This window comes from Poromitra crassiceps (assembly GCF_964638095.1).
Source record: "Poromitra crassiceps genome assembly, chromosome: 12".
Classification (NCBI taxonomy): Eukaryota; Metazoa; Chordata; class Actinopteri; order Beryciformes; family Melamphaidae; genus Poromitra; species Poromitra crassiceps.
Window position 1 is genome coordinate 3,566,846 of NC_139632.1, and position 72,089 is coordinate 3,638,934.

At 43.2% G+C, this 72,089-nt stretch overlaps 2 protein-coding genes and 1 pseudogene across 3 annotated transcripts in view; 1 reads left to right on the forward strand and 2 right to left on the reverse strand.

Annotated features, from left to right (window-relative positions):
• Nucleotides 1-4,266: 4,266 nt before the first annotated feature.
• Nucleotides 4,267-7,231, forward strand: LOC310786988 (C-C chemokine receptor type 8 pseudogene; annotated as a pseudogene). The gene is made up of 2 exons (XR_014554081.1): nt 4,267-4,344; nt 6,130-7,231. The product of XR_014554081.1 is annotated as a C-C chemokine receptor type 8 pseudogene (transcript).
• A 28,984-nt stretch (nt 7,232-36,215) lies between these two features.
• Nucleotides 36,216-47,444, reverse strand: LOC310786989 (leucine-rich repeat-containing protein 24-like; the record flags this gene model as incomplete). Its single annotated transcript, XM_083648313.1, has 8 exons — nt 36,216-36,641; nt 39,780-40,361; nt 42,720-42,982; nt 44,643-44,811; nt 44,949-45,140; nt 45,900-45,986; nt 47,093-47,281; nt 47,439-47,444. The coding sequence occupies 8 exons, from the start codon at nt 47,442-47,444 to the stop codon at nt 36,216-36,218; spliced, it is 1,914 nt and encodes a 637-aa protein (XP_083504439.1).
• A 22,706-nt stretch (nt 47,445-70,150) lies between these two features.
• The window catches only part of nfic (nuclear factor I/C), a gene marked incomplete at both ends in the record, with an annotated part of 50,047 nt that continues 48,108 nt past the window's right edge, over nt 70,151-72,089 (reverse strand). Inside the window, one exon of the mRNA XM_083647998.1 lies at nt 70,151-70,171. Coding sequence (XP_083504124.1) covers nt 70,151-70,171 — 21 coding nt within the window. The remainder of the gene's footprint in view (nt 70,172-72,089) is intronic.

The window sequence follows — 72,089 nt, forward strand, 5'->3', positions numbered from 1 at the left end:
AATCACATTTGACCTAGCATTAATAATGTAGCTTGGCAACATATTCCACTTCAAGGAAGCCCTGTACATAGCCATTCTCATCATGGCACAGGTTCTAGCCATGCTAGAGGATTCTAACAGCACTGAGGTCAACTGAAAATAACTAACTAGCTAGCTGCCTGTCACAGCATCAACAACCTCACCACCCTCCCTCAAAGTATCAAGTCATGAAAGTGGGGTTCATTTGTGAAGATTGGTGGTGGAGGTGAAGGTTCACAACATGATGTCACACAAATGGGACGTGCAGTGACACTTGCACACAGCCACCCACCCTCTGCTAATCGCATGAACACTTCAAACTGTGTGAAACACCCTGAGTCAGTTCCACAGAATCTCTGTGGTGAGTTTGCAAAGAACATGAGAAAACCACAATGTCAGAGAGGAAGGAAATAAGTTCTTGCATGTCACCTTTATTTTTGCTGCCTCTGAGCATTTGAAGAGTTTTGTTAGAATAAGATCCACCATTTTTTGTATAACTTTCTTCATTGGAAGAATGCAATTTTATTTCAAGTCTAGTACAAAAAGAAAAAGAAGTCTTCCTTACATTTGTTTTACATTTATCCCCCCATTTCCCAATAGCTCCTCCCCTTCCCCAAGGATAGACATGTTCACCAGGCCATGTTAATAACAATACAGTGATGGTGATAATACAAAGTACACATAAAAGATACACAAAAAATATGAATGTATATGAATGTAAATATGAAGTATAAATGGGTGATACATAAATTCACCAACATGCAAGGAAAGGAAAAAATAAATAAATAAAATAACATAACATAACATAAGCAAAAGAATGATGAACAGATTGATGGACAGTAGCGACTCCTTCACCCATCTACAGTATTGTGAGATGGAGGGTGAGCTTGTTTAGACTTAAGGAGAATTAGTCGAGATCCACTATTTTACTACTACTACTACTACTACTACCACTAATAATAATAATAATAGTAGCCTACATATAAATATAAATGAATAAAATGCATACTTGCAAACATGCATAATTTCTTGCGAAATACCAAAGACGATTTAAGTATTTAGCTGAAAACAAAAATATTTTACTGTTTTTAGAAATATTGAATGATGATCTTAAAGTAATCCATATCCCACACCCCCACAGAATAGAGTAGAATAGAATAGAATAGAATAGAATAGAATCTCATGGCAAACAAGAAAAGCAAAAGCATGTTGTAAGGAGCAGCCTTATGAAAAGTATGTATGTATGTATGTATGTATGTATGTGTAGCCAGGCTAACTTAGAGGGCTGGCCCATGTTGTAGTCAGGTTCCCTCCCTAGTGATTTACACCCATCCAGGCCCAGGTGCTGCTGCTTACATAATTAGGTGCACCTCAATAAATACTGTGTCTTGTGGGGCTGAGCTGTCCTTATCCCACACTCTTTGGTTTTCCCTGGAAATTGTTGCTTGGAGCTTGGTTGCTGACACTTTATGTGAGTAAGGTTGTATGTTGGGTGACTTGTATGTGGTACTTCCTGGTTATTTCCACTGTTACTGTCTAACCATGACTGTTTGTAGGCAGAAGTGAACATGCGGCCTAGAACATTCATCATCACAGCTTGAGAATCCCAAGAGCTTTATTCTCTATGTGAAGGTAAAATGTTCAGTGTTCATAGAGGTATTTGTCACAGAACATATAGATATATGTATTAATACTTGTGTTTCGCCTGTCTCTTTACAGTAGCGGCCAGCTGCTGTTTTGCCCTTTCTCTATTGTTTTATTTATTTTGTTGTATATTTATTTTGTTGTACTATTTCACTTTCTGTTATACCACTGCCTGTTTTTAATTGTTACGTTCTGACTGCAGGTTGTCCCGGCCAGGAGTGGAGAAATTGTCCCATTGAAAGGGGCTGAGTGTGCGAATCCCCGTGTTCCTAGTTATCTGTGGGTTTGTGTTTTTGGTTTGCTGTGCTGTTTGTAGTGTATCCCCACCTAGTCTTAATTTGGGATCGCATTTTAGCTTTTAGCTCCCTCTCTGGGGACTCTTAACCCCTCCTCCTGGTCGTTGAGCAGCTCCCATTTAGAACTATCTAAAGGTGTTTTTAATTTATAAACAACCAGCCTTTTAACATGTTAACCTTTTAACTTGGACTTTGTGCATTAAATAAACATGTACCCTTGTTATACTTGGAACATATTGCCTCTGCTCTTCATTTAAGGGTAAAACTGAACATTGGTTTAACTCTTTGGGTGAAATTCCCAAGGTGGCGTTGTCAATTTATGTAACTGGCTGCTTTGCATGGTTACATATGTATGTATGTATGAGCTGATCCATTGTTTTATATTGCCAGATACCATACACAGTCTCTCTACTGTAGTCAAAGTTTAAAACTTTTGAACCAGGGGGTAGAGACAAGTGTCACTTCGGCACTTTATTGCAGCTCTGCAAATGTAAACCTGGACAGGGCACATTGTAAAGGACCATGAAACTAGTCACACACACACACACACACACACACACACACACACACACACACCAAGATAACGGTAGACCAAGGCTTCTCATACTCTGGACCGAGGTACGGATCCAGACAGACTACTCAGTCCGGATCGTACCTTATGTCATTGCGTGGTTGATTGAACATGCATTTACTTGTGTTCATGAGGCCGCAAGTGTGTGTGACACACATTGTACCAGTTCACCAGTTCTCACACCAGTTCTCAAATCCCTGCATTGGCTGCCAGTAAATCTTAGAATAGACTTTAAAATTCTGCTAATGTTTACAAATCTCTCAACGGGTCAGGCCCACACTACATCTCTGAAATGCTTCTACACTATGAACCATCCAGATCCCTGAGATCTTCAGGCACTGGTCTACTAATTGTCCCGAGGACCAAATCAAAACATGGTGAAGCCGCGTTCTCCCACTATGCCTCTCATAACTGGAACAAACTCCCTGAACACATTAGATCTGCCCCTACTCTGCCTATTTTTAAATCCAAGCTAAAGACCTTTATGTTTACTCTTGCCTTTAACTGCTACTAAACTACTGCCTCTCTCCAGCCCGGCAGAATAAACCTGTATTCGGCCTGTTTTAATTTTTTTTCCTGTACATTTCCAACAAATGGACTGTACATGTAATAATACTGAAGAATGCCTTGTAACTTATTTAAAACAGAAATAATGTTTCATGTTTGTTAATTTGAGTATATATTCTAACTAAAACTGTCGGCTGTGTTTTTTATATATGCATTGCTTTGCTGCTTGTTTTTTCAATTATTTTTTTGTAAAGCACCTTGAATTGCCTTTGTGTATGAAAGGTGCTATATAAATAAATTTGACTTGACTTGACTTGATTGTAGAGCATGGAGCCGCTTGTGTTTGTGTGTGCCGTGCAGCGTGCACCCGTCAGCTCAAAATGCTACTAGCCTTTTCTTTTTTTCAATTCACACCTTGATAAGTGTGGCTATCTACTGTACCAGCGTGCACCCGTCAGCTCAAAATAAACCCCATGCACTTCTTGGAAACCATTTTCAGCTGAACTTAAACAAGGAACACACGCAACCCAGCCAATAGATGACTCAATAATACACATCCCTGTGATCTACAAGTTTTCAAGTCAACTTTGAGACCAACGCTAATACTAACTTTACTGTTAGTGTTACGTGGGGCTGCAGAACAGGTGAACCCAGGTGCAGACACACAGGAGGAGAGACAGGAATAAGGTTAAAAAAAAGATATTGCAGAGCATGAGGAAGATGGGCTGCTGGCAAGGAGAAGCTTGAGCTGGTATAGCTGAGAGGCTGGAACTGGGGCAGGGCAGTTGGGGGCCAAGGAAGCAGGTCCAGAGTGGGATGGTTGACGAGGTTTCAGGGCAGAACAGCAGGGCTGACCAGATGAGGTGCGGGAAACGGGCTGGAGTCAGAACAGACAAGACTATAAGGGAAACAGCTAGGATGAGTATGAATGAATGAATTCATTCGACAAATAAAAAAATACAATACACCAACAAGCATACAGTACAAAATAATTCATCAGGACACCACAACAAAGTCGTCAAACTTATTTCCATTATGGTCCCTAGTACTGGAGGGGGGGGGGGGGGGGGGGGGGGGGGGGGGGGACAAGTATAGGCTCTCAGGAAGGAAGAGCAACAGAGTGAGGAGGTGTCTAACGATATGTGTAAACTGTAGCATATGACGGAAGTCTTGAGTATAGTAGTAGTAGCTAGTAGCTATAGAGGGCACATTCCAAATGGATATGCAGTAGAGCGTTTGATTTGGTCTTGTTTCTCAATTGTGATCCAAGATGAACACCAGCAGTTATCTGGTTAACGGCACTGAGAGGTGAGACTTTCATTTTTGTTGAAGAGATGCCAGTAGGTTGTAAGTGTACAACTCACCAAGTCTATGCATAATTATACATGTGCTGTATTTACAGAGGTGGAAAGAGTACTGGCAGATGCTACTCAAGTACGAGTATTGTTACTTTAGTGAAAATTAACTCAAGTACAATTTGTTATAATGATAACCCTGCCGCGATCTTATAGCTATAGTTATCACTCTGTACACAAACGTACTCCAGTCCAGTAATAATGTGGGTCAAGGTCAACCTCACTAATTGCAACAAAACCAAACGCAATGGATTTGGTGTTCTCAATATGTTCTAAATGAGAGCAAAAATGAATCATATGAGCGGAAAGTTTTGAAAATCAATATATGATCCTGCTAAAACAGACATTAATGCACTTTGTGACATGCCCTAAATGTAGAAGTGATTCTGGAACCCATTAGCGAGCAGTCCCAATGCTACTGTGCTGTTTTCATAATGCAGTGTGCAAAACAAAAATCTGAATTTACTCATTACATTTAAAGGTAGTCAAGTAGAATATCTAAATTACTCAAGCAAGAGTAAAAAGTATAGCAATTTTAACAATACTTAAAAAGTACAAATCCTCCAAAAACTACTGAGTACTTGTTTTTGAGTATTTTTCCACCTCTGATTTTTGTAATATGATGTAACTCACAGGAGACAGACTCAACTTTTATAAAAATCACTTTTTTGAACTAGCTAATCAATATCTGTTCTACAGAACAGAACCTCTCCAACCACGCCCCCCCCCCCCCTTCCAGTTTAAGTGCACAATATATTATTTATTAATTTAATATTGCACGTTTAATCTGCATTTATCAAGCTGTATCAGAATTAAAAATGAATTTGAAACTAGACTAAACATGCTATCCAGGAGGTTTGCAGCAGTGATACACACTGGTTCCTTTTCTCCATTTCCTTTCCAGTTGTTGGGTTTGTTTCCTTTATTTCTCCCCTCAGAGGATCCATACTGTACCATGTAAGTGCTTGGAAATGAATCAAAACAAACTGATATAACGAGTGCTGTAAATATCTGTACAGCTTTAACACTTACAAAATTATCTTTGTGCATCCTTTGCATTTGTAGTTGTGTTATGACAGAAATAGAGTACCGCAGGGAGGACATCTTTTTGTAGTCGGAATGCGGAAGTCCCGGACTTCCTGGATCTTACGGGGAAAAGTCAATAGGGTTTTAGAATGGGGATTTCACTTAAATGCATAAAATAAGGTCTATGGTTATAACAGAAATTTATGGGAGTGGTAATTTGGGTTCAGCAGGATAATCTTCACAAAACTCAATCACTTTTACTGTATGCATTTTGAAGCATTTTCTAAAATTTGCATTTAAAAAAACGCATTTACATTTCAAAAGTCAGAAAAGTGATTTGATTCGTTTGTGAAGATTATCCTGCTGAACCCAAATTACCGATCCCATAAACCTTTGTTAACCACAGACCTTATTTTATGCATTTAAGTGAAATCCCCATTCTAAAACCCCATTGACTTTTCCCCATAAGATCCAGGAAGTCCACGACTTCCGCCATCCATGCTACTTCTGGACTTATCCCTGTGGTGCTTGCTCTATGTATGAGTATGAAAAGAAATTGAAGTAATGGAGAAAGAATGTGGATGGAGAATCTGGTATTTCCAGCTATAGTCATACTTTTCTTAACCTAAAGAAAATGTATCTGAGATACTGGAAACTTCCCTAACCATTCATCTGTCTTTCCTGTTGGCTCACTCCTTAATTTCTCTCTCAGCTCTGCAGGGGAACCTTTCAGCGAGAGCACCATTGACCCTGACTACATTTACATTGACTACGATGACTTTGATGGTGGCCAGTGTGTGTACGATAGCCATGGAGCCCACATTCTCCCCATCCTTTACTCCGTCTTCTTCATCGTGGGCCTCCTGGGCAACGCTCTGGTGCTCTGGGTCATCGCTTGTGGGACGCGCCTCCGCAGCATGACCGACGTCTGCCTCCTCAACCTGGCCCTCGCCGACCTCGTCCTGGTGTGTTCCCTGCCCTTCCTCGCCCACCAAGCCCGCGACCAGTGGTCCTTCGGGGACGGCATGTGCAAGGTTGTCCTGGGTGCCTACTATATCGGCTTTTACAGCGGGATCTTCTTCATCACCCTTATGAGCATTGACAGGTACCTGGCTATAGTTCACGCGGTGTACGCTCTGCGGGCACGGACGCGCTCCTTTGGGATTCTTGCGGCTGCTGTTACCTGGATGGCCGGATTTGCCGCTTCTTTTCCTGACGTGAGCTTTCTTGAAGTACAGGAGTCTCCGGGAACAGGGTCTCCGGGAACAAGGAAGAAATTCTGTGCTCCTGTCAAAGAACAGGGCGAGCACTTCTGGACCATCTTCAGCCTTTTTAAAATGAACATACTCGGCCTGTTGATCCCGATGACCATCATAATGTTTTGCTACGCCCGCATCATTCGGACACTCCTGTGCAGCCAGTCATCCAAGAAACATGCCATCCGCTTGGTTCTCATAGTGGTGGCCGTGTTCTTCTGCTGCTGGGTGCCCTACAACATTACATCATTCTTCAAAGCCTTGGAGCTGATGCACATTTATATGGCATGCGACAGCAGCAAGGCCATCAGGCGGTCGATCCAGGCCACCGAGGTCATCGCCTACTCTCACAGCTGCCTCAACCCCTTCCTGTACGTGTTCATCGGGGAGAAGTTCAGGAAGCACCTCGTGAGGCTGATGAGCAGGTCTCCATGGAGGCTCTGCCAGATTATGGGGACCTTCATCCCACAGGACAGAATCAATGCCTCGGTCTACTCCAGAACCACCAGCGTGGATGAGAGGTCCACTGCTGGGCGCCACGCGAGCTCAGTTTCATAGCTAGACCAGAGGCTCTGGTATCACCGGAAACTATCCAGACAAATAAGTAGGTACAGTACCGGCCATGTTATGCTAGCTCACTGGGAAGTGGGCATAAAATAGCTCCAAAGTCAGCAAAGTTCTTGACTTAGGTAATGGGAGCTATTCCTAATGGTTCTGTAATGCTGTTTGTTTGTTTGTTTGTTTGTTTTTTCAAGCTGATGTTGCTTTGGTTAATCCTGTTGCACTCCTTGTGGGAAAATGTGTTTCTCATAATCTTTTAAGAATAATTACAAAGCTTTTCACTCTCTGTTTCAAAGTGAGGTCATTCCCTCACAAACACGTTATTAGTCATAACTTGTTAGAAAATATTAGAGAGGTTTCCTATCACATTACCCTGCAAAGCATTTTCTCAAGGAATTTAAGGATGATCTAAATATAAATTGTATATACGGTATGTAAATATTTTTGCTCAGTTCACCCAGAAACTGTGCCCCATCTTTTCTGCCATTGTCAGTACTCTATTATTGTCATCTTGTACAGAGATTTTGTATTATGTTATGAACATGTTATTTTCATTCTTTGTTTATGACATTTGAGGTAAATGTATATTTCATAAATCTATTGATTATTCTAGCCAAATTTCATAAGTGTACGTTTGCAAACCAAAGTCACCCCACTTTACTTTTGTTTTGTTAGTTTTTTCCCCCAACGATTTTGAGCAGTACATAAAGACTATTAATGCTTGTACCAATAAAAAGGCTATAAAACTGTAATGGCTTGTGTTGACTGTAAAATGTGTATAAACAAAATGTGATTTTAGCTGTTCTGAGCACAGTCTGTATCCCACTGAAGACGCATCTCACTCATTTTCCAAATGTTTGATCACACAACACAATGCCACAGATTTGTTTCTGCCAATTGCATGCTCCCTGAAGTTTTGAGGGAGCATGCAATTGGCATGATGACTGCAGGACTGTCTACCAGAGCTGCTGCCCATGAACTGAATGTTCATTTTACTACCAGAAACAGTCTCCAATGTGTTATGCTGCACCTTCAAAATGGAACTTCAAAATGGAACTTGTGAGTTTGTGGTTATGACATGATGACACGATATTGTGAACTCAAACTGAAAATTTCCACTTGCCAAGTCGTGACTCGTGAATACCACACGAGTCACAACATATGGCCTCTTCTTGTGAACACGGTAAACACAACCTCATTTGAAGGTAGCATTATTGTAACCACCCATGGCACACCTGTGCAATAATCACCCATGGCACACCTGTGCAATAATCATGCTGTTCAACAGCTTTTCAATAGAGCCATCAAGGTATTTGATAGAAAACCACTGTCATTATAGTATTACATGCTACATACTTGTACTACTTTTACTACTTACATACTTTTCTACAGTGTGGTTACACATACATGACAATATCAGCATGTGTATATTAGGCTGATATACTTACCTCATACCTGAGAAACAAAACAGTTACACACACCTGATATACTTACCTCATACCTGAGAAACAAAACAGTTATACATTGATTTATCTATGCACAGCTGGCTCGATCTCCAGAAGGCAGCATTGTGGCCTTAACTCCAGGTAGCCCTGTGCTGCCTGTGCTAGCCAGGGCGGGAAAATGGAGAGAACTCATTGATGTGAGTAAAATGTTTTACTGCCACAACGTTGTCTTTTTTTGCAGAACGTTGTTGTAAAGAACATTGTTACACATACCTGATATACTTACCTCATACCTGAGAAATAAAACAGTTATACATTGATGTCTTAATGCACAGCTGGTTCCACCTCCACCTGGTGCCTCCAACACCGCTGGAGAGGAGGGATTCATCGGTGTGAGTAAAATGTTTACTGCCACACTTACTTAATGAATATGGAACATTACACCTACCTGATATACTTACCTCATAGCTGAGAAACAAAACAGTTATAAATTACCTGATATACCTGACCTCATATAATGACAACATACTTACCTTAATGTGCAATAGGGGGTATTTTTTGCACATACTTAATGTAGCATAATAACTGTGTGTAGGTGGTACTTGCAGCAACCCATGTTAAGGGCTTGTCCAGGGGTGGATTCGAACTGCCGACCCTCGGCTTGGGAGTCCAGCATGTTAACCGCAACACCAAGAGAGCTAGCTCCCTTGGCGGAGCTGGTTAACATGCCTTTATACCTGGGGAGTGAGTTTAACCAATCCACTCGCTACCACTCGGGACTCACGAGGAATCCGCGCTGATTCAACTCGGTTACACTCACCCCCTTAAACTCACTCCACACCCACTGGACATCCGGGTTCACGGCATCAATGTAACGGCGTTGTGTAGGTGGTACTTGCAGCAACCCATGTTAAGGGCTTGTCCAGGGGTGGATTCGAACTGCCGACCCTCGGCTTGGGAGTCCAGCATGTTAACCGCAACACCAAGAGAGCTAGCTCCCTTGGCGGAGCTGGTTAACATGCCTTTATACCTGGGGAGTGAGTTTAACCAATCCACTCGCTACCACTCGGGACTCACGAGGAATCCGCGCTGATTCAACTCGGTTACATGTGCAACATTGCATTTCTTGTGTTTCTGTGTCAGTTCGGTGAAAAAAACTTCAAGTTGGCCATTGATGAAATCATTGAGAGCCTCGATGTGGATCCCCAGGCCAATTGAGGGCTTAGAATTTAAAATGTAGGCCTTGGATCATTTTTATTTTATTGTTATATTATTTTGTTGTGGCTGTGCAAGCACCCTGCGTGGCAGCTTGCCTCCATTTTGTTGAAACTGCTGTTGCAGAAAAAAGAAAACTGCTGTTGCAGAAAAAAAAACTGCACTTGCAGGAAAAAAAAAAAAAAAAAACTCCACATGGACACTGCCTTGACGTGGCGTGGCGGCTTAAGGCCTGCGTGATCCCAGAGCCTCTGGAGAGGGGACTGCCATTATCCAGAGGCTCTGGGATCACTCAGGCTAACTAAAGTGTCTAAAACTACATTTTTTTCCATAGCATGTCGAATGGTAAGTGGGGCTGAAATGTACTTTGTGTGACCCTGCTAACCAATTAATGGTCCAGACATACTGAAGCCAAAGATCGACACCAAATATATGCCTGACCACAGCCCAAATTGCCCAATGTGTACAGAAAGGCCCGGAGTATGTAGTGTTTTGAAAAGGTGGGTTGCATTTAAGGGGGTGAAGACCCCTTAGACTTGAGGTAGGGGCTTGCTTTCTTTGCTGGGACACAGATAGTTCATGAACATCATGTGACACAAATGTGGTGCGCTCAGCTGCTTCAGAAGAACCCCAAAGCCCCATCAAAGCTGAAAAGGTCGCAAAGGTCAAGCCCAATACATTGACGTCAATGGGACACATTTGCGAGGGTCACGACCTTTAAACTTGACTTATGGACTTTCTAGCTTCACTGCGTCACCGGGCACATTGAGTGTGACCATGATTTGGTGTTCTCTGGACCAGGCCGAGGCCCCTATAGGATCCCATTCGGGACACTTTTGCCAAATCTACCCCGTTTGGGCTACTTTCCTCCAAAATGGTTTCAGATGGGTGGAGGATGATGCCCCTTGGCACAATTGGGCACAATAATAACCTTAAATGGAAGTGGGCGAGGCCAAGGGGTGTCGATGGTTGGGAGTGGGACCAATGGATGCATTAATGGTATAAGCTTCAGCTTTAAAATGAGCCCACTAGAGGTCACCAAAAACGGGAACTGTCTGGTCACCTTAGCCCAACACTGCTGTTCAGAGACTTGCTACTTACTGTATGTTGTGTTGATCTGCAAATTGTTGCTATAGGCCATTTGCAATAGAGTGGAGTTTTATATGCACAAATGTTTTCTTACTGGCATATGGTATGAAGAGCAAAGACCAAAGAAGGCCAAGCCACTAGCTGATGTACTCTCCATTATTCATTTGACATCAAACAATGAGTCATTCTACGAGACGAGTGCCATTTCCACTCTGGGCCTGCATGCAACATGTAGGCCTATTCTGACATTAACCGACCAATACTGTCACCTAGTGGCAGCTATCAGGTTGCCATTTTGCCAATGCTAAATAAATAATGTCCATGTGTTATAAGGCCCAAATGACATAAATACAAACCCCCCCGCCCCTTTGATCTTATAGGCATCTCTGAAGCGTGCACAGAAGCTAGAAAGGCACTGGCAGAGGACAGAAAAAAGTCAGTGAAATCAGATAGATAGAAAGTAAGATAAATCGTGATAGATAGACAGATAGATAGATAGATAGACAGACAGACAGACAGACAGACAGACAGACAGACAGACAGACAGACAGACAGACAGACATATAGATAGATAGATTTATTTTATTTTATTTATTTAGCACAATTTAAAAAACAGTGCAAGGAGGAAACGAAGCCCAAAGGGCTTGTACAGAGTTCCACTCCCATCATCTACTGCAGTGAATATGTAAAACACAAGATAAACAAAGAAATGTACAACATAGAAAAACTATAAACATAAAAAACATAAAAGAAAACATGGTTACATAATATGGAAGATAATGACATTGAGGGTTAAGACATGATAAGATGTTTTTTCAATAACTTTTTGAAGGATGTGAAAGATAATGTTGACCTCAGAGACACGTCCAAATCATTCCAAAGTTTTGGACCTCTAGATGTGATATTAAATTGATGACCAGATGTTCGACAGAAAGGTAAATGAAGATTGCCACTATGCCTGGTTGAATATGAATGAAAATCAGATGAAAAAATAAAGAAATTATGAAAAGTGACTGGAAGATCTTGTTTACTGTTGATAAACTTATGCACAAACAAGCATGAGTGAAAAACATTAAGTTTGTAAATGGGTAATATTGAATATTTCATAAAAAGAGGTGCAGATGGTTCATGTCTACTAGACAGAGAGATCGTTCTTCAGAATCTTTTCTGGATTATCAGTAATTTGTTGAGGTAAATTGGATAAATTGCAGACCAGACAATATTGCAGTAATTCATATATGGAAATAGAAAACTATAATACAAAGTCAATTGAGCAGACGGATTGATCAGGGGACAAACCTTTTCAGTATGCCAAGCATCTTCATTGATCTTTTGCAAACTTGATTAATATGATTCTTCCAATTTAGACCTTCATCCAAAACAACACGCAAAAATGTGGTGTGTGATACTTGAAGGATTTCAGTTCCCGTCAATTGATATTTTGGCTTCTTCTTCTTGCATAAGATTTATTTTTGTTGCAGAAGATCATAAAGTTACATTTTTTTACATTGAGAGTTAGCTTATTGATAGATAGATAGATAGATAGATAGATAGATAGATAGATAGATGATAGATAGATAGATAGATAGATAGATAGATAGATAGATAGATAGATAGATAGATAGATAGATAGATAGATAGATAGATAGATAGATAGATAGATACACAGACAGACAGACAGACAGACAGACAGACAGACACATCTTCTGCTCTGCTTGCAGACCCCTTGGCTCTTGCTGTGTTATATGGGCAAGTTGCAACAGATGTGTTTACTAGATGCAACATCTTGAACAAGCAGGTAAGGACAGTTAGTTCTGTTGAAGTGATTACTCTAAAAACAATGCACCAGTGTGTACTTGTCTCACAGTACAAATAAAAAAATCTTCTATTCTCCATTATTCTTTAACATTAGGTAGAACATGTACCACTTATTTCTTTAGATTGTGTTTGCTATTTCATTTGCCCACATCCAGAACAATATACACAGATCAGACCTACTGCAGTTTGTTTACCGCTGAAATGGGTCCACAGAGGGCGCTCTTTCCATCAGGGAACGTTATGCATAACACTTCTGTTTGTCGACTATAGTTCAATGGCATTCAACACAATCACCCCTTCCAAACTCACAGACGAGCTGTACGACCTTGGCCTGGCCCCCACGCTCTGTGACGGGATGTTGGACTTTCTCAAAGGCAGATCCTAGTTTGTCAGAATTGGGAAGCTCACCTCCAGGACCACTGAATAGAGAGAGACCAACACCAGCACTCCCCAGAGATGTGTAGTCTGCTCCATTCTCTCCATATAGCCTCTTCACTCGTGAGGGATAGATTGCACAGACTGTTGCAGAAGGAAACCTTTCCAATTTGGACGGTTTGACATCGTTTAAAATGATTATACTCCATTCTTGTACATCTCAGTGTGACATGAACTGAGAGACATTAATTACCACCTATGCACCAAAACAAGAGTTGTTCTTCTTTTATATGACTACAGTATGCACAGATGAGATTGTTTAAAATGCCATATTTTTTATACATTTATTATACACTGCTTCCTGTTATTGGACCTATAAGGAACCATGCCACATGGATCTAGCTGTTTCATTAATTAGCCATGCTCTGATGAAGACTGTGTATGGTCAAAACAGGTGGCCATTTTTAAAACACGCTCTTTATGCCCACTGGATTATCCCCATGAAATAAACACTTTTAACCAAACTCCCTGCTCCCTGTAAGTGTGCCTGAAGACAGCCGATCCAGCGATATCCGTGTCATCTGCTTCATGAGATACTATTCTGAGCACTCGATTTCTCCTCACTGTGATCATTACATTTACTGGTGTGAAGAGTCAGCCTACGGGAGAGAGGTCATAGGTGTGAAGAGTCAGCCTACAGGAGAGAGGTGGCAGACCTCTTAAGCCCTTTTCCCACATGCGCTTTGTACCGCAAAATGACCGCAACGTGGTCTAATGCCTGCATGTGGGAAAGGCGCCGTGCGGGTATAAGCGTCGTCGCGGCCATTTCACCAGTTTTGAGCCAGTTAGAAGAGCGGTATGCCGCGATAGTCAGACAGGTGAGAAAGGGGTCCAGTCATTTTCCGCTATCAGTGCACACAGTAGACAGTCCAACACCAAATACACAGCTGATTGTTCGATATTCCCCTGGTGTTGCGTACCACCAAAGGACTATTGCCAGTCGCAAACGTGCTTCCAGAGGTTTTCGCCACCGGGTGATCTTGCGTGTTAGTGCGGGTCGGACCAGACTCAGCACGTAGTCGAACGTACACCGGGACATGCGAAAATGACGCTTCCATTCCACGTCGTCAAAATTGTTCAGAGCATCTTCCCAAAATAAATTCCCTCCTGGTCTCTCTCGCTTCCAGACGGCTCTAGTCTCACGCAGCAGCGCAGAGGTACACTGTCATGATCTGTCCCCGCGGTTTAGTCTATCTTCATATTCTGCACGATGTTGAGCGGAGAAGACTGCGAACATGAATCTGTTTCTGTTCGCACGTATATCCCTTTCCATTTTCGCCTTAATTTGTCTGCGTCGCTGTCTACGTTTGAGGAAAAAGCGCGTCAGCAATATTATCAAAAGAGTGGACGCCGGCTCCATGTTTGTTTGTTGTTTTTTTCTGACTGGCCTCAGTGGCCTGCAGCACAGACCCCAGGCCACTCTCCCCCGCCCCCCGCCCCACCCCACCCCCCAACATACCGGCTATTTGACTTAAGATTCCCACATGCGAACGCTGAGGTGTGAAGGGAAATTCAGGGAAATGTCCGATATTGACTTACAGGTAATTTTCCGGTACGCATGTGGGAAAAGGGCTCAAGTGTTGGTTATCTTGGTTCTGTTGTTGGCTCTCTTCTTCATGACCTAAAGTATTTCTAACCATATTTGTAAAGCACTTTGCATTACATCATTATATGAAATGTACACAGACATGTTATTGGTTGCTTGACTGCCAATAATTGGGCACTGCTGGTACCAGAGATCCAACCTGCATGCTATTTTGTCTTCAGCTCAAAGTCGTCCCTCTGTCTGAGCAGGTTCTGGAAGAGCTTCTCAGAGTACAGGAAGAAGTCCCTGTTGCGTTCCAGATCCTGGGCGCCTATAATGTGAGTCACCAAGGCTTGTTCTATGGCCGGGGACTCACAGGGGCGATGCTGCACCCTGTGGCTCACATTCCTCAAAGGCTCAAGAACCAACAGACCCAGGCTGGCAGCTTCTTCATGCATGCTACATCCAGACATGTTCAGTCTCTTCCTGCTTATGATAGCATCACCACTTCCTTTTGGCAGATTAAGTCCAATAGCCTCACTGGATCCATTTGTTTCGAAAGCGATGCTAATTTGTGTCGTTGAATTGGCGGCATCACTCTGATTAGATGTACCAGTTGGGCTTGGATTAGCTTGGTTAATGTCACCAAGACTACTTGAGCTCGTCGTATTTCTGGTGCTAGGTCCATTGCTACTGAAGCAGGCCACATTGGTTCTGTTAGATGCGTTGGCAGTAGTTGGGCTTGGTTCGCCGGTTCTGGGTCCTCCTGGTGCTGCTGGAGCTGGAGTCTCCTGTATGTTTCTGCGCAGGTAGGCTGTGTAACCCTGCACCAGGTGAGTTAACGCCGTCTTATAGGCCAGACGCAGAGACTCAGCTGAGCCTGACGGCACTGAGCGCAGCCGAACCTGGTGGAACAAGAGATATAACACAAGACAGACACAAGACAGACACAAGACAGACACAAGACAGACAGCAGGAGAAAATATTAGCAGCACGTGAAGTGTTGTTCACAAGGCATCATAGGTACAGTACATTGCAAAGAGGAGATGATGTTAAATTAGCGTGGAATAACACATTCGGTTTGTCCTCAGAGAACTTTTGCCCAGTGGAAATGGGGCCAGTGATATGCAAAGCCAAACAGAAGCTATAAGCTGCAAACAGGGACAGTTTGGCTATGGCAGGGGGCATCCATGATCGAGCCAATCTCTGAAATCTATAGAGCAGGGGTACATGTATATTCAATTCATATTCAACTCGATTTGGGGCCGGATTAAATGTTAAAATCTTATCAGCTGAGTCTCTGGTTTTAAAATCACTCTCAAGTCTGAGTGAGTCCGAAAAAGACCTGGCCCTGATTGTGTTAATGGCAGAATATAAAGTCGTCTGCCCTCTGCCTTTTTCAGAGCTCCCTGAACTTACAGAGGACACCCCTGAATTTACAGAGGAAACACCTGAACTTACAGGGGAAACACCTGAACTTACAGGGGACACCCCTGAACTTACAGAGGACACCCCTGAACTTACAGGGGAAACACCTGAACTTACAGGGGACACCCCTGAACTTACAGAGGACACCCCTGAACTTACAGAGGAAACATCTGAACTTACAGGGGAAACACCTGAACTTACAGGGGACACCCCTGAACTTACAGAGGACACCCCTGAACTTACAGAGGACACCCCTGAACTTACAGGGGAAACACCTGAACTTACAGAGGACACCCCTGAACTTACAGAGGACACCCCTGAACTTACAGAGGACACCCCTGAACTTACAGAGGACACCCCTGAACTTACAGGGGAAACACCTGAACTTACAGGGCAAACCCCTGAACTTACAGAGGACACCCCTGAACTTACAGAGGACACCCCTGAACTTACAGAGGACTTACAGATGACACCCCTGAACTTACAGAGGACACCCCTGAACTTACAGAGGACACCCCTGAACTTACAGAGGACACCCCTGAACTTACAGGGGAAACACCTGAACTTACAGGGCAAACTCCTGAACTTACAGAGGACACCCCTGAACTTACAGAGGACACCCCTGAACTTACAGAGGACACCCCTGAACTTACAGAGGACTTACAGATGACACCCCTGAACTTACAGAGGACACCCCTGAACTTACAGGGGACACCGCTGAACTTACAGAGGACACCCCTGAACTTACAGGGGACACCCCTGAACTTACAGAGGACACCCCTGAACTTACAGGGGACACCCCTGAACTTACAGAGGACACCCCTGAACTTACAGGGGACACCCCTGAACTTACAGAGGACACCGCTGCCCTGGAAATAATCAACCATTCTCTCCATTGCCAAAAGCAGGTTTGCCAAAGAGCCGAATGACTTCGGACTTTCTTTATCGATTCAGTACTTTGGTTTTCACTGCAGCTGCCCATGCAGCGCTCCTGGCCAGCCCGTGGAGGAGGAGGACGAGCCAGGATGGGACAAATACAGAGGATAAATGTTGTGTATATAATGCGTATATGTGCAGTGCATTGTGACAGATAAAGACGGGCTTTGTCCGTCCTGTACCTTCCCACAATGCATGATTGCTTATCCTATATTCTTACCTGGTGAATCCTCATGTGCAGATGAACCGCCGCCCCCGCCAACCACTGCTGCATGGACTCTGAGCTCATCCTCTTCTTCTTGTTGCTCATCCTCTCGTAGTGGTCGAGCAGCTCCAGTTTCAGCCAGTTGTCATAGAACTCGGTGCTCTCGGCCATCTTCTCCTGGTTGTTGGCAATGCCAGGGATGTGACGGATGTAGCTGTGGATGATCAGGCCAATCCTGGAAGAGCTGCTGATGCCGAAGGTCCTCTGAGCCTGGGAGCTGTGGTGTGCTGCTGACGCTGAGGACAACGAGTCCTGTGCGCGGACCTGGTGAGAGGCAGGGAGATTGGAATCTTTGGGTTTTGTTTTTAGATCAAATAGAATAGCCTATTGCTTAGTCGTCTCGCTGGCCAGCCTCCCCTCCCTTCCGTGAGAGGAGTCTGGAAACATTCTACTGGGATAAGCCCTCCCCCTGCTCTACAGCTGCTCCCCATTGGAGCGACTGTTTCAGTCGCTGCCGGATGTCCGCTCCCCGCTTATTACAAGCTCTGTCATTGGCTCCGACCATGTCAATCAGCGCTCCCTCCTCCCTGTGTGTCACTGTAAACAGTGCCCTGCCGCCTCAGTGAAAACAACAACGCTAACTAGCTAGCAAGCTAACGGCAGAAACCTACACGCTAGCTCGTTGCTACACGCTGAAAATGGAAAGTTGGATTGTTGGAAACGGGAGGGGAGGCTGGCCAGCGAGACTAATTGCTTAGAGAAGCAAGCCTATGACGTGGAGGTCACTGGTTTGGAAAACTAGTGCACAGAGTAGGCCTGCAATCAAGGAAGGGGAAGTGATCGGGAACACGCTCCTCCCCTCCCTCTAAAACAGTGGTCGCCAACACGATAGCGATAGGCTAGATGTTTGAGAATTTCCCTGGAGCTCCTGACAATAAAATAATGCAAATGATAGTGGCAAATGCAGTATGACGGAGGCTCCACATACTGTAAGAAGGCGAAAACATACTATTTCCATCCAGAATTGGAAGAGTACTTGGTTGGGGTTAGGGTTTGGAACCGAGGCGAACGGGAGACCCACTTTTCCAACCTGGAGAAAATGTCACAGGCCACCGAAGACAAGGATGCTTTTCACGCTAAGCAGTACTGTGCTCACCCGGACAAAGATCAACAGAGTTTAATCAGCGTTTTGGTAAGTTAGACGTCATCTTGCTGCAATCGTCTCAAACCCATTCCAGCCCGTTGGTATAGAACATCGTTGGTATAGAACAGGTAGAACATAGCCTAGGTAAACCCAGCCCCCACGTGACCTGCTCTCTCAGTTCCCAGTCACTAGCGTCTAGACTCCGAGCCATTCAAATCGATTTCTGGGGCGATTGAAAGACCCACGCAGACCCGCAGCCAATGAGTGACGGCGTGACTGCCAACATCAGTCCTGCCGTGATCGGCCAATCAGAGAGTGCGTCTTTGTCAATGACGTGTAACAGCTGCTGCGGCTTAAGCACTGGTAGCCGTTACCTTGTGACTGTAAGCAGGGTGAGCCTGAGAGCAGGTCACTGGGGGCTGGGTTTACCCAGGCTAGGTAGAACAGGTAGCAGCCAAATTCCAGCAAGTATTTGCTTTGCCAATTGGAGTTGACATGGAGATGGTTGATTTGCAAAATGTCATAGAGCTGAAAGCCAACTCAAGGGACATGACTTTGGAGGACTTGTCAGTCAGTGGAGAGAAGTTTTGAGTCTTCGCTGCATGTGATGTGCACCAACAGTGACTTACCTTTGTGAAATTACATTTTCACAGATAAAAAAAATATTCAAATCAATGTCACTCTATTATGATCAGATCTGCTTACATGCTCGTTGTAGATTGTTTCTAAAATTCTTAAAGCAAGACAGCCATGGCCTGTTTGATATGCTAGTTACAGTTGGTTGCATCAATTTGAAAGTTGGACCAAAGCATTTCATGTCCTTCAAATACAATGAGTCTAAATAAAAGGCCTCAAGCTGGACAGTCTTTAACTCTCAACACTTCAATAGGTACTTAGGCCTAGATCTTTTCTTTCACCAAGCCCGATGTCAGGGCTGTTGTGCTTCAAAAGGTCGGTGACCACTGCTCAAAAACTATCAACAAAGTGCTATTGAGTAAGGTACATTATCACCGCCTGCTCTACTATAAGCCTCGAGTACTGTTAACATTTCAGTTCCTCCGCAAGTGTTGTAACAGTTCTTTTTCTTTACCTACTTGTTGGGCCACCAGGTCAAAGAGGACAGACAGAGCCAGAGCGACCACCCCTACTCCTCCCCGGGCGACACTGCTGCTGCCTCCCAGCTCCGCGGTCAGGTTGAGGTTGAAGGCGGCCTGCTGCTCCACACTCAGGCTCCGCTGTATGGAGCTGTACTGGTGCTGCAGGGCTGCCGAGGAGTCCAGGGACAGGAAGGAAGTGAGGACAGGATCCAGCGAGATGTCTGGGACGATGCCGGCATCTCTGGCCACCGAGAACAGCTCCTGAACGGTGTGGGCGGTAGGAAGACACAAGCTGCTTCCCATCAGAATCATGGCTGTATCTGTCTTTCTGACTAGCGCTCCCTGACCTCTTTCTCTCTCTCTCTCTCTCTCTCTCTGTGTGTGTGTGTGTGTGTGTGTGTGTGTGTGTGTGTGTGTGTGTGTGTGTGTGTGTGTGTGTGTGTGTGTGTGTGTGTGTGTGTGTGTGTGTGTGTGTGTGTGTGTGTGTGTGCCTGTTATCTGCATATCTGACCCTCTGTTTATCTGCCTGTCAGTCAGAATGAATTTACTATGGTCAGTCTACTTGTGTTGCCAAAACACTTGTGGACATTAATACAAATATGTATATAAAATGTGCACAAATAGAAGAAAGTTGACACATGCATACAATGTTTATAAGCACACTTCAACCCCATGGTGTTAATATTAATGGATATGATAACATGGTCATAGATTCACAAATAATTATTTGTACGACAAATCAACTCAATTTCTTTTCTTTTCTTTGCTGACTGACAGATACCTCTTAATGGCCATTATGTGACTCCTCACCTGCCAAGGGAACTCAACAGAGTTGTTTCCTGGCCAGGGAATGAAGATGGAGGAATAAAATAACTTTTGGGTCTAGAATCATCCCGGCCGGGAGGCAGAACATAATCAAAAGCTCAGGCATCAACATTATTTATCCACACTTTCTTTTGCTTTTTTTTTGGCATTGTGCCTTTATTGATAGGACAGTAGGCAAACAGGAAAGGTGGGGAGAGAGAGAGGGGATGACATGCGGCCATGTGAAGGACTATGCCTTTGTAGTACGCGTTCTACCAGGTGAGTCACCGGGACACCCTTATCCACAGTTAGAGCCCTTTGGACCATGGTTCAGTGTTGCTTGTCATGTCAGATAAGAAGGCATGATGAGGACAGTACGCACAGGACACGGCTCTTTTACACACGTTTACGCCTGCTTTTTAAATGCGACCTGTATCCGGATAAGTTATCTAGATAATGGTCGCATTTAAAAACCAGGTGTAAATGGGGTGTTATTGGAGTAAATATACTTTTGTCGGCAGCTGTATCTATTTGCTCTGGACATTGTTTAATTTGCATAAATCATTTGGATTGCTGCCATTGGTTAACTTTTTTAATCATGCAGCGGGCAGACAATTTTCCACATTGTGGACAAAAAAGTTTATAAGTAACATTACTCGTGTGTGTGTGTGTGTGTGTGTGTGTGTGTGTGTGTGTAAAGTGTAAATCATTCTATCATAAAAATGTGTGTTGATCACAGTGATCGTAGTAGTTTATTTTGTTTAACACTATACATACAGTATGTCTATGGCTATGGTTTGTACAATGTACACAACAATTATACCTTTCAATGTCAGCATATATTTGTATCTCATATATATATATATATATGCTGAAATTTATGATGTCTTTTTCTATAAGCACTACTACCAGAATATTCATGTAGTACTGATCAACCTTCAATCAGCCTGTGGGTCATTCCTCTGCCATTGTTTCTGACCCTGCCTATCTGTAAGTCGAACCTTTTGCTAAGTAACACCCCCAGACCTGTTGACATTTGATTGATTGATTGATTGATTGATTGATTGTTTTGTTTGAATGAATCAGAATCATTTGGATGTTGTATGAGCTGATGGAGATTTTCAGAAATACATGCTGTCACATAAAATGGTAACTACAGCTTGAATGTGCTTTATTCATTTTCATTTGAATAGGACAATAGAATCCCTATGGAGATTTGACCCTTTTGGCACATTTGTATAATACATCATATTATGCAAGAGGAATCATCTTCCTTCCCCTGCCTTCTTGCTGAGGGCAACACATACTATTAAATGAGATTCTATTGAATTAGCGTTAGCATTGCACAGTATGCATGTAGCATGCAGGAGGCTTAGGACAGGCGCGGTGTGGTGGGTCGGGTGATGGGGGGGAATGGGCAGATGTGGTGGAGAGCTGGGTCAGCGTTGGACTTCCAACACTGATGTCTACTGAAGGGATGTGAATGTGGCATAGCATGACCAGGAGGGGGCCCTTGGCCACCAGCATGACCAGGAGGGGGCCCTTGGCCACCACCATGGCCAGGAGGGGGCCCTTGGCCACCACCATGGCCAGGAGGGGGCCCTTGGCCACCACCATGGGGAGGGGGCAGAGGGCGAACGTGAGGAGGGGGCCCTTGGCCACCACCATGGGGAGGGGGCTGAGGGCGAACGTGGGGAGGGGGCCCTTGGCCACCACCATGGGGAGGGGGCAGAGGGCGAACATGGGGAGGGGGCCCTTGGCCACCGGCATGGGGAGGGGGTCCAGGGCGAACGTGAGGAGGGGGCCCTTGGCCACCGGCATGGGGAGGGTGTCCTGGAGGAGGAGGATGATGATGATGATGATGATGTGGGGGCACACATTTGGGCTCCTTCTGGCCAGGCTCCAGGGCAGTAGTATTCTAATGAGAAGAGCAGAGAACATTATTGGGTGCATATATACTGTAACAGCAGATTCTCACATTCTGAGTAGTTTCCTAATCAATATCTAGAGAATAAGAGCAAAGAACATTCGGGGAACTGATGTATTGATGCTAAAACAAATAAAAGAGCATTTTAGGAAATGAAGTAACAGCAACACAAAGGCAGAAAATACAAATTGAGAGTGATGTGGGTAAAAGCTAAATAAAGTTTGGAATAGACTTACCACAGGGGGATACAGCTCACATTTAAGAGACATACTTGTAGGGGATGTAGAGGACTTGCAAACAGCATGATGCTTCAGCGAGAGGAGGAGATGAGAACAAGAATTACATTGAGAGTCCATCCTCAGACACAAGGGAAAGGGTGTGTGTGTGTGTGTGTGTGTGTGTGTGTGTGTGTGTGTGTGTGTGTGTGTGTGTGTGTGTGTGTGTGTGTGTGTGTGTGTGTGTGTGTATAGTGAACATGTTTGTAATGTAGTATTCTTACCGCTCTGTCAGGACAGAGGGGTTTGCATGCCTCTGGAAGAATTCTGGATCCCATTGGGCAATGAGTCTCTACAATGGCGAATTCAGCATAGTAGTTCATCCCTGACATCATCATGTACTAGGAAGGAGAGAGGATGTGACATCATCATGTGCTAGGAAGGAGAGAGGATGTGACATCATCATGTACTAGGAAGGAGAGAGGATGTGACATCATCATGTGCTAGGAAGGAGAGAGGATGTGACATCATCATGTGCTAGGAAGGAGAGAGGATGTGACATCATCATGTGCTAGGAAGGAGAGAGGATGTGACATCATCATGTGCTAGGAAGGAGAGAGGATGTGACATCATCATGTGCTAGGAAGGAGAGAGGATGTGACATCATCATGTGCTAGGAAGGAGAGAGGATGTGAAAGCCATTAAGAGCGATAACAAAAGAGGAATGGACAATTGTTTAATGCAGCATCTGTTTTTTTAGAGATCTCAAAGTGACATTACATTGTATGGATGCAGACATAATTTTGGGCCATATTATGGTCATAGATACAAACATTTCAATTACAAAAGAATTGATTACAAAGATCAAAATGACCAAAATATTGTTATTGAGTTTGAGTAATCAAATATGTAATTTCCTTTCAGGTAATAAATAATCAATTAAATATGTGTGCGTGTGTGTGTGTGTGTGTGTGTGTGTGTGTGTGTGTGTGTGTGTGTGTGTGTGTGCGTGCGTGCGTGCGTGCGTGTGTGTGTGTGTGTGTGTGTACCCCTAAGGACATTCGTCCCACTTCCAGCAGGACATAGTATCGCTGGTTGGTGGTGTTCGTGTTGAAATGGGCGATAGCTGAACGAACAGACTTTAGACCTTCTGCGTGGTTGAGGGGCAGCAGGGTGGGACAGTCAGGACACATCCTCACCAACTCCCTAGGCGTCATTGCTATACACACACACACACACACACGCACACACACACGCACACGCACGCGAACACGCACGCACACACACACACACACACACACACACACACACACACACACACACACACACACACACACACACACACACACACACACACAGAGTTTATTATTATGAGTATTATGAGATGCAGCATTTGCGTGTATATCCCTCATTTGTGTGTGTATCCCTTTAAGACTGGTTCGCGGTCTTAAAGGGATACACACACAAATGCTGCATCAGGTATCAATGGGTGAAGGCTATGCTATACTTACTCCACAAATGAACTTTGGCAGGGTTGTTTTTATGAACAAAAGGGCACGTTGCGAAAAACACCAAACACCAAACACTGACTTTGAACTCTGCTGTGTGCACAGGTTTCCTGGCAGGACTATCATTCTTCACAATTGCATGCCCTCGGTCTAACACACAGCCAATAAATAACATGATACATATAATGTTATTGGTTGTGTTACCTGGTGGAAAAGCACTACAGTCGTGTCGATTGCAGGCCACCATCGCTGCAATTCTGTAATACAGCCATGCTAACACAACAGAAATGCTAAGAGACAATAACAAGAGAAGCGACTCAACTCCTGGTCCAGTCTCTTGTCTCCTCCCGCCTGGACTACTGCAACGTGCTCCTGGCCGGCCTACCTGCCACCGACATCCGACCGCTTCAGCTCATTCAGAACGCTGCAGCCCGTCTCGTATTCAACCAACCCAAATTCTCTCACGTCACTCCCCTCTTCCAGAAGCTCCACTGGCTTCCCATCTCGGCCCGCATCAAATTCAAGACACTGGTACTGGCCTACCAGGCAGTACACCAGTCAGCTCCCCTGTACCTGCAATCCATGGTCAGGTTCCAAACCTCTCAGCGCTCCCTTCGCTCCTCCACCAGTGCAGGTCGCCTCGCCCCTCCTTCGCTACGGGGGCTCAAAAGTCGCTCATCCCGATCTCGACTCTTCTCGTCCCTGGCACCTCAATGGTGGAACGAGCTTCCACCTTCGGTCAGGACGGCTGAATCACTGCCGATCTTTCGGAAAAGACTAAAGACGCACCTTTTCAGGCTCCATCTGGGCCCTTCTTGATCTAACTTCGTTCTCTCTCTTTCACCCAAAAAAAAAAAAAAAAAAACTAACCTTAACTTGTACCACTAACCTAAACTTGTACCACTGTTCCTTCAGAAGTTGTAGTTATCACAGACTGTGCTCCATAGTAGATTGCTCTATTGCTGACAAAAATGTGTTATTGTAAGTCGCTTTGGATAAAAGCGTCTGCCAAATGACGTAATGTAATGTAATGTAATGTAATAGAGATAACGCTATAATGGTGGCTAGCTTCCTATAACTATTAGCGCTGCTGTCACCTAGGCCAGTGGTTCTCAAACGGTTTCACGTCAAGGACCCCTAAACTCACACAAATTAGATGATAAGATTTATCCCAGGGTCCCACATCTGATCAGATTTTTGCTTTTAGATGTTTTATTACAGGAAGTGTATGAACCCCGTGACCAAAATAGTCTGTCATTGTATTATTGACATTGTGGATCGAATTATAGAGGAAATAAATTATTCCCATTTTTGCTGGGGAACCCCTGGAACCCCCCCAAAGAACCCTGGGGATCCCCAGACCCCACTTTGAGAGCCACTGACCTATAGGCTGTCGCTAGTTGACAGTTCCAGCGCTATGTCAACAACATGGGCGTGGCGACTGATGCTGATCGTATTCACCTTATGCAGCCCCGCCCACTTGACCCATTGTATCATGACTTCCTGTTTAAAACGCCGGCTGTTTTACCTGCTCAAACTAGTCTGACTCACCTGGTCAAACCTAGTTCGACTCACATTATGTGTCAGACTAGGTTTATGAGTCACAGGAAGTGTAAATACAATCGGAACTTCCCATTGTATTTACACTTCCTGTTAGTCTCTCAAGCATTTTTTTTTTTTTTTTTAAGTTCCAGTAGCTATAAACGTGCCCTTCAGACTAATCCTGTGATGACCCTTTGCTCTGCTTTCAGATAACACATCCCACTGGACGTGTGTGTCAGTCTGGAACTGGGCACCAACCACGGTTCGTCGTGAACACATAACAGAAGCCCACCTTTTTTAGTGTTACAGTCATATTTGGTGACATTTGCCTCGTTGTCTTTAACCGTCAAGGTGACGTTACAATCAGCCATCACCTCCTGCAAGGACAAGGAGAGAAGAAGAAGAAGAAGAAGCTTAACTCCTTGAGGTGAAAGTGCATGACCTATTTTACACATTTCTGTGGTTGTTTTGCTGTTGAGTTTAATGCTGTTCTACGGATGGTTGTCGATGATGTTCTTAATCTCTGACCCTTCCCTGTCTTCTGCAGTGTTAAAACGTTGATGTACTTTTGCGTTATTCATGTTCATATGTGTTTTTATACTTGTTTGTATGCACCTGGCTGCAATGAGAACGTCCCATAGACTAGAGTCCCATTCAAGTTTCATTGAATGTTGGGGAAGTGTTTACCGTTTCAGACTTGCTGCGGACTTCACAGTCCTCAAAGTTTTTGGGGTTGACAACATGGCACGTTGTTTCCAGAAGGTCCAACTGCAACACAATATTACACCCGCCTTCAACCTGGAAGTGCAGAGATAGAGAGAAAGATGAGGTCAATCAAAATGATAAGAATGAAAAGAAATAATATTAAGTTATGACAAGCCATTTGTCAAAGTCTTGATATAATATCACCTTAGTTGATAATGTCTTTCTTTTGCAATGCAGGTGTCTTTGCTGTCATGCTAATAAAGACTTTTTGTATAATGGTGTTGGTGTTGTTGTTGTTGTTGTTGTTGTTGTTGTTGTTGTTGTTGTTGTTGTTGGGGTATTAAAGTTAGGCTACTTGATAGTCGACTCCTTATTCTGCATCTGACGCACTCTCAAACCAAAGTGGACAAGTGGCTTAACAGGCTAAGCAGCATATTACACACTTATAAAGTTCAATACGGATCACAATTTTAGTCAATTCCTCTCTCTAACATATGGAGCAATGTCTAAGCACAGATGTATATACAAAATAAAACATCTATAAATATCTATAATTCTCTTTCCAACACCCAACAACACCCACAGAGGGCAGTAGAGAGTCAAATGCACGCGTGTGTGTGTGGTTTTGCTGCGTTTCATGCGTATCCGTAAGCTTTCAGACGACGGACAGAAAACGCACGAAATGAACGCAGAGTACGGACAGAAGGCTCTGTCCGTCTGCGTCTCCGGCTCCGTCTTTAACGTAGAGTATTATTGGGCCTTAACCCTCCGCCCCCTCTATGCCCACCCAATGCCTAAACCCAACCTGTGGAGCCCCACCGCATAACTTGACCTATGCCTGACCCCAACAGGTACACAGTGCCTGTGGGCGTGGGCATCCATTGTTTGCGCACAACGGGTACTGTGCAGTCTGTGCTTGTTAACATCCGACGCGCGAAGGTGCTTGACAGAGCGACGATGTGCGCGCACACCCAAACTCCTCCGCAGCATCAATCTGTTTCCCCTGTACCACTCATTCAGCCACTCAACCAATCACTCAATCAACCAATCAATCAACCAATCAATCCATCAATCAATCAATCAATCAATCAATCAATCAATCAATCAATCAATCAATCAATCAATCAATCAATCAATCAATCAATCACCCTACCTGGTCAACTCTGTTGGATTGGATGTTGTTGAGCTTGAATTTGTAGCCATGGTGATGTTGTTCATTGATGTGGTGCATCGCCAGGTGTGCCGCCGCAACACTGCTGTCGTCGCTGCATGTTACCGGCTGCAGAATGTGTGCAGAGATGCACGGCGACAGCACCAACACCAGGACCAGCAGTCCCTTCATGCTGCAGAGATGCAGACAGAGCAGAGACAGAGCAGGCCACTCTGCAGCTAGGAAGGTTATAGAGTGATAGAGAGGTTAAGAGACAAGGGAAAACAAGAGAGAGAGAGAGAGAGAGAGAGAGAGAGAGAGAGAGAGAGAGGAGATAGAGAGAGGAGAGAGAGAGAGAGAGAGAGGAGATAGAGAGAGAGAGAGAGAGAGAGAGATAGAGAGAGGAGAGAGAGAGAGAGAGAGAGAGAGAGAGAGAGAGAGGAGATAGAGAAAATTTGTTGGATGAGGACAGGATTGGAGAGACAAAGAACAAATAGAGACTTTAACCACTGGCAGTCAGTAAACCAGCAAAATGATTTAGAAGCTGTTATTAGGTACATAGTTATATATTGGGGCTTAAAGTACAGTAAAAATATCAGATTAAGACTCACTCAAGTAATTCTCTAAAAGTTGACTGTAATTCTACCAAAGTAATTTCATGGTAAGATAGCCTATCTGTACTTTTTTTTGTGCACTTAGTGGGGGGTTCTTATCTGGAGGAAACCCCAGGGGAGCACAGGGAGAAAATATAAACTCCACACAGACAGGCCGCCCTTTTGACGAGCCCACCATGAGCAGTGGGCACTGAGGACATAGGGATGGACACACCCTCAGCACCCCAGGCGGGAATCAAACCCAGGCTCTTCTTGCTGTGTGAGTCGACGGCGTGACCACTGCGCCACCGTGCACCCCCTGCACCTCTGTGCCCTATCTGTACTTTTAACTCAAGTGTGGCCTTCAGGTGCTTCGTGCAATTTAAATTGCAGTCCTCTGTTACTGACCTAATTCTGAGGATGTCTCTAACACCGTTGAGTGTCTCTGCGTTATCAAGATCATTCACATTGACCCTGAAACACATTTAGGGTTTTATACACTGTTGGAAAGAGAATAATGTGGCTTTCTGATGATATCAAAATGATCATGGTACTCCAAAGATTGAGTGAGCTGTACCCCTTTATGTCTTGGCTGTTTCCAAACTATGCTTTTGAGAAAAAGGGCCACAAAGTATGACAAAAGTAAGCTAGTTCTGCTTCAAAACTATACATAGCATTCGAATTTCACAATAATCTTTACACAGAAAGTCAAGGCTTTATTTTGCTCAAATCTGGTGAAACCCCAAAACACCCCAAATCAATATTTTCTCATAAAATCACGTTTCTACACAAACGGGCCAGTGCTACTTACTGTACATGTGTTTGATTTTAGTCAGAGCAGGTCACATACTGTATGTGAGGACCAGGGTTCATCCACGCCTGTGAAGCCAGCACCGAACCTCATACAGTACAGCAGTGATACTCAACTTGCGGCCCACGGGCCACATGCGGCCCGCGGACGCCCCCTGTGTGGCCCGCGATGGAATTGCAAAAAAAAATAAAAAATGACAGTGCGCCTGAATGCAACATGCAAGATACCCGCTGAATAAGTGTCCAATAAATGTTCATGTCATTCTGGCCAATACTCCACTTCTGTTATAGCATTTCAGACTGGAATATGGAATATCTTTCCATAATCTATGATTTAGCTGCTAAATTGTCAAATACTGCCGTCTGCTCGCTACCCAGGCACTTATGTATGTACTTAACCTAACTAACTATCCGGTGTGCACAACATTGTCAGACTAATAAACTCTGGCTGAAAACCCCAAAAACCTACAATCCGCTACAGAAAAATGTATATTGTTTGTTTATTAACTGGCCCCTGGCCTTCTATCATTTCACGAAAGTGGCCCCCGGGCAAAGCAAGTTGAGTTGAGCCAAATGTCAAGGTGAGGAGTTATAACAACATACAGTAAGATCAATATGAACAGTGACTCAGGAAGGGGACAGAATCAGGCGGCCATATTTAATGGTTAACCAGGAGTGGCCCAGAGATAAAGACTGTGAAGGAGATAAGAATCAATCTATGGCCACATGCCAAGTGTGGTGTCAGGCAACGAAGGAAAGTCAACGGCATTAGGTTGAACTTAGCATTATGCTGGACGGTGTGTGGTAACGCTAAGGTCGGAAATGCACTGTACATGTAGCCTATAGGGTCGCTAGTTTCACTTTCACATCTGGAGATAGATTCATTCTTTTTAGAAATAGGTTATTTTTCAGTGACTGGGTGGAGAATATTTGGTCTGTGACTCATTTATTATGGTTATTTAATGCTTAATAAACATGAACTTAACCTTAATTAACAGTTAACTAATGTGTCCTGTTAATTCCTAAGCCAGCAAGGTAGCCGGCAAGGCCTGTTCAAACAGTTGCAACACATCAACACAGCAGATCTATACTGACTCAACCTCATCATGAAAAACACGATCCACATAAGGACATCGCTGTCTTTATTCTTTATTTTAAAATAAAATAGAGCACACAATAAATAGTATAAATTCAATCAAATAGAGACAATAAATAAATAAATAAATAAATAAGCAAATACATGTGTAAATAAATACATAAATATATATTCAAAATATAAATGAAATTCCACATACCGTAAGTACATTCAAATCTAACACCTAAAATTGGGTTACAAAGATCAACATAATATGTCTGTAAATGCTTGATTCTTTTCTCCCTTTCTGTCACACTTACAATGAAGAATTACAGTAGAAAAACACACAATGCAACTGGAGCACAAAGAAACAAGGCCTGGGGAGCAATGGAATACATGTCATAGGATTATAGTAATCTGAGTACAAAAATAGTAACTACAGTATAATGTTACAGTTACTGAGAAACATGTTCATGTGAGCACAGATACTGTTACGCTTAAAGTAGGTATTACTTATTGGTTTACTCAAACATAATTTAAAAGGTAAAATGTGTTTAGATTGGAAACACAGGTTGCAAATCTTCAGACAATGGTTGACAACTGTTGTACAGTAAGCGGCGATATATCAGATTCAATTCAATTCAGATTACAATAAGTGCATTTAGACTTTGAACTCAAATTATTTCAGAGGATTACTGTTTACAATTTAGGCTGGTACAGTACTGTAACCACTGATTTGTAGTTGGTTGCATTTTGAAAAATATCCTTCCGAAGGCCTGCATAGAACTAACCATGTAGTTGAAAATAGAAACTCAAAACTTAGGACTTAAATTAAAATGGTTGGTTCAGTATAGGAAATTGAAAATATTCATATAGAGAGTAAATCCTACACTTCCATATTGTCCAAGTCAAGATGATTGGAAAAGCCATGCATGTTCACACTGTACATCTATCTTAAGTTATCTTAACCAGTATATCCAATGTAATCAGGTCTGAACAGATTTGCGTTACAGAGAGCGCAGAAATGGAGTAGATAGATTTTTGCCTACATTTGTGCTACTGGATTCAAAACACTATTTCCAAGCTGTTAACATTAAGCCCAGTATCACCAGAGCACCTTTTATTTCTGTCCGGCGCTCCAAACTGCACAAATCATACTCTAAAATAAATACTTGTTCACACTGTCAGCAACTTGGGTGATGGGTCACTATACAGTATTCAGAATAATTATGGGCACAGGTACTTTTCGCTACTTTGGTATTGCTTTTCATAACGTTACATCATTTGAGTCAACATAGCTAGCAAGTGCTAATTAATTAGGTGGTGTTAATCAAAAATAAACAGAAAAAAAAGAATTCTGAGCTTATCGACCCCAACAATGGGTCCAGTCATTCTCCCAGCATCAATTTTGAGACATTTATTCCTGCAGTTTTCCCAAATGAATTGGAAATAACTGGGAAGCTTTGAATGAGTGTAATCAACTTCTCATCCATTTTGCAGTCGCCAGGCAGAACAATTACTGTAAGTTTTCTATTGGAAGAAGAGGAACATGTTCAAAGTGTTTAACTCGTTGAAATGCTTGCATCCAAAATTAGTTTGATTTCTGAATTTAAAATCATACTTTGAACAAAATGCAGCAAATTTTTTCATAAATGTGACTGTATTAGTGTATTATAACTGAAAATGTTGATGACGAAAGAGCCTACAAAAAAAGCCTTCTAATTACCACTTTTTGTTTGTAGTGGTAAATCCAAAGTGAAATAATATTGGTGCCAGAATATGTTTGATCACGTTGTCATGGAAATAACACTTACTTTGGTGTACCAAACTTCGATGTGTTAACATGTTAAAATCATTAAGCTGAACATCCCAGTGTCTGTTGTGTTAAATATTGTTTTCTGAATCTCATTTGTTGTCCACACGAGTACATTTTAGTGCTAATGTGCTATTTCCATGACAACATTATCAGAATTCCTTGGGTGCCATTCAGCTATATCACACCAGAAAGAGATCTTTATAGCCATTCAAATTCAGTGGCAAGATGTTTGGAAACAAACCAATGGCTGTGAGCGGTACCTCATGCTAAATCAATGGCTGTGAGCGGTACTACATGCTAAATCAATGGCTGTGAGTGGTACTACATGCTAGCTAAATCAATGGCTGTGAGTGGTACTACATGCTAAATCAATGGCTGTGAGTGGTACTACATGCTAGCTAAATCAATGGCTGTGAGCGGTACTACATGCTAGCTAAATCAATGGCTGTGAGTGGTACTACATGCTAAATCAATGGCTGTGAGCGGTAATACATGCTAGCTAAATCAATGGCTGTGAGCGGTACCTCATGCTAAATCAATGGCTGTGAGCGGTACTACATGCTAAATCAATGGCTGTGAGCGGTACTACATGCTAAATCAATGGCTGTGAGCGGACACTACATGCTAAATCAATGGCTGTGAGCGGACACTACATGCTAAATCAATGGCTGTGAGTGGTACCTCATGCTAAATCAATGGCTGTGAGCGGTACTACATGCTAAATCAATGGCTGTGAGCGGTACTACATGCTAAATCAATGGCTGTGAGTGGACACTACATGCTAAATCAATGGCAAAACCAGAACATTTGGGTCCTATGGGGATTGAATATGATTGTCCTCAGCGTTTGCTGGCTGTAAAAGAAGAAGAAGAAAGAATCAGAACAGTGTGGTGATCTGCCACAGAAGCTAGTCCAGTGCTGCACAAACAGCAATACAAAGGAATCCAAGGAAATATCACTGCTTTTCTGTAATAACACGGCAACAATTGTCACGTCATGTCTTTTTTCCACATTACATTAAGGATGAATGCAAACACAAGGTCAATAGAAAAGGTTGAAAGAGTACGTATATCCTTCCATAGAACTGAATTTGGTAACCCCCGACTTTTGTACTTCAGTTCAACATGTTCAAGTCACACAGGGTTCTCTGTTGTTGACAGTTTCTGCACCAATATCACACTGACTCACACTATGGCAAGTATGGGTATAGCCTATGCTGGGTCAAAGTACCGGCATGGAACCATTGTTGGTACTGGAGTGGATTGATTTCAGTGGGTGCTTTGCAGAGAGATGTAGTTCTGCTCCTCGCATAAACTGACAGAACCCCAAATGCGTCACATTCTAATAGAAAAGGATGCTGCTGTTGTAGCGTATCCACAGTAAACCCAGTGGGATTATTAAAGCATGGTTCATGTTCTAAAGATGAGAACGTGAATACCCGCACACTGGAGCAGCTCCCTATATCTAATGATGACTACAGCAACGTTTCAACCCACACAGGGTCTTCATCAGGCAAATGACTAGATAGAAGACAGCAGAAAATATAAGTAAATAAATAAATAAATATATAAAATATACATACCACTTAAAGGAGCAATCAGTGAATTCCATATAGACCAAACATAATATACACATCAATAAAATACATAGTGGAAAATATACATAGGGTACAAAAATAGGCTAAGACTTGTAATAGGAATATCAATACAAAAGTGGAATAGGACAAATTGCAAAAAAAGGTTTAATGTCAAATTCCTGTGCAAACAAAACACTAATGAGGGTTTCCAACTTCCATGATTGGAATTTGAAAACCCTCATTAGTGTGTTGCTTGCACCCGTTTACCCTGCCTTCTCGACACAAAATTACCCCCGTGAAAAGGGTCTATAGAGGAAATAAATCCAGTAAGTGATCTCCCGCTGCAGGAGCCTCCTTTCGTGGTCCCCTCCTCTGGATGGGGGGGGGGGGGGGGGGGGGGGGGGGGCTTATCCACTTTCTCAACACCCACATATAGCAGAAGGACATTGAGGTTGCAATTGACTTATCGTATTGACTGTTAATTGACTGACAGCCGCTGATGTCAATGCGTTGCCATTAGTCTATTTTCTATATATATTTTCTGCTGTCTCCTATCTAGTCATTTGCCTGATGAAGACCCTGTGTGGGTTGAAACGTTGTGTTGTCATCATTACATATTGGGTATTCACTTTTTCAACTTTCATGTATATCTGTATGCAGCACCTGGCCTCCAGTGTTTCCTCAGACATGGTAGGGCATCACAGCAAGATAATTGCGACCACCTGTGGTGGTGAAAAAATTTAATTCAACCCATCATACTTCAGTCATCTTTGGCCAATATCTGTCCATTTTCTCCTCCAAGACCATATAGTGTGCACTACACACTATCCAAGGAAGAATAGCTTTAGCGCTGCCATCTGAATTTGAACCAAAAGAGATGACTGCAGAATCAAAACCAAAATCAAACAGTTATATTCTTAAAATAAAATAAAAATAAAATAAATGGGAAACGCGGTCATTACGATATACTCTCTACACAATCAATTGGTCCGGTGTGTTTGACTTGCTTTTTCCTGTTCTTAGGGGCTGTTGTAAAACCAAATTATTCTTTAAGATCCTCTCTCTTTGATCCAGTTCCCCACTTTCCGATACGTTTTATTTGTCTTGAGTTATTTACAATAAAAAACACTTGCTAGTTTTAAACCCTGGTACACAGTGAAAGGACGCTGTATGAAAGTGGTTCTGCTGACCCAGATGTAAGTTACAGGAATGTCGAGTCGTGTGGTGGTACAGTTAGTATGTGCAGTTTTACAGAGTAGGCCTACATCTAGCATCTTCTCTGGACCACACTAGCTTTTTTTGGGATCTACCTGCTTGCCCACCTATCAGCCTTGTTAGAATTCACCTTTCTTGGAGTGTGGGGCCTTTGAATAGCCATCTGTCAGCCTACTTACCACTGACTTAGATCGCAGGGTTACCAACCTAGTTTCCAGAATAAAATGTTGACATGTTACGTTTCTGCAAACCACAGATACGTTGAATCTCAACATTTGTGAACCAAAAATATGTTGCATCAACATTTCAACTAGAACAACATAATGCATGCCTCCGCCAACAATTGAGCAGTCGACATCCACGTCTGTCCAGACTTTGACGTTTGAGCCAAATTCGAAGAAATTCCGTCAAGGCGTTACCTAGATATTGCGTTAACGAGCTTGAAAATGGCGTTTGTGAGGTCACGGTGACCTTGACCTTTGACCACCAAAATCTAATCAGTTCACCCTCGAGTCCAAGTGGATGTTTGAGCCAAATTCTAAGAAATTCCGTCAAGGTGTTCCTGAGATATCGCATTAACGAGCTACAGAATGGCATTCGTGAGGTCACAGTGACCTTGAACTTTGACCACCAAAATCGATACAGGTCATCCTCGAGTCCAAGTGGACGTTTGAGGGAAATTGGATGAGATTCTGTCAAAGGCGTTCCTGAGATATCGCGTTAACGAGCATGAAACAAGCGGTCGTGAGGTCACAGTGACCTTGAACTTTGACTTTTAGCCACCAAAATGTAATCGGTTCATCCTTGAGTCCAAGTCGACATTTGAGCCAAATTGGAAGAAATTCCGTCAAGGCGTTTCTCAGATATTGCGTTAACGAACATCGGACGGACGGACAACCAGAAACCACAATCCCTCCGGCCTGGCTCACTTTCCGCCATGCTATTTAAATTGCAAACTGTGGTTATTTACACGACCGCTAGAGGTCTACCATATCACTCATCCCATCTAGAAATGTTAATGCAACATAGTTTTGGTTCACAAACGTTGAGATTCAACGTGTCTGTGGTTTGCAGAAACAACACGACGCCCAAATAGTTTTCTGGCGACTGGGCTGGGGTTACAGCGCCTCCACTGGTCACCCTAGTTAGTCGTTACCACTGACCTATCATAGTGGCGAGGTCACAGTTCACCCATCTTTCAGCTTAATTACCAGTGACTTAAGTGAAATATGAGCTCTCCCCAGTATGTCCACCTCTTCTACTACGGCCAGTACATTACTGGAAGGCGAGTCTTTTTAGTCCATTTTGAGCAAAAGGCAAGTCTTGGGCCAGTGTCTCTTCCGGCATGACACAGCCTCTCATTCGAGGTCTATTTGGCTTGGATGAGGTTCGTCATGACTCTGGAACATAAACTCGTTTTTTGCTGTTTTAGATCCTCTCAATGTATGGCCAGTTCTTCCCTCCTCCAGAAGCAGTAGATTTAAAAAGTAAATCCTTCCACAGGCTTTTGGGTATTTCTCTCGTTCATTAGGAGATTCCAGCAGTAGGTCCCCAACCCCCCTTGAGATAAAATGTGACACACTTTGCAGTTTGCAGTGGACTAATTGTCGCAGACAAACTGCTGCATTAAAACCACACACTAGAGCCGTAAGATCTAACATCACATCCCTTCTGTGTCTTTGATTATCCAATAGATCCTCCCCTCCCTTCAACAGTGGATCTCATAGGCGATCTGAGAGTCCATGAAGAGGCCCGTGTGGTTGAGAAACAGCCCCTCGCCCTCTGACGTGATCACAGGCTCCGCCTCCCCTCCCTCCCCTGCCATCCTCCGCATGGTCCGTATGTCGGGCTCCTGCTGCTGCTGCTGCTGCTGCTTGTTGGGCGGGGCCAGGGCCGGGCTCATGGTCTGGCCGGGCCCCGAGGAGAGGGCGGGGCTGGAGGACATGGAGGCCTCTGACGGGGCGGGGTAACCCAGGTTAGTGGTGCTGACGGCTGCCGGCGGTGCTGGTGGCAACACGGGTTTGGCCCTGTTGAGGACGTACATCTCGTGGCCGCGCTCGTCACGGTACTCCTCCAGCTGGGCGAAAGTGGTCGGGCCGTCGGAGTAGTCGTTCACATAGAGGATGCTCTCCTCCTGCATGTTAAGATACAGCGTCAGTGTTATGGACATCATAATACAGTTTTAACAGAAGTGTTACAAATAGAAAGAAAAAAAGAAAAAAGTACTGGCATGCTCTGTTTCTATGGGAAATAAAAAAGAAAGGTTGTGGAGTGTAAAGAAGGTTTGGATGGCCAGGGAAGAGAGTTGGCTAAGAAGCAATGGAAGAAAAAGTTCATGGTACGGGACAGGGTTTTCCTTCAGTGTCCAGCGGGGGCACTCTTGTGTGGAGGTGTTGGGTTCATCCCCCTAATGAAGACTGGCAGACTTGATTGACTTGAGCTCACCTTATTTCTCACCCAAAACAACAACTATTTCTTATTATGTCAAAGTGTTCGGTGTTCTACAATCGCACTGAAAGACACACATTTTAAATGTACTCAACTGAAAATGTAAAGAGAAAGTGCAATGTGTTGCTAATGAGAGGGCAGTTGCTATGGCTGGGTATTTTATTTTTTATTTTTATTTAATCTTTATTTACCCAGGCAAGCAATTAAGAACAGATTCTTATATAAACAAAAGCAGCCTGTCCTAAAGGCAGGGGGAAGGGGGGTGAGAGGAAAAAAAAATGCTATTGGCTACATTTCCCAAAAGCTTCTTAGCGCTAAGAAGCTTCTTTGACCCTTCTTAAGGCTCCCGTAAGAAGCCAACGAAGCCAATGCGTTTCCCAATTGCTTCTTAGCCTAAGATGATCTTTCGTTAAGAAGGTTTTGTAAGAAGGGTCTGGGGCATTCTTAACACCTTCTTAATGACGAAACACTCGCAGATTCAGCCGCGTCAGGCAAAAGGACATAATAATATAGTGTCCACTGTTGTGTTTTTCCCTTTTTCCTTTCTTTCATGCACCCTTTAGTGTTTAAAATTGGGGAACACTTGAAAATCTCTCCTCTATGTAATATGGTTACTTGTGTTTTAAATGTTTTACCGTAGGCTATATTCCTCTAATCAGAATGGATTCCTTTTATAATAAGAATGTTGTGGATTTATATAGCACCTTTCACAGAACCCTTCTTAAGAGCCTTCTTTAGCGATGTGTTAAGAAGGCTGTTAAGAAGGCGTTTGGGAAACACTTCTTTGGAGCCTTCTTAACTCCTTAACTCCTTAAAGGAGGACTTACCCCCTAGATATGTATTAGAACAGTGATTTGAAAATACCTATGGAAAAAACCAAGAAATGACATATGCTCTTGTCTATACTGGACTCTTTGGCTGTGTTCAAGTCCAGATTTTTTTTTCGGAAATCGACGCCATTACAGTTTGCCTACTGCCTCAAAAATAATTTATTTGAGAGGGGCCATATCTTTATAAATATCAACAACTAGCCAACGCTGGTGGCCTGTTTGGAAAGAGCTTTGCTCAAAATGGTTGAAAGTTATATCAATTTGGTAATTCAGTGGCGAACTAGAAATTTAATTATTTTTCTGCATGTATCTCTATGACAGTGTATCAAACTACGTTACGAGAGCAAAGTGGCATGGGCTCATTACAGCAGCACACCGCACAATACGACAAACCCCCCGTTCTGGGGTAACACAATGCGAGATTTCTCTACGTCATTCCCTCGTCCAAGTTGCCATATAGTCCCTTTTTCATTTTAGTTTGGGGGCTTTTCGTGATTCTTGTTAAAAGTTGTGCAAAAGTTTTCCTCTCAGCGCAGTGCAGGCTGCCTGCGCCTCCTCCCTCCTGCCAGACCCCGGCTGGCGAAACAGCCTGCTGCATGCATGGGGCGCTCTAACCTCACGGAGCAACAAACAAACACAGACAGAAATAGCTGGTGTGCGATTTAGAGAATACAGTCTGAGATTGGGTACAGGATTGAGGGAATCCCGCATCTGTTTGCGAAGGTGCGACTGGACAGGACGCTTTTCACAGACAGGCACAGTAGTCGGAGCGAGGCGAGTGTCTCTCAGGGCTACTCAGGGCACAGCTGCAGATCTCTCCTCCTCCTCCTCCGCGCATTCAGTCTGTCCAAAATCATTACCGATATAATCTCAGTAGGAGGGATGCAGGGAAATATGATAGTAGCCGATGTGTTTAGATAAGCTTTGTCACGTTGTCACGTCGTAGTATAGCGTTATATTTTACATGTGCGCTAAACTGCGACCATATTTGTTTGCGGAAATATCAGACTGCTCTCTCTGCTCTCAGAGCACAGAGAGCTCTGCTCTGCTGCGCGTGCCCGCGGAGCTTGGAGCTAGTGCATGAGGTTTACAGTACGACTCTCTCCCGCCTGCCTGGGCTGGAGACAGCTGCTTCCAACTCGGACTGATAATATATACATCATCATTCGAGCTTATCCAGGTAAGATATTAATAAAGTAGTGACACATTCAGCGGGAAACTAACTATAATTAAGACATGTGCCAACTTTGACGATGTTTGGTTCAGTATTTTAAGAGCAAACTTCAATAGGAATAGGCTTGGAGTTCTGAGGAGCCGAAAGGGTACAGGGGGGGTAGGGGAGTAATTATCTTGAAATCCCATAGTCTTTGGGAACACTGTGACGTCAGTGTGTTCCTAATCTCCCATTCATTTGAGAAAAAAAAAAAGCAGTGTTCGACCTTTAGAGGGCGCTTATGCCAGTTATGCTGCTGAAAAATGATACAAATGGTAAAATGGCAACAGTTTGGTGTCAAATGTGGAAATTCTGACCAGAATTCTTCACACATCACCCCCAAAGTCATATATATTGGTTAAAAGCTGAAAAAAAGTGTTTTGGAGGTAAGTTCTCCTTTAAGAAGCTTCTTAACTCCTTAAGAAGCTTCTTTGTTGGGAAACGCAGCCAATAAGGTTTTCTTCTTTCTGAGGGTCAGGTTGGTTGTGTCAGGTAGGCTAGGCTAAGTAGAATAGTTAGCTCTTTTAATCTATGTATTTGTTGTTGGTTGCCTCTATGGAAACTGCTTTCTTCCATATAGTCAGATGAGTGTAATGAAAAGAAAGGTATTGTTTAGTATTGGTGCCAAAAATGATACCCAGCCGTAGCAATTACTCACATGTATTTCTTAATATGTTGGACATTAAAAGTTCTTGCGTATATATATATTTTTAAATGTTCTAAGAAAGTCCCCTTGCAGACTTGAACCCGCCTGTCACACAGACAAACAGATGATACACACCTTCTCGGCTCCGTCCGCCTCCTTCTCTCTCTGGTGATGCCGGCTGTAGATCATGGCGACCAGCAGGAGTGCGGTGAGGGCCAGGAGTGAGATACCTACTGCTATAGCTGTCTGAGTGGCAGCACCCAGGGCACTGAAGGCCATGCTGCCCAGGGCGTACAGCGGCTCGCGGCTGACGTCCGAACCCGCGGCGGGGCGATGGTTCCTCAGCCGCGGCCACGAAGGGTAGTACGGCGAGGAGACCTGGGACCACGATGCCCAGATAGAGGAGGAAGAGGACGAGGACGTGGACGAGTTGATGGCCAGCTGAAAGGTCAACCTGGCCACGCCCCCTGCGTTCCAGGCTTCACACTCGTAGAAGCCCGCGTGGGCCACGGTCACGTTGCTCAGGAACAGCATGCCGCTGCCGGTGTCGGGGTCGAAGCGCTCCCCGTCGATCTTCTGCAGACGCACTCTGCCTTCCTCTGAGTGCTCCTCCGCTCCTCCTCCTCCTCCTCCTCCTCCTCCACCAGCACCCAGCTCCTGCACCAGGCCTCTGGGAGAGAGAACCATCTTGCCCTGGGACGCCTTCCTCCAGGTCACCTGTCCATGCACAAAATGTTTTTCATTATATTATTATTATATATACTCATCATCGTCGTCGTCGTCGTCAATGTCTTCATCATCAGTGGTGTTGCAAAGGGCTTTCTTTCAGGGTTTTAGCTCAGAATATCTTTGATCAGGACAGTATATGTACCAAGTGTTATATTGTTAAAACTCGGTGTGTGGGTAGGTTAATTTTTTTTAATTTGTTTGACAATATAGTTTTTTGTGTGTGCAGCATTTCCTACTTTTGTAATGTTATATCCACCTTATTTTTGTGAGGCTCCCGCTGTAAAAATAATTCTGGGAGCAATATCCGGTCTAGAACGTGAGCAGCTGTGTTTACGCTGGGTTGACACTGCCTGGATAGTACTCTGCACTGCAGCCCACGACTGCAGCGCAGCGCGTGCCTCCTCGCATGGCATTTCCTTGTCGAACTCCGACGTTAAAAGTTTGCTCGTCACAAAATAACACTCGTTTTGGGAATGTAGCCTAATGATAATGGCTGGGTTTCCCAAAAGCTTCTTAGCGCTAAGAAGCTTCTTTAACCCTTCTTAAGGCCCCCTTAAGAAGCTTCTTTGTTGAGAAACTCAGCCATCATCTATCACATCTGCTAACCTGTTGCTCGTTGCACAAGTCGTCATTTATCAGCTCAGCTGCACCGGTTACAGACGGGTACATTAGACGGGCTGTGTGTTGTGTCAAGCTAGACGTAACGGGGGAAGAGGACAGCAGAAGGAAGCAGCACCCATGGTGCATCATGGGAAGAGGACAGCAGAAGGAAGCAGCACCCATGGTGCATCATGGGAAGAGGACAGCAGAAGGAAGCAGCACCCATGGTGCATCATGGGAAGAGGACAGCAGAAGGAAGCAGCACCCATGGTGCATCATGGCCGCCAAAAATAAGGTGGATAGGTTGACGGCGGACGATGAATAAGAAATCAATGCTCTTGGTTTTTCTAATGTGCACGCACAGTTCTGTTTGATTGAGAACGGCGTCTACTTTCATCGATGTCGGCTGCCCTCGAGGGCAGTGGGTCTCAAAGTGCGGTCCAGGGACCCCCAGCGGTCCTTGAGGGGGCTCCAGGGGGTCCACAGCAAAAAATGGAAGTAATAATAATACAATTAATTGTATTAATAATTAATCATTCCATCCATAAATAACACAATGGCAATGTATGACTATTTTAGTGATGGGTTTCATACACTTTCTGTAATAAAACATCTAAATAGTAAAATGACCACCACTCATCCGGTATCAGACTTTGCTGAGGTGCTGGAGCTTAAAAGTATCAAGATGAATGAAAAAAGGAGCGTCCGCACACTCAAATCTGTGCAAATATCTATTTATTGCAAGCTTTCGGTCATAGACCTTCTTCAGGCATAAGACGGGTAACAAGTGAATACAGCCTATAAAGGTTCAGACAATCATCAGTTGATTAGCCAATGTACAACACCTGTGTCAAATAAAACACTTCCTGGTGGCTAAACGTCAAGGGAATTGTAGTCCTACAGATTTTCAGGACTACACCCCAAAGACAAGTGTCCATTGAGACAAGAAACACTGTAAAGTGCATCAAATATAGTGTACAATATATACAACAGAACAAAAAACAATAGAGAATGTTACAATATGTAAACATCAGGCAGTAACCATCATAAAACATACAATCTATTGTAATTTATGTAATAAAACATCTAACAGCAAAACTCTTGTCAGATGGGGGACCCAGGGTCTAATTTGTGTCAGTTTAGGGGTCCTTGATGTGAAAGAGAACCACTGCTCTAGGGGTACTGGATAGACATGACCTTGTTCACAACCTTTCTAAAAGTGTAGATAGAGTGAACAAGAATCATGCGGGGCCAACCCCACTATCTGTGATTTTTGTCCCAGAAGTGATGTCACTTCAGCAATTGCATTGTGACATCACTGCTGATGTCATAGGCATTGTGACATAAGAGCAAGGGAGCCCCGCACAGCGGTCGAGCTGCAGGGCGGTTGAGTGCACTTTTTCCTGTTACTCTGCCAAGAGACCTTAGTTTGTTGTCGGCCGTCCAACATTCTGTATCGGCTATTTAGCTGGAAGCTTAATTGCTGCTCTTTGTTTATTTGTTCATTTTTGTATTTTGCTCAAAGTCTAAGTAAAAGACATCTATCTGATTCCTGCCTCTGTCGTCTCTGGTCCTGGGTCCAAATACATTCACACAGCCTAATATAATAATAATAATAATAATATAACACCCTATGATAAACATGGACGTAGCCACCGTGACAACGTCACCCATTGCTTTGTGACCTCCCGTTTTGAAGCCTGGAGTTTGAGCGTCACCATCAACTTGCCGGGCAATGTCCCTCACCTGTGGCCGTGGGTACCCAGAAGCATGGCAGGACACCCTCAGGCTCTCTCCCAGGCGCACAGCCAGCCTCCTGGGCTCCAGCTGCACCAGCGGGGGGATGCACACCAGGCTGTTGAGGGGCACCTGGACCAGGCTGAGGTGGGAGAGGCGCGGCGGCTCGGTGCAGACCAGACGCCGCTCGGCCGAGCTCAGCAGACGCTGGCCCTCCTCATCGATCCAGCTCCTCAGCCAGTGGAGAGCGCAGTCACAGCGCCAGGGGTTGTCTGGTAGAACCGGTACAAACAAAGAAACAGAGCAGTGTTGGGAATCTTTGATGTCGGGAAGGTGGAGAACCGCAGAGCAGGCAGCCTACAACAACAACTGACTTTTAAAAGGCTTATTGATTGTGATGCATCAAGAGAGAGACCAGACAAAGCTTATGAACTAAGTATTGTGCTTCTCTGCCAGCCTATATAATGTATTCTGTTCCTATGACATTATGTATTCTGTTCCTATGACATTATGTATTCTGTTCCTATGACATTATGTATTCTGTTCCTATGACATTATGTATTCTGTTCCTATGACATTATGTATTCTGTTCCTATGACATTATGTATTCTGTTCCTATGACATTATGTATTCTGTTCCTATGACATTATGTATTCTGTTCCTATGACATTATGTATTCTGTTCCTATGACATTATGTATTCTGTTCCTATGACATTATGTATTCTGTTCCTATGACATTATGTATTCTGTTCCTATGACATTATGTATTCTGTTCCTATGACATTATGTATTCTGTTCCTATATAAAACAGCAGCAGTAGCGAGCACACTTCAAAATTGAAGTCGGTCAAGGTGCAGGGCCAAGTTAGAAACGTACAAAAACCAACGAAGAGGCCAGCACTCAAAAAAGGCCTTTAGGTTATTTTAATACTTAGCTTGAACACAGAAACAACAAACGCGTTTCAGCAGGTAGCCTTCATCAGCGTTGCTGTTCCTATGACATTATGACATTATGTATTCTGTTCCTATGACAGCAAGACTTTATTTGTCACGTCTGTCTTGCCCGCCCCCATCCAGCAGACAGTCACTTGGGGAAGGAAGCCATGGCCGACCAATTTGGGGCCCGCGGGCCAAGTTTGGCCCGTATGAAACTAGAAGACCTAAGAAATCCATCGGAACCATGTCAACATAGCTTGTGGGGAAAGGGGCTAAATAACACTCCAAAAGTGATGCAACATTTTGGCAATGGAAAAACGTTTCAAAGGGGTCCCTTGATCTCACCTCCAGATATCTGAAGGAGAATGGGTTCTATGGGTAGGGTTAGGGTTAGGGTTAGGGTTAGGTGGTTAGGGTTAGGTTCTATGGGTAGGGTTAGGGTTAGGGCTACGCACCTTGAGTTGCATGCACTTTCTGTCAGAAAGGTGTCTTTCGCTTTTAAATTGTCTTTTTTTTTTATAATCAACCCTAAATCTAACTAATAAAATTACTGTTAAACAGATACAAGAGTAGTGTTTTTATTATTTTGAAAAGTTATTTTAGATTTAGAACGTCAATTGTCTATAAAATATAATACATTTTAATGTAATGTAATTTCACATAACATCCAGATAAAAAGTGTTTGGCCCTTCATAAGAAATAATCTAGGCAACTCTGAGGGATGCAATGAATTATATATTTTTTCCTAATAGAATCCACATGTAAAATCCTTAGAGGGCACTCTGTAATGCTTTTGTAAGCGTTTTCTTTGTTTTTTAATGTGTTTTTAAGACAGCTAAATGTCAGCTACATCTATGATGCTGTTGCTGATACTCAGCAGCTTTATACATATTGGGTATAAATGGTATTAATGGTGGTAAAGGAGAACCATTTTGTTGTCATGGTTACATTCACATTCATCACGTTTGTGGTTTCATCGCAGCATCGCCGTCTCACCTGTGATGCGCAGCACCTGGAGGCTGACCAGTGGTCGTAGAGATGCAGGACCAATGGTGTAGAGGTTGTTCCTGCTCAAGTCCAGCAGAGCGAGAGAAGTCAGGCCAACTAGCGCGTGGTCTGCTAGCATGTCTATACTGTTGTGCTGCAAGTGGAGTTCCTGGAGACGCTGCAGGGACAGGGATGTATTGTACACATCACAAGGCAGAGGACATGGGGGCGGGGCTTAGCATGAGGTCCAAAGAAACGGGACAACTCTAAAGTGTCAAGGTGTCTCACTGCCACGTGTGCTCTGATCTGCGTTACCTGCAGGCCCCGGAAGGTGTAGTCCAGCAGGCGTGTGATGTCATTTCCTGCCAGGTATAGAATACGCAGATGGTCAAGCCCCTGGAACATATCGGCTGTGACCAAGTGGATCTGGTTCCCGTTCAGCGCCAGCTCGAGCAGCTGGCCCTGGTTCTGGAAAGAGCCGGGCTCCACCGCCGAAATGGTGTTGTTCTGGACAGGCAAGGAAGAGGTGAACAAACAATACGTCTTTGTTGTTGGCTATTGCTCAGGAGCGATTTCAAGTAGCATTGCTGTACTGGGTAAGGACAAATGCATGGGTAAATGAGGGAGATGGTTAATACAACGTACAGTATGTTTTACAATTGAAATCGGAATGTTTTTTTGACTGCTTTGCTATTGTTTCTTGTGTTTTGATCCTATCCTGCTGCAATTAGGCGTCCAATAGTTCAGTGCCATCTTGGTTACAATTAATATTATATTTTTTTCCACATGCTTTTAATGCTAGAATCCATACTCTTTTTTATGTTTGCTATTTCAGTCATATATTTCTACTTAAAAGTAGTCCAGTATATGTAAAGAATAATAATATTGAAGGGTCTATCAGTGCTTCCTCTATATATGCATTCAGCAGTGGCGAAATATGGTACATATTATTTTTTCTATACATATATCTTTTCTTCTTCTTTCCTTTAAAGTAACGTTACATTATTTTGTGCTACGGACATCCAGGTCAATTCAAACACCTGTGAGTAAAGCATCACTTTGCGCTTAATACCTGAAGATGTCAGCACAACACATAGGTGTAGAAAGCACGGGGACAGGGGGGACATGGTAGGCGTACTATAGGAATAATATAGGAATATTCACGTTCAATTGGGGGTAAGGACTCATTGCCTACCTGGAGTCGTAGCAATGCTATTGATGTCATTTGGTCATGTGAGACATTCAATCGGTTTGTGTGCTTCTTACCTGAAGGTAGAGGTAGTGCAGCTGCTCCAGCTGAGAGAGATCCTGACGTCGGATCTGAGCGATAACATTGTCCTGGAGGAAGATGGTCTGCATGGAGAGAGTGGAGGGAGAAGTTAGAGGTGAACAGGGTAGAAGGTCAACTAGAAATAACCGCCTCGAGGTTGTACGCCTCCGTCAACAAGTCAAGTTGCACTCTTCTGTCCCAGGGCCAGTGGGCTAGCTAGCTCGTTTTCACACAGGAAGTTGCGGAAGTGATCCTGAAAGCTGTAGTTCCTCGAATGGCCACTTGAGGCCGAATGCCGTTCCCGTTTCACCTGCGTGTTAAAATGCCCCACTTTGTAACAGTAAGTAAGCATCATGCATGTTTACAGAACATGTTACATGTAACATATAGTTAGGGATGCATGATATATCGGTAATCATATCGGTATCGGCCGATGTTAGTAATTTTTTAACATATCGGTCATATCGGTATCGGTCAGATGTTGCAATGTTAATATCGGTTATCATTATCAGCCAAATTCTTCACATTGATATGAAATAATGCAGTAAATCTATGATTTATGGGCTTTTCCAAAGGCTTTGCAAATAAAGAAATGCATAACTTTTTCAAATTCAGTGTTAACATGTGTTTTTCAGTATGTACAAAATGTGATGATCATAAAAATGTGGTTTTATACAGATCATATCGACATCGGTAAATATCGGTTATCGGCCATAACAGCAATGATCGGTTATCGGCATCAGCCAAAATTTTCATATCGGTGCATCCCTACATATAGTATATAGTAACATGTTTACAGAACATGTTAGATGTAACATATAGTAACATGTTTACAGAACCTATAGGGGGGTGAGTTTCTATATGACTCGCCCTGTTAAGAGTCAAACAGACAATAGAAAAGAGGATGCTTTGGGCGTGATTGACAGGTCACCTGTCCAGTGATCACGCAGCTTGCTGATCACAGCAGGTGGACGAAATCCCTTGGTTCATATGCTGAACGGGGAAGAGGGCGTGACTTTGGCACTCTACAGTATTATTACAGATATCACTGGAGCTGTAGTTCATGCAGCAATAAAACTCGATCCAATCAATGATTATTGTTTATGGCTTCATCTATGTGTCTGGTAGATTGAAGATTCTTCTTGTCGTTTATTTCCGTGAAATGCATTTCTTCCACTACTGAGCGCACCTGTGTGGAGGGAGGGACATGCTTGGGGACGTCCCGCAGGCTGGTGGAGCCACACTCCACGGTGAGGCTGTAGCAGCGACAGCCCGCGGGGCAGGAAGGAGAGGCATGTCCAGGAGTGTGGAGTGACTGGAGGAGCAGGTAGAGGAGCGCCACTGACAACATAGCCATCACAGTGGAGGAGGAGGACGACTGTGGACAGAGAGACAACGGTCAAGACAAAAAACGATGGATTCAACAACATGAGATGTTCCTGTTTGGCTGCACAAACACTGACAGTAGTGCTTAAAGCAGACCCACCACAACCCTGTACACGCATAAGCTGCAAGCATAGGTGCACTGCACACACCCGCATGGTCGCGTGCGCACTGCACACACACACACACAGACACACGCATGGACTCTCTCTCTCTCTCTCTCACACACACACACACACACACACACGCATGGACTCTCTCTCTCTCTCTCACACACACACATGCATGTATGGTTGCGTGCGCACACACGCATGCACTCACTGCACAGTGCACACACACACACACACACACACACACGCATGTATGGTCGTGTGCGCACACACACGCATGCGGTCACTCTCTCTCTCTCTCACACACACACACACACACATGTATGGTCGCGTGCGCACACACACACACGCATGCGCTCACTCTCTCTCTCTCTCTCTCTCACACAGACACACACACACACATGTATGGTCGTGTGCGCACACACACGCATGCATGCGCTCACTCTCTCTCTCTCTCTCTCTCTCTCACACACACACACACACACATATGGTCGCGTGCGCACACACACACACGCATGCGCTCACTCTCTCTCTCTCTCTCTCTCTCACACACACACACATGTATGGTCGTGTGCGCACACACACGCATGCATGCGCTCACTCTCTCTCTCTCTCACATACACACACACACACACACAGACACACACACACACACACACACACACACACAGACACACACGCACAAAAGCTCCACCACTTACATCACACATTAATCAAGGCTGGCTGATAATAGGCTTTCAATTGACTCGGTAATTAAAATGATTGATGGCAGTTATTATATTAGAGAACTATACGGTGGTGGTATCTGGTATTACAGTGAAACGACATCTCTCCAGCCAGGTTAAGCCAGCCATTTACTGGCACAGATATGTGTGTGCAGTCCATAGAGATGATTCAAATGGCAGAGATTCAGACAGGACTACAATCAATTACAGACACTAATCTGACACTGATTAATGACCCTATAAAACTAATCCTGTGTAAAAAGGCTTTACTCAACCAGGGATTTGTGCACTTCTTCTTCTTCCATCATTTCCAAAGACAACATTAGAGCACTCAATTCAATTCAATTCAATTGATTTATTTGTTCGATAGGGGACAGGTGTACATTAATGAACATTAAAAAAAAATGAAATGCATGACAATTGCAGTCACAAGACTGATTTCCATTGTTAGTCCCCCTGCCAGATGATACAGGCTTAGAGTCCTGATAGGGGTAAAAAGTATACAAAGTGTAAAGTGCAAAGTACAAATATACAGGAATATACAGTCAGATACTAAAACCTGAGTCAAACCTACAGTCAAAGCCATGAAATACTCCCAATGGGATCCACACACAGTAATATAATGTTCACATGAGCTCATTTCATATGAAAGCTTCAGACAGCAAAATATTAATTTGGACTTTATTGTAGCATTAGTGTGTGCTCTCCATTGTCAAGTGTTCTGGTGTGGGAATGCTCCACGAATGATCCACGCGCACTGTGTCACCGTCACCGTCACCGTCACCGTCACCGTCACTGTCACCGTCACCGTCACCGTCACCGTCACTGTCACTGTCACTGTTGCACGTTGACAGTTCTCTCTCTTGATTGTGACGACTCCTAAACAAGTTGTGACCTTCTTGCCAAGATGAGAAGACTTGCTGCATCAAGGGATCTGAGCTCTACCAGCAGGCAGCATCAGGCACGCAAATCCCCAATCGTTGAGCCAGGCTGATTTCACCAGAGAATTCTAGGCAAACCGCAGCAATCAGGTCCTTTATGTAACTGCGGTTGGATAATGCAACAACAACAACAACAACAACGCAACCCTGTAGCCTAAAGCTGGTGCAGGAACTTGCACAAATAAAACCCTGTAAAATGGTATACCAGGTATAGCCAGTGCAACAAGAAGCATGAACAAAAATGCAGTGGCCAAACATTAAAAGGCCAAATAACACCTAATGTTTTTTTCTTTCTTTCTGAAAGTATCCATTCTGGTATTAAAATGAATTTTCACCCCTGCTGCTCCTATGATTTTAGACGGTTCAGTTGATCTTCATGAATATGAAAAGTTGGGATTGTTTTTTGTCTTTCTTCTGGTTTGTATGATTTAAAAAAAATGAAGAAAAATAATATTCAAAAAAATGAATTGTGAAAAGTAGAAGAAGCCATCTAGCTTGTCATTACAGCAGGCACTGACCATATTGTACATCCACACATAACTATACACCTGTACATCTAGACTAGTGCTGAAGGATATCATCTGGAATCGATATGATATACAGTAGAGTACCCATGATGAGTTTGACAAACAGGGATGCACAATGATCACTGATCAGATCCTGAGATCAGATCAATCAACTTGATCTCAAACATTCTGTGGGCCTACAATATGATTGGCCATCGCCATTCATGAACCATCCGTATCCATGAGGCGCTGACTTGCATATAAAAAGTAGGGGTGTCAAAATGAATCGTTTAATCGATGCATCGCGATGCGGACGTGTGAATCGTATCGAATCGTTAACAGATGAATGGTTAAATCGTTTATGTTTAAATTTCTGTTGACATTCAGATTTTAAAGCACTTTCTAAATAAAAAAAAAGGGACTTGATATTTATCTGACTGCATGTATTCATTGCTGAAAAAGTAGCCATGTGCAGTAATAATATAGAAAATTGAGGATGTGATACTTGGAGCTGCGATACTTTGAGCTGTATCGTGGAATCGAATCGAATCAAATCGAATCTTTGACAGATGAATCGTAATGGAATCGTGAGGCCAGTGAAGATTCACAGCCCTAATAAAAAGGGGCAAGGCCTTTTCTTTCATTGGTTCTTTCAATGCTGGAGGCTGTGCTGCACAGCTGTGTGGAGCCTGGAGCCTCTTTATTGAACTCATAATCAGAACAATGGCCCAGTCAGGATAGAAATGACTCATGTAACCATCACAGTCACAATAAACTGTCCAATTTCTTCCGTTTGAAAGGGGCAGTATAATAAACCTTTCATAATCGATATTAGACGGATACAAATTAATCATATAAACTCCTACGCTCATTCTGATCACTTTCATTGGTTGGAATAATCTGTGCTCTTTCTGCGTCTGCTGCTCGCCCATTTGAGGCAAGTCACCGTTTACTATATTTCTGGGAGAATCTGAATCGTGGCGAGTGTGAGACAAAACTGGGCTGCATTGGGAATGAGATACTTTAACTATACATGCAACATATAACTATGTAAAGCAATAATGGTGCCAAATTAATGGTCCATTTTCGGTCGAACTCGCTGCGGCTAAAAACGTAAGCCCCATGCTATGTGGTGGATTCTGTCTTTTTCACGTCAGAAACATGGATTCTGATTGCATAGTTTGGACCATAAACGCACACATTAACCATTACTTCATGTAAACTGTGTGGGAATCTTCAATCAGAACGATTTCATTCAGAATGAAAGATATGGCTCATGAACAGCTGTTGTGGCTATTGAGTGTTTTTACACTCACATTACCATTCCCAATAAGAACATGTGCCAGTTAATATTGGCATATCCCAGCTAACATAAGACATGATGGGATTATATCGCAGTTATTGTAAACAGGATATGGCACTGTTTGTTTACTCATAAATTAATTGAATATCCCAAATATAAACAGAATATTAAGGTGCAGTCACTTGTCATTCTTAACCTCGTCAAAGTAGACCAAAAACAGGTCCCAGATAGTTGAAAACCTTCCAAGAGAGTTGGTTCTCAGGGACCTGAGTCTCTCCATCTGTATAACAGAGATCATGTCCATCAGCCACACCTGAAAAGAAGGTGAAGAGGAGGACTTCCATTCCTTCAGAATGAGTCTTTGGGCGTCAGAGATTGTTGCACAGTTGGAGGGAAGTTCAGAGAGAGCTGACTCCGAGCAGCTGAAGACGGCGAGTCCTGCCTCTGGCTGTAGGGTTATTTTGTAGGCCTTAGAGTAGCCTACCAATCAAATATGTTGGCCCAGACTCCTGTTACTGAACAGGCAGAACCAGAAGGCATCAGATAGCGTGCCTTCTGACACCTGTCACACAGTGGCGAGACAGAAGGGAAGATCTTGTGTAGTTCATGCTTGGAGTAGTGAAGACGGTGAGCGACTTTAAATGGGATCTGCCATTCAAGATTCAAGATTCAAGATTATGTTATTTGTCCAGAGGGAAGTTTGTCTTGCTATTAACTGAGCAGAGTTGTACCACAGACAGACTTCCTTCCCATAATGTCAGATAAATCAATATCAAGTTTCCCCCTGCCACTCTTCTTTAGTCCTCTCAGTAGAGGCTGTGGTGCGGTTGTCAAACAGACATACAAATCTAGAGATAGCGCTTCAAAGGTGTCAATCTTGGATCGAACATCATTTCTGATTTGCAGGAGTTTGTGCCGGGCAACCCAAACTTCCTCTTCAGCAGATCAAAGGATGCAAAATGACCATGTACAGTATGTATACAGTAGGTCTTTGATGAAAACTAGCCCCTTCCCACTTCAGGCATGGTAGTTTTTGTCTGACCATGGAGCCAAAAAAAGAGTGATTGAAACAAATTGGCGTGTGGACAGAAACATCTGGTAGACTCAAAATACTTCTGACAGTTTTTCATGACAAAACTTTACATTAAAATGTTCTAAGGTCCCAGGTTTCTCTAACTAACTTATCAAATAGCTTGGCTGGCAAGGTCCCAGGTTTCTCTAACTAACTTATCAGCATGGCTGGCAAGGAAGAGTTGACATTTTCAGCCACGGGACGTTAAGTTACCCGGAGTCCCTGGCTGCCAATACATCAGAGCCTATTGGTGTCCAGGATAAATATTACAGTATTTACAAAATATGACACTTATCTGCTTTTTTATTTTATTTTTTTTCCCGATTTTTTATCCCCATTAGTGCTAATTTAATTTATTTATCCTGGTTGCTACTCCACCCTCTGCCGATCTGGGGAGAGCCGAAACTGGCTCCATGCTTCCTCCGAGACATGGGCAGTTAGCTTCTTTTCACCTGACAGAGGAAGCTTCACCGGTAGGACATAGCATGTGGGAGGTTCACGCTATTCCAACCAGTTCCCCTCCCTCTGAACAGGCGCCCTTAACACATTGAGTGCCAAGGACGTCTCTGGACGTCCTAAAAAAATGTAACGAGGAGTGCCAAGGACGTCTGTGGACGTCCTAAAATCATAATTCATATTATTCCATAATTCTGCTGTTTAAGGTCGTACCTAGCCAGTGAGCATGAATCCCTTCAAGGGATCACACGGCGCCACCTTAAACATCGACACGGAAGCTGCGCCACCCACCTCAGATCCTTTACTTTGTGCATGAGACAGCAGGGAAAGACGTGATCAAAGAGGAAACCGATGCATGCTTCAGCCAGAGCCGTATAGATTGCTCTGTCTGCAGCGGAGAGTGGGCTCGGCTGCATCCGCGCTCACAACTGAGCTCTTATGCTTCTATCTATCTCCACACGATTCCCTGCCAGAAAGCCAGCATCCGAAGCCGAACGGCCAAGCCTTTTCGTTCAGTCGCGTTTGGCATTTCCTTGATGCGCGCTGGGATCCGTCCGGGGCAAAAACGGAGTCGAGAAAACAAACTCTGTGCGTGTGGGGAGGAGCCCGCAGCTCAGAGGTGGAGAGGGGGGGGGGGGGGGGGGGGGAGAGGGGGGGGGGGGGGGGGGGAGAGGGGGGGGGGGCACGCAGGCTGCACAGAAACCACACCACGCCACCACATCAGAAAACACCAGCCAGAGTCAGTGAATGTGCTCGAAATTAGAGTGCAAAAGGTATTCATAAAAGTGACTATATCTTGGAAAGTAAAAAAAAAACGACAGAAAACCCTTGAAAGTGCACTTTTTTCAGAGGCTGTCATTTCATAATGGAACTGTCTAGAAACAAAATTTCTTCTTTGGAAGAAGCAGGAGTGTTCAATGTTTCATTAAAGTCCAGCCCTCTCAATATAGCCCTAATAGAAAAAATTCTATAGCTGTTTTCAACTGAATGGAAGTGAATCTGGCACAGGCTGCAGACAATTTTACTGAAGCGCTGTGGCACTCAATGTGTTAACGACCAGAGAAGGAACCACATTAGCAACCAGGATATTGCATGTTTTGGTGAAGGGGGTTCCTATATGAAGGAAACCCCCGGGAGGCACGGGGAGAACATGCAAACTCCACACAGAAAGGCCCTTTTGACGACCCCACCCGGGCGGCAGGCACTCGAGGACATGCGGACGGGCACGCATTCCTTCAGTGTTCACAGCGTCCCAGGTGGGAATCAAACCCAGGACCTTCGAGCTGTGAGGCGACAGCGCTTACCACTGCACCACCGTACCCCCCAATGACACTTAACTGCTTAACTAGTATAATAATGGCCTCTTATTGCGTGCTAAAAAATAGTGACTAGTGTATTACTGTAACCCATTGCATTACTTGAACACATCTCATTGATTACTTTCAGTTATTTCATCTCTATTTTGGAAGCAAATAGTTATAGGATACAGCAAGAAAAAGGATATCAATACATGTGAGAAATTGAACAACATGTAGAAATATGTAAGATACAGACAACAATGGTGTGTACACAAAGAAAAATAAATATGAAGTTTACTCAGTTAGTAGTAGCCTACTAAAGTAGGCCTATGGTGTTACTGTTATTATCAATGAAGATCTTTAAATCATTATTTCTACGTGCTTAAACTTATGCCTTTTTCTGATTACTGATTACAGGCTACCAATATTCTGTAATGAAGTTATAGACTACTAGTACCATGAAATCCTGTCCTCTCAGCCCTGGTGGTTCAGTAGCCAGGAGCTGTAGGCCAGTCAGTCAGGCTCAGCCCAGCCAACAACACTAACAGCATAACACTGCGCGGCAAATCTCTGCATCCTGCATTCAATTCAGCGCTTATTTCCCTCAAATAAATACGTGCACGTACACAATAGCAGATTTCATTGTATTCAGTGCCATGCATTTTGCATCAAAGATGGGAACGGATTATTACAGAATAAGAGTCAAGCGCATTTCATTGCTACTGAACAGTATACTGTACGTACCCTGACGAGGAGGGCTGGACTCCGACAATCCGTCTGTCCTGTCCCACACGACGCCTTCTTATTTGACTTTGAATGTCTCTAATTGTTCTTATTGAAATCCAGTGTTTGCAGCTGAAAACAGCACAGCGGCTGGAGGATGCTCCCACAGTGTGCGCACCGTCGCATCCTTGGAAAAAGGAGCGCTGGATCAGATCAGCGCCAGCAGCGGAACATCAGGTGCATCATGATTTGATCTGGGTGGATCATCTAGAAACAACAGAAGCCCGGAGGGACACTATTAAGACGCTGAACGGTCGCTATATTAGCTTGGAACAGGTACAGGTCGTTGTTAAATCCCATCCTTCCCCCACGCTGAGGAGGACAAGTCAAGATCGGTCAAGACACATCAAGTAAAATATATCACTTCCGGTAACAACATTCAGAATAAAACCCATATTAATGAATGCGTTTCAATTCCTAGGCTGGCCCGCTGTGTGCGCTCGTCCGCCCTGCAGCTCGCATACGCAGCAGCTGAGCTGTGTCCTTGCCTGCTCTTACTGATGACATCACAATGATCTATGATGATGTCACAATGCCTATGACATCATCAGTGATGTCATAAGATGATTTTGCTCTTATGACATCACAATGGCATCATCAGTGCCTATGACATCATCAGTGATGTCATAAGATGAATTTGCTCCTATGACATCACCTGACATCATCAGTGGGACAACAATTTAAACAGATTGCCCACATCTTATAATTATAATAATTTCAACCAATTTATTTGGGAATTGGTTTCAATTGGTTTAGGAAATAGTTTTCAGCCTCTAAAAGGCTTATGGGAGCGCCAGTATTCTGTCATCAAGAAATACCATCCATAACGCATCATATTATTATCAGCCTATTACACAGTTAAAGTAGGCTATCTCTTCATATTAAATACAATTATTAAAATGTAATATTAAATTGTAATGATTCTACTAGGTATTTTCCTTTGACTTTTCTGGCCACAAATCTACGCTTTTAATTTGAAGGCAAATTTGCCTCATTTCCGGTTTTATTCTGGCTAAATCTGGAGGTTTGATGTAAGTTCTCTGGCGGCCCCTCCTATCTCTCTCTCTCCACACACACACACACACACACACACAAATTTAATACAGTAGTCTATAGAACATGATAGTCCTGTGGGATTTCATTATTGTAGGCCTAATTCTTAAACTGGGAATTTCATTTTTGACATTGTGTGATGATGACATTCCACTTTCTCAGCTGTTCAGGGGGAAACACTGACATTATACTTCTATTTCTATTTTTGCTATGTAAACGTTTAAATGTAACGATAGGCCTATGCGTGCAATAACTACTGACCTACTGAGCAATTTCACATTGAAAAGACGTTTAGTACACGTAGCGTTATATTCAACGTCTATTTGTCAGTAGACTTCTAAATAAAAAAATATCACCTTCATCCCAAGATTAGCATTGGATTTCCCTGTTGTGCAGTGTTGGGGGTAACTCATTACAAAAGTAACAAATTACATGTAATATATTACTTTTAGCAGTAACTCAGTAATATAACTTATTACTTATAGGATTTAAGTAATATTATACCAGTTACTTTGTCAAGTAACTCAAGTTACAAATTGAGTTACATTTTATTAAATCAAAGCACATAAAAAGATACAATCATTTCCTAATCAAACTGTGTGTTTTTATACAAATAACCACGATAGCTGACAATAACAAAGGAAAATAATAACATTTAGAATTTTGGATTGTTTACACTGACTTCAAGGCGGTTGAAATCATTTTTCGGGATGGTTCTGGGGTGGCGATGTCATTCTGGTGCTGCTGTTGTTTTGGTAAAAGTAATGCAAAAGTAGTGTAATAAGTAACAAGTTACTCTACACAGAAAGTAATATTGTAAAGTAACGTATTACTTTCAAAAGAAAGTAACTAGTAATATGTAGTATATTACATTTTGAAAGTAACTTCCCCAACACTGGTTGTGCAGTAAGAACATCCTCTTCATATTTCTCTTGTCTATACCTGAAAGACATCCTTGAACTGTATAAGGACTCCCCCTAGGGGTTAGAGTGTAACCTACAATAGGCACAAAGCGTGCCCCCCCCCCCCTATATATTCAAGCTCACCACATCTACATACATATTTGATACGTAGATAGTACATGACACCTACAAATCACTAGTGAGCGGAAGGAGGAGAGACAGGTAGGTTAGGAGGTAGCTCTCACATGTCTACTAAGGGTTTAATATTCACTGTCAGTACATGCAAACCCAACAGAAGGGATTATACGAGTGTCCTCCTCTGAAGGTTGAATATGAAATATGATGATGGCTGGCAACATGTGTGTGTTTTTCTTTTATGTTCCGTTTGTTTGTTTGGCTGTTTGTCTTCAGTTGAACTGAAAATTATAATAAAATACAATAAATATAATAAATGAGTGAAAAAAAATGGCATGTTTTACATAAGTTAAGTTGAAGTCGTTTCCGTATTTTCCCCAGTGAATGTGTGCAATCTGTGCATTTTAAAAAGCACTGCATTTATGTCTGCATCTGTATCTTTAAAGATATAAAGGGAGGGTATTATGAATATAGTATTTTGCCAGGATATTAATCAGCGTTATGCAAGTTTCATCTGCAGAGAAATTGGGATTGTTAGAAAAAGAGTTGGTCAATCTTTGTTAGTCTATCTTAAAAAAGAGAGGTTGTTATGTAAATCAAACCAAAAGGAAGTAACATGAAAACAATCTCCAATACAATAGTAGTTTCCTCCTCACAACCACAAAACGAGCATCTGTTGCTTAACTACAGTTGGGAAGAAATGACAGATGTATAGTTTTAGTAGGACAGTACTTGTGAACAATCTTACATAGAAACTCTTTGACTATTTGGAATTATACATTCATGAGGTAACAGAAAAACATTGCTCTCTATTTAAATATAATTTGCACAAGGGAATAGTAGCATGCTCAAAATGATTTATAATAAAAAACATGAGTGCATTTTCTATTATAAATCAACCAGATGGAAAAGCGGATGGAACGAGCTAGCATTAGCCTTTAGCTGGGTAAACTTTGACATACTGTACCAGCGATTAGCATGTGGATGAATGAAAACAAAACACAGGCCCGTTGGCCGAGTTGTGGCATAGCTTGTTTATTAATGGTATATTGTTGCATAGGGAAACATACTCACTTCCAGTAATGAATTCATCAGAATTTGCTGATAGCAATGGCTGAATATGGTTATAATGAAATATTATAAAAGCAGTCAATATCCCCCACACCAGATTCATAACACCAGTTCAGAAATGTGACCATTGTGCTGGTTTCAAACAGGAACAGAAAATACAATTCATGTTCTTTATGGTTCTGTGGCAGAACTGTGCCACAGTGTGGACATCATTTTCTGCCCCTGTGTCAATGCAGACTTAGGGACATTTAGTAAATAAATGTTTCTTACTGCATTTTGTTTCAACTGAAAAAAGAAAAAGAAAGGGCAAAGTAATTATGTTTAAAACTCCGGTTGAAGCTGCTGAAATCTACAGGCAGAACAGTCCAGACCACCAACTCTTTCCCCATTGGACATCGCAGTCCAGCGTTAGCATCAGCCAGGACTGATATCTACGCTTCAGCTTTTAGATCTGTAGTTAATAAACCTGTTCCAGAGGCAGAGCTAATGTAAAGGCAGTTAATAAACCTGCTTTAGTGGCAGAGCTAACGTAAAGGCAGTTAATAAACCTGCTTTAGAGGCGGAGCTAACGTAGAGGAAAAATCCAATAGTACACACTTAAAAAGGATGTGTCACTTCCATCACTTCTGCCTTATGTTGAAGCATAAAGAAGTGATAGATTCAGGAAAATCCGTTTTTTTCTAAGTATGACGTTTTGCATCATGTATTGTTGTTTAGTTATTGTGATGACATCATGTCCTGTATACCACGTTGTACCATGTTGTTAGGACATCCTATTAATATTGCATTTGCAACGACCCCAAAACCATTATGTCGCATCTTATCTAACATGGGTTCTTAAAAATATAACGATGTGGTGAAAAGCGAGTGTCTAGTCCCAAACATGTGGACGTGTCAAAATAAGACATTTTTACTGTGCTTAAGCCAGGGCCAATGAAGCGGGTAGGATGTCTTGGGCTAAGTTTATTATGAAAAGGAATCGGGTCTGTCTGGACTGCACTGTGATATGTGCCCTGTCTGATGTGAGGGATATATACATGTATGTTTGGCAGCAAGCAAAGCGGTCCTTTACTATCATATTATCTGTAAAGTTATAATGAGAAAAAAAAAAACGTGTGTAACGTATGACATTGCATTAAAATGTTCTCTGAGAAACAGTTCAGTTTCGTCCCTTCTTTAGAAACGGTCTACAGCACATCAGAGGAACCAGCGTGCAGGAACAAAGTACCAACAAATACACAAAAGACCCACAATCTGCTGTCACAGGAAACCTCATAGCTCTATAAAGTCTGTTTTTTAAGAAAATAATCCATTGTTTTCCAACTGCGGTGTATTTTTTGACATGGGCCAGGGGGCCATTAAACTTAGCACATTATGTACAATTTCAATTCAACCGAGAAACGGAAAAATGAGGGAAAAACACAAATACTGCATGGAGATATAAGGTTTACAGGCAACAGCAGCAATATGGTGGAGCAGAAGAGAGGCTGGGGAATCATCATCACATAAACTGGTTTTTATAGAAAAGAGCCCTGAAAAGCAGCGCAACACTTTGTTTCAGTATCCAACAGTCCCTCTATTCTTCACACAGCAACCAAAGATCTGAAAAGCCGCACACGTTTCTGCGGCTAACCTAGCAAACAAGAATCATCTGGAGTCGTTATAACAGTTGACGGGCCTGTCAGAAGGGAGTTCATTTATAACTGCTAACGATCCCAACAGGGATCCTCCACAAACATTGTTGTCACTTAGCACATGCTAACAGTAATCCTCTGCTAACAGTGATCAGAACAGAGTAAAAAAAAAAACTAGAGGGAACAAACTACTATTCAATAACTACTATTCATTTATGACAATGAATCCCAATGAAAACCATCTTAGTTAACGCGGTGGCAATTGATTGACATATGGTCTTCAACCATGTGCTTTTGTGCAAATTGACAATTCTTACAGGGAATATTTCCACAACACTGAGAGAGAGAGATCTGATCTTCCCCCCCGATCCATCATTCTTGCTGCCAAGGTGCCACTTATGCTGCATTAAGATCTTATGGGAAAGTTGAACTCAGTTTTCAGCTGGTTAAAAAACACACCGTTCACTTGGGCTTTCAGATGGTCAGATGATACTAATAGACACAATACTGTTCATCACTAGGTGCATTTTTCTTTTCAGTGTGAAAAAGCTGATCAGCAGCAACCAAAGTCTACAGTCTCCAAATCATGACTTCTAGGTGGGTCGGTGTGTTGAACCAACACAAGTCGTATACCCACTTATTCCCATATGATGTGAATGCAGCGTTAACATACAGTATCAACACTGGGTCGCCAAACAGAGTTCAATGTGGATCAAGCCATGCCTGGATCTTTCTCAATTTGCCTCAAAATGTAGCAGGGCTTCCAACTGAGTCTATTTAGGACCATCTCCTCTCGATTGTTTTAGACTCTTTGGTTGTATGGCTTATCAACTCGGGACCAGCATGGCCCCGCCGTCCCTATTGGCCGAGGCTGGTGATGTCCTCATCACAGAGCACCAACCTCTGGGCTGCAATGTGTCAATACACCTGTGTAGTATTTGAATACGAGTACTGCAAAAGCTCAGCGTACAAAACAACTCAATCTAGCAGTAAAATGATAGGCACTGCTTGTTGAAATCATTTTTGGTTTTTTCAGTTTCCATGCTGTCGTCTTGCTGGTTTAATTGAAGAGGAGACAGAACGTGATAAGTGTCCATGCCAACTGGGAAGTGGAGATGTTATGACCCGAGGAGAGGACAGGACAGGACAGTGTCTTCATGAGAAACTGCAGCGACAGGTAGACAACTCGCTCAGTGCCATTCAGTTTCTGGTGAAGACACTACTCTCACCTCCTCCTCAGCCTTTTGACTTGAGCAGAGACATTTGTCAGTTCTCAGTTGTACTGAACACACACTAAAAGCTCAGAGTCCTAACCCGTTCCTCCAGACTTCTAGAGACACAACCTCCCCTTTGGCAAGAGTTGGAGGAAATCTCCAGTCTCTAACATGGTCCTTTACCGTGGTAACCTTGTGCCACATGGCTGGATGTTCTCGTTGAGTGGATTTCATATCGTGGCCTGGGCATACTCTTTGTCACGTATGGTCAAAGGAGCATGGTGATCGCATTTCATTTCTAAGTTTTCCCTCAACCATCAAATTTCCATTTTGTCCATAGAAAAATAATTGATAATGATAAAGACACAATGAAAAATAGACCTGGGCTGTGCTTCCCAATACCTTAGTGCTTTATGAAGGTTTCCTATGAGCGCTTTTAAGAAAGTGTGTGCAAATGTAGAGCCTACACCTACAGTTAGTTGCACTGTCCAGTTTTGAAACACTCAGATGGTTTATGGTTGATTGTAGGCTTACTGTAACACGTTCATTTCACTCAAATAGGTCTTTTGTAAAAAAAAAAAAAAACTTGAACATACACAAAATCACATTTTGTGCTGTTTGGTTTACCATGCTTAGAATAAAATAATAAATAAAGGTTAATGCACAGAAACAGAGGAGGTGGCTGACAATATAGTCACCGAGTCATTACCCTACGCACACACACTTCCTTCCATCCTCAGTTAGTTCATCAGTCCCCGAGCGGGGTTTAGCTATCTGCTTCAACAGCTACATGCTGCTACCCATCTTCTATATTTATTTGACGTTTTCCCCCACTCACCAGAGTTCCTGAAGTTCATCAAATCACCAATTTATATGTCAATCAAACTCATTGCACCCGCCCACGCACCGCTCAATCAAACCCATCTAATCCATACTCTCTTGATGACAATGGTTGTATGATGGGCAACAAAAAAGCATCCGTTTGGAAGCTAGAACACTGTCAGTGCCACAAGTAACATTGATGCCCAGACCACCAATAAAACCCACTCAGTGACGACAGCACATTCCAAAAGACTATTTCAAACTCAACTTTGCACAGTTGACCATCTCTAGCTAGAACCTCATAGCTACCTTCATGTAACAGTTTCCCCCCCTTCCTTCCACTCAGCTGACAAGTGGTATTATTGTGTGTAGAGGGAACTTATCTGAGCTTCTTTGTGCATTTAGTCTGTGGTCAGATGGTTAGGCAGAGAACGTAGAGAAGAACAGAGATGGAGAGGAATCATATTCTCACAAGCTGCTTCAACACAGAATCAAAGCCTGGACTCTCCTCACGTCCAGAATCTGGCCCAACTTTGAAAAAATAAAACAAACTCCGCCCGAGTCAAATAGGATTCTATATGGCCAACAGTGATCTAGACTGTTGGTGGATGCTTTCCCTCAGGAGGAGCTTCAGCTACATAGCTGAGTTGTAGCTGGACAGATCAACCAAGGGGATTGCATGAGGATGGGAGGCATCCATTTGTGTGTCAGTTTCTTTGGTAATAATGCATTATGAGCACATGCGTAAGACATTATAATGCATTTATGAGGCTTCATGAAACTCTTGATCCATGTTTATAATCACGCACGACAACTTATAACAAGGTTTTGTCAAGTAGTGTAAGTGGTGGACATACTGTAATGTATTATAAGTTCAGCATTCGTAATGCTTTATACCTCCGTGCCAAAGCCACAACAGTGTTTCAAAGAATAATCTTTTTTTTATTTTACACTTTACTTGCAGCCAGCAAATACTGCTCCTAAGTCCTCATAACTGTGTTATAGTATCATACAATTGTTGATCATCTTATAGTGTTGTCGTCACTTTCAGTTTACAGTCACATTATGTCCACCAGTTATAATACTTTGAAAAACCTTGTTATAAGTTGTGCTATATGATTATAAACGTTTATAGAGTTTTATAAAGCCTTATAAATGCATTATAATGTCTTACGAATGAGCTCATAATGCCTTACACACATGACCTTCATAGAAAGTGTTACCGTTTCTTCTTATGTACGACTTATGTCTGTCTTACCTAACTGTCAGTCATCTTTTTCTTTCTATACATCCACCTGTAGTCCCTTTCCTCCCTGTAGTGCATACTGCTGAGAGTTAACCACAACCGATGATCACTGCATCGTAATACAACGTTAACCACATCAGCCATTTCCATCATAAGCTCACGCTCCTTTAGTCGTTTAAACACACTTCACAGAAAAACAACGTGCTTTTATCCTGCCGGCAGAACCGCCGATTAAGAGAGTTTTATGACATTTTATTTTTCAGCAGCAACCAGTCGAAAAAAAACCTGTTGGATTTAAAGAAGTAGCAGCAACGTGGCAACGGTGGCACCTCAAATCACAACCTGGCCAAACTCTGTATATTCACGGCTCTGGCTCCAAGCTTCTTTAAGGAGCTTTTTAGACGAGACACAGCAGCCCAGCCTGATCTCCTCGTTTGTGAAATGAGCACAAACACATTCTGTCCGTGCACTAAGAGTGACAGAATGACATCTCCCAAGCATGAAAGGGTTACGTGAAGGAGGCACAACTATCCAGAAGAAGTCACATCGAAGTCAGGCGGTGGAAAGTAAGACTGAAGCGGTGGGGCGGACGTGTGTGTGTGTGTGTGAGACGAGCACCTGCTGCTCCACCTTCCAGACTGTACGCGCTCCTCTGTGCCTCCTCCACCTTCCAGACTGTACATGCTCCTCTGTGCCTCCACCTGTCAGACTGTACATGCTCCTCTGTGCCTCCTCCACCTGTCAGACTGTACATGCTCCTCTGTGCCTCCACCTGTCAGACTGTACATGCTCCTCTGTGCCTCCTCCACCTGTCAGACTGTACATGCTCCTCTGTGCCTCCACCTGTCAGACTGTACATGCTCCTCTGTGCCTCCTCCACCTGTCAGACTGTACACGCTCCTCTGTGCCTCCACCTGTCAGACTGTACACGCTCCTCTGTGCCTCCTCCACCTGTCAGACTGTACACGCTCCTCTGTGCCTCCACCTGTCAGACTGTACATGCTCCTCTGTGCCTCCACCTGTCAGACTGTACACGCTCCTCTGTGCCTCCACCTGTCAGACTGTACACGCTCCTCTGTGCCTCCACCTGTCAGACTGTACATGCTCCTCTGTGCCTCCACCTGTCAGACTGTACACGCTCCTCTGTGCCTCCACCTGTCAGACTGTACATGCTCCTCTGTGCCTCCTCCACCTGTCAGACTGTACATGCTCCTCTGTGCCTCCTCCACCTGTCAGACTGTACATGCTCCTCTGTGCCTCCTCCACCTGTCAGACTGTACATGCTCCTCTGTGCCTCCACCTGTCAGACTGTACATGCTCCTCTGTGCCTCCTCCACCTGTCAGACTGTACATGCTCCTCTGTGCCTCCACCTGTCAGACTGTACACGCTCCTCTGTGCCTCCTCCTGTCAGACTGTACATGCTCCTCTGTGCCTCCACCTGTCAGACTGTACATGCTCCTCTGTGCCTCCTCCTGTCAGACTGTACATGCTCCTCTGTGCCTCCACCTGTCAGACTGTACACGCTCCTCTGTGCCTCCTCCTGTCAGACTGTACATGCTCCTCTGTGCCTCCTTGCTTGCCTCTCATTGAAAATAAGAGGATTACCAGCTGGCTGTGGCATCTAGTCTAAAAAGTCCATATTAATGTCAAACCAATACTAAAACAACTTCACTCTATAGACGCTGGTGTCCTTCAGCAGACATACAGCTCTACTTTATTCAGGCTAACTTTGCATTCACCTCACCTCTTTTCCACTAGCATCTCTCACCCCGTTACCTTTACATGGCTAAACCGTAGCTCTTAGCCCACCCAGCTGTTTTCCATTACATGGATTATTTTTCTGTGGCTTGGCCACCAGCTCAAGACAGCTGCACCAAAATACACAAACATGGACAAACTTAAACATTCTATACACATTTTATCATTTCTTTATAATCAATGTCTATATTGTACATATTATTATACACACTATCGTGTTCAAAACTGTGATAATTCTACAAGCAACATAATAATAACAACTAAAGAATTAATAAAAAAAATAAAAAATAAAAGCCAAGTTGAGTAGGGATAGTGTTTAGTGCATGCATCAGTATGTGAAGCTCAAAACTCACCCGTGGCCTTTTTTTTTTACGTCCTGTCACATGATCAGTCACATGGTCAAAATCATCCAATAAGGAAATGGACAGTGTTCTGCTGGCCGAACAGAGCTGCAGAACCTTGAAGCCCAACAATATGCTGACAGGCATCACCTTAAGCTTAACCTTAAACCTAAAACATGAACATGTTTCCATTTGATGGAATTTAGATTTATGTGGCGTGGCCACAACCTCAAGGGAACTAAATGACCGCACATGAATATGGGCATAGCAAAATGCCTGACAAAAAATGCATAATATAGCTTTTCCCCACAATAAACACTATGTGTTTGCATTTATTTAATACTTATTTATATCATGACCAAAACAGAGTGTAGACAGAGCTAACCAGAGGCTCTGAAAATGGCTTTTATTCATAATATATTCAGAACACCATCAGGAATTACCACCATGGTAGGACACGCGTTACTTCATAATCAGCATTTTTGCTTTTTACTTTCTTTTGTAACTAACAAAAGTGCCATTGTCAGATCCAAGGCAGCCATAGCTACACTCCTAAAACAGCGTTTCATTTTTCAACACATCGGTGTGTGTGTAGTTTGGGACAACACACATCTTGTAGTTGTTGCGATGTGTTATCGGCAGCACATTTGGAAAAACAACACCACACACAGCAAAACTGTCAGTGTTAATTTAACTCCGTGTCAAAAATGAACACTTATGCCAACGTTTCTATTCTTCCACAGCCACCAGTGTTAATTTAACACATTCGTTTTGAACAGCTGCCGCAGAGCAACATCGGCTCTATGTGTGGACAAACAATTCTCCATTCCAACACTTATGGCAACTCCATATAATTATTATCGCTGAAAATCTACTTTTTAACACTGGGAAAATGGCTGTGTATTTTGTTGAAATAACAGGACAGGATGAGTGTTGTCCCAGCTCGGGGACAGATGTGTGGAAACGGATGAAAGCCGACAGGCTAGTGTCTCTACTGAGGGACATGTCTACTATCTCTGTTAACAGACTGCCACCTCTTAACCTAAAACTGTCTCTACCACCTACACTGGGCAACGGCAGGCAGTCACACATGCAGCATTGTTTTTTTTGTGTTTTTGAAGTGCTACCAGTTGTACCACGAAAAAAAAAAAAAAGGAGTATTATTTTTCTTTAACTAAAGGCAAGGCACATAATGTGTTTTATGAAATATCGTGCAAAATAGAAGTTTAACAACAGGGCTATTATTAAAATCCAAAGAAGTAGATTTAGTAGGGACAACCCTTCCGTATGGTAGTACAGAGGGAGGAAGAGGAGGAGGAGGAGGAGGGGGAGGAGGAGGAGGAAGAGCAGGAGAGGGTGAGGGAGAGGTATCGTCAGGTTGAGCCATGCATTCGTTTAGGTCAGCACAGCGACCGGAGCAGCACCATGCAGTATACATCAGCTTTCAGCTAACTTTAACCAAACCTTATAACCCACGCCCCCCTAACCAAACACAGCTCATATCAGCGTCTTCAGTACAAAAGTCGAACCCCTGGTAGGAATTGGCCACTGCTAACTTGAACCCTAACCCGTTAGAAAAGAAAACCTCGCTCACTAACACAGGAAACACTAATCGTTTAAATGCAACCGACTATAATATACTGCTTTTACAGTTACAAAGCCTTAGAGAGGAACACATGGCATCAGGTATCAAACACTAGTCCCTATAAATAACATTCGTTTTCAGTATTTTACACCAAAGTACTGTCTTTTATGTGTTCTGGAGTGTACAGCATAACTTAGTTTATCCAGAACACAAACCTCCAAACTGAACGGTTTTCCAAATATATATATATAAAAAAAAATGCCAGAATGCAAAAAGCTCCGTTACTTTTTGCACATCACAATTTCATTGTTGATACATGCAAATCTGCACGGTGATGTGTTTTACAATTGATCTGAATTGATTGAATCTGATTTGCTGTCTGCCAAAGGACATCCTTCAGGGTCCGTTCAGATCTCGGACAACTACACGTACACATGCCGTGATCCATGTAGCTATCGCTTGCTCATGTCTAGATCTAGGATGATGCTGCGATCCATGTAGCTATCGCTTGCTCATGTCTCGATCTAGGATGATGCTGCGATCCATGTAGCGATCGCTTGCTCATGTCTAGATCTAGGATGATGCTGCGATCCATGTAGCGATCGCTTGCTCATGTCTAGATCTACGATGATGCTGCGATCCATGTAGCTATCGCTTGCTCATGTCTCGATCTAGGATGATGCTGCGATCCATGTAGCGATCGCTTGCTCATGTCTCGATCTACGATGATGCTTCGATCCATGTAGCTATCGCTTGCTCATGTCTAGATCTAGGATGATGCTGTGATCCATGTAGCTATCGCTTGCTCATGTCTTGATCTAGGATGATGCGGCGATCCATGTAGCGATCGCTTGCTCATGTCTAGATCTAGGATGATGCGGCGATCCATGTCTCGATCTACGATGAATCTGTGAACATCTATGACTTTGACGTGTTGTCCACTGTCGCTGCTGCACATACGGCATCGATGTTTGCTTTGTATTCTGTATTTCATGCCAACTCTGTTAAATGTCAGCAGTGGGTTGCACCAGCTGTGCGTAAGTTGAAACGTAAGCTAGTTTGAACGTAAAGTCTCACTAAGTCCGAGTTTACGCACTACTAAAAATATTTGGGTTGCACCAAGTGAAATAGTTACAACGTACGCATAAGTTAGAACTTAAAATTTACACCTACGTCTTACTAGGTGTAAAGTCCTCCGTAAAATAGCAGTTGGCACGGATTGCAACTTGGCACCGTGGCGCATCGTTGTTTTGCGTCCGCAACGCGCTCTCCGTGATAAATTACACCCTTTGATATTTATGACTCACGCTTTTGTTTCCCACAAGTGCAGCACTGCATACAAATTAAAATAACCGCAACAATTTAGTGAGGCAGGATGGTGGTATATCCTACAATACTGATGAAGAGCTCACAGATAAACGTTAACAGTAATATGAACCTAAACGAACGTTACTCAATAACGTTCTCATTTGATTAGTGTTGATGAAATATGAAAGCACTAATTTGCGGTGGGCAACATGTCCTGTTTTCACTCCACTTACTTAAACAACCGTAAATGAACACCGTTTCCACCGTGCTTTTCACTGATTGGTCACAGATACTGTACACGTCATTGTCTGCGACACTATTTTGGTTAGTATGGACTTTAGGGTCTACTAGTTAAGATGTACCTTACGTCTCTGTGGTGCAACCAAACAAAGACACAACTTTAGTGTCAAACTAACTAGTTTGAACGTAGCAGTTAGTGTGGACTTTACACCCTAACTTAAGACAGAACTTACGTTCAGCTGGTGAAACAGGCTGCAGGTGTCTATTCCATGTTCAAATGCAGTATGTAAGATTTGCAATGAAATGCCTCGGAAATGATGATAAATCCAGAGGGATCAGTAAAGCGCTTTCACAATGCAAACGTCATGTCAAGGCTGGGCCTTGACATGACTGCTTCTAGAGCACCACTCATTCTAGAACTGGATTAGGAAACCCCGGATTTTTGTGCTCAGTTCAAATCAACATTCATGTAGCCGTCAAAAAACCATTGACAACCTCAACAGAAACACACTACGGCCCACCTGCCTGGCAACACACTACTGTTACAGCAAAAAAGTCGCTCAAAAAAAGGAAATTTAAATCAATCATAGTGCAATGCCTGCTATATCCAATAGTCTTCTACCTACATATACAAGTACAAACCCCCTCCTGAAACAACCAACACTGTGTGTCCTTTGAGACACAGACAAAATCTACACAAAGTCTCCTCAGATAAGAGCAGGGATGAGTGTGGGAACACAGGAACCATATTCACGTTCTGACATAGCACACCATGCTACAGTTTCAAACAACAACAACGCTAGAAGTTCTGGCTGAGAAGCAGTCAACCACTAGGTTGACAATATGCTTCTTCTACACCTGACGTACAGCAGTAGCATTACGCTTCTCAATCAGGACCAGATACAGGTGATCACATAGGGTGTTTTTTCAACGACAAAAAACCCCCAATTATTTTTCAATGGTTTGATCGGGGCATGTGCACATCTCCTCCAAACGTATGCGCCTGGCATTTTGGAAGCGGCCCATTTTGGGGTGCTGCCCTGTGCAATACGGTTTCAATTAATACTGTCATGACATTGGACATCGTTATCGTTATGTCATCATCATGACATAATTAATTTAATTAACGGTGTCACGACTGCTAGCAAACTACCTGTCTGTTGTTCACACGTTCCTCTGTCTGGATGGGCTACTGGAAGTTTGTGGTCTTCTTAACTAGTTCCATCTGTTACAAAAAAAATCACAGCTGGGATTTGTAGAGATTTCTCCTAGAAATTCTTCACTGATGTAGCTTGTAATTATAGTTTCCCCTCATCACTTCTTGTATAAAGTATCTGTGCAGTGTCTGATAGTACAGCATGCCTCACCCTATCCTGCTGTATGACTGTAGCATGGTGTGTGTGTGTGTGTGGTAGGCATGAATATAGTTCCTGGGTTCCACTCTTCTTCGTTGTTTTCTGATAAAAAAGCACAATCAAACATTGTTAAAAACATGAGCCTCTCAAAGCAACATGGCGGGGTCAGGGGTCAGGGGTCAGGCTGATGATGATTGTCAATCAAAGGAAAGAGAAAAGGCTCTTCTGTCTTTTGGTGGGAAGAGAGGAAAATACTGCGCCGTCTGATTTCCCCAAGAGCATCAAAAACATAATGGAAAAGTGCAAAGAAACATTATACAGTTATTATATTAACAACATCTCTCTCTCTGTTTCTGGTTGGTTCAGAAAATAAGGGAGGCTTATTTGCATATATAAGAAGCAGCACCTGCAGCGGAGAGGGGCATTCTGGGCGGGGGGGGGGGGGGGGGGGGGGGGTGGGGGGGGTCCGGGGCTAATGTCCTTCCCAGCGAGGAGGCCGTGGATAGAGGACTGTCATTCTGGGGAGGTCTGGGAAGAGGAGGAGGGGGGGTAAAGGCTGACGTCCATTCCAGGGAACAAGCCTCATCCTGGGGACAGAGTTAGGGTAGAGGCTTCTTAGGATCTGGTAAGGCCTGGTTCTGGCCAACAGTTCATCTGGACCATCCAGACATCTGCTTCAATCCTTTGCTTTCATCTGAACATCATATCCATTTTGAGTGCCTCTTGGCATTCGGTTTAGTTAATTTTGGGGCTGCAAAAATGGTGTGAGTGAGTGCAGCATCCCTCTCTGTATCTTTCTCCATCCAAAGTTTGTCTCTGACACCTCTTCTCGGTACATACAGATATATAAATATATTCCCATGTGTATTTATATATGTGTATAACCACTTATAATGCTCCTACATAGTTGCGTATATTTGTCCTCTTGCATCGTCTGGACAACATTGTTGCCTCCCCTCCAGGACACCGTGTTGCCCTGGTAATGACCTCTCCTCCATAGGTCACTCAGTTTCCCAGGTACCACGACTGGAACACAGAGAAACATAAGTCAAAACATATTTAAAACTGAGTCAGCTGTCAGTTTTTCTGACATACAATTTGTCTTAAAGACATGAACTTGATATCCCCTGAAAAGTTCAGTTCCATCCACTGTCGGAAAATATATCGATATATTTATATATATACTGTATATGGTAGAACTGTCCAGTCAATCATGTTTTTAAGTGAAACAGACATTAGTATTGTGAGATTATTTTACACGTTAAAATAACGGTAATAATACTTCTAATATTCATAGAGTAATCCAAACTAACTGAAGGTAATCAAATTGCATTCACTTGTCCCACACATTTTGCATAGTCCACTGGATTATGCTACTGATTAAAATGTTAAAATTATATTTGAAATCGGTCTGTGGTCAGAAATACTAATAAAAAAAATATATATATATATTTGGAATTAACCTAGCAAACTTGTTTTCAACCAGTCCCATCAGTCAGTGACGTGGAACTAACCTTAACAGAGTCTGTAATCTGGAATAGCTGTCACTGCAAACCACTAAGAACTTATCTCACCTTGCATTTAGTTCCAACATCTATTACAGTGAGAGAGAGAGAGAGAGAGAGAGAGAGAGAGAGAGAGAGACAGAGAGAGAGAGAGACAGAGAGAGAGAGAGAGAGAGAGAGAGAGAGAGAGTGAGAGAGAGAGAGAGAGAGAGAGACAGAGAGAGACAGAGAGAGAGAGAGAGAGAGAGAGAGAGAGAGAGAGAGAGAGAGAGAGGCTCCTGGCTCAGCAGTATTTGCCAGGGCTGTTTTATGGAGCAGAAGCACTGCAATGCAGCACCAGCCGGAATCCCCACTGCAGTTTAGAATACAAGGCCTCTCTATTGTCAATCTACACATGTCTAACTACCTACCTACAGTACCTACCTAGTACTCACCTACAGTACCTACCTACCTAGTAGCTACATACCTAGAGTACCTACCTACCTACTCTCTTTACCTACTTAACTCCCTCCCTCCCTACCTGCCACCGTATCTATACCTGCCACTCTCCCTCGGATCCCTCCCTGCCATTCTATCTATCTATCTATCTATCTATCTATCTATCTATCTATCTATCTATATCTCTATCTATCTATCTATCTATGTATGTATCTCTATATACCGTATATATACCAAATACAAATACAAATACAAATACAAATACAAATACAAATACAAATACAGCCACAGTTTTGCTTTTATTATTGAAAATGTTCCATATTTAGTCATCAGGCTGTGATGTAACTATGTAATAGAGTACCACAGGGATGACATATTTTTGTAGGCTTTATCCACAAATCGCCGCCATTTGGTTCTTCAGTGGAAAAGACTATGGGGTTTTAGAATGGGGATTTCACTTAAATGCATATAGGGTACAGAGAGAGAACCCCCACAAACCTGGATATGGTAGAGTCCACTGAACCTCCATTAACATGAGCTTGGTAGAGTTCACTACACTTCTATTAACCTGAGCTTGGGAGAGTCTATTTAACCTCCACTAGCCTGGGCATGGAAGGGTCCAAAGAAGAAAGAACCCCCACTAAAACTGGGCTTAGTGGAGTCTATTGAACGAAAAGGACATTGAGAGTACTGGAGAGAGTTTTGGATTGAGTTGTGCTCACACTTGAGTGAGTTTTAGTCTACTGAACCCCCACTAACCTGGGCTTGGTAAAGTCCACTAAAGCACCACTAACCTGTACTTGGTAGAGTGCCCCAGGGTGGGAATTTCCCAGAGGCCAAGGCTGCCGTTGCCCCTCCCACTGGCCGTGATGCCCTGAGATCCCTAGGGCCACCTTGGCAGCTGTGCCCTGCTACCAGCCTGCTACCAGCCTGCTACCAGCCTGCTACCAGGCTGCTACCAGGCTGCTACCAGCCTGCTACCAGCCTGCTACCAGCCTGCT